The sequence below is a fragment of the Mobula hypostoma genome, chromosome 28 (assembly GCF_963921235.1).
Source record: "Mobula hypostoma chromosome 28, sMobHyp1.1, whole genome shotgun sequence".
Lineage (NCBI taxonomy): Eukaryota > Metazoa > Chordata > Chondrichthyes > Myliobatiformes > Myliobatidae > Mobula > Mobula hypostoma.
In genome coordinates this window covers 24,391,829-24,463,917 of record NC_086124.1, presented here as the reverse complement: position 1 = coordinate 24,463,917, position 72,089 = coordinate 24,391,829, and the positions used below count along the sequence as shown (strand labels likewise).

Below are 72,089 nucleotides of genomic sequence, written 5' to 3'. Positions count from 1 at the left end.
CCTTTTTTCACATGTTCATAATAAGTATTCGAGAATCGACTATTTTATAGCTGACCCTCGACTTCTACTTAATGTTCAGAAATGTGAATATGATGCAATTGTTATTTCTGATCATGCTCCTTTAAATTTAATATTTGATTTAAAAGACTGTTTCTACAAGACCACCTTGGTGTTTTCCAGAACATTTGTTACAAAGTTCAGATTTTGTTGAGTTTATTGAATCTCAGATAAAAGAGTTTTTTTCTCTTTAATAATACAGGAAACATCTCAAAGTTACTAATTTGGGATACGTTAAAAGCTTATTAACGTGGTCAGATTATTTCTTATTTAGCTAAGTTGAAGAAAGAGACAAGAATAGAATTAGATAAAATTGCTAAACAAATTAAAGAATTAGATAATATCAACGCAATCTTTCCAAATGTTGATTTGTTTAAAAGAAGAGTGGAATTACAATCACAATATAATTTAGTATTAACTTATCCTATTGAAGGACATTTGCTTAAATTAAAAAAGTCAGTTTTATATTCTTGGGGATAAAAATAATAAGCTATTAGCTTCCCAATTAAGGGCTACTAAAGCTAAAAGACAAATTTTAAAGATTCGTAAAGATAATGGAGATATAGTAAGTAATTATGAAGATATTAATAATATCTTTCAGCATTTTTATTCCGATCTTTGTAAATCTCAGTTTCCACCAGATCCCTCTAAATTGAAAGCTTTTTTATATAAGATTAAATTTCCTTAAATTACTGCTGAAGATCAACAGACGCTTGATGCTCCAGTTGTTTACCATGAAATTCAGAAAGCTATATCGTCAATGCAATCAGGTAAAGCTCCTGGACTCGATGGTTATTCTGTAGGATTTTACAAAACATCTGAAAAATTACTTTCTGCACACCTTTTGGAAATATTTCATGAATCTTTTAAGAAAGACAATTTACCTTCTTTTTATGAAGCTTCTGTTTCTTTAATCCTTAAGAAAGGTAAAGATCTTACTGGATGCTCATCTTATAGACCTATTTTGCTATTAAATGTGGATGATAAAATTCTTTCCAAGATAATGGCTAACCGTTTGGAAAACATTTTATCTAAAATTATCTCTATGGATCAAACAGGCTTTATTAGAGGCCGTTACTCTTTTTCTAATGATCAGAGATTGATGAATATTATATATTCACCATTATCCAAAACACCCCAATGTGTTATTTCTCTGGATGCAGAAAAGGCGTTTGATAGAGTTAAATGGACTTATTTGCTTAATGTATTAGAGAGATTTAGCTTTGGTAATAATTTTAATAAGTGGATTCAAATGATCTATAAGAACACTATTGCTACCGTCATTACTAAGAATCTTAGGTCTCCCTTTTTTTCACTTTCACGAGGTACTCGACAAGGGTGTCCATTAAATCCTTTATTACTTAATCTCGCATTGGAGCCTTTGGCTATGACAATTCGAAAAGCTAAAAATATTCATGGTATTTCTATAAATGGGACCATACATAAGATTTCTCTTTATGCAGATGATCTTTTGGTTTATATCTCGAATCCTGAAGAATCTATTTCTTATCTTTTGGAATTATTAAATGATTTTGGAAACTTTTCAGGATGTAAAGTTAATTTAAATAAAACTGAATTGTTCCCTTTAAATGTTCCTGTTTTATATATATAAGGATATTCCATTTAGAATTGTGAATTCTTTTAAATATTTGTGTATTATCATTACAAAAAATATAAGGATCTTTATAAAGCTAATGAAGTTCCTTTATTAGACTCTATGAAACAATTATTTTCTAGATGGAATCCTCTTACACTTCCTTTAATAGGTCGTATTCATGCCGTGAAACTGATGATTTTACCTAGATTTTTATATATTTTTCAAAATATGCCTATTTTTCAAACCAAAAAAATATTTGATCAAATTGATTCTACTATTTCGTCCTTTATTTGGAATAATAAAAACCAAGAGTTAATAAGTTTCATTTACAAAAATCTAAAAAAATATGGTGGACTCGCGCTACCTAATTTAAGATTGTATTATTGGACTGTTAATATTCGACAATAATGTTTTTGGTTATATTGGCTCGATAAGAACCAAAAACCAGCTTGGATTGATTTGGAATTTAAAGCTATTAATCAATTTTATTTAACTTCACTATTAGGAGCTCCATTACCTTTACAACTTGCTAAAATTTCCAATTTCAATTTCTACCCTGTTATTAAACAGTCCTTACGGATTTGGTTTCAGTTTCGCAACTCTTTTAATTTTAAACAATTTAAATTGTCTCGTCCCGTATTTCGAAATTTGCTATTTAAACCTTCAATTACTGATCCCATCTTCCTTTAATGCAGAAATAAGGGGATTTGTTCTTTTGCAGATTTATTTAGTGATGGTCGATTGATGTCTTTTGAAGAGTTAATTAGCAAATATTCTCTCCCTCATACACATTTCTTCCAATATTTACAGGTTAGATATGTTTTACAAAAATATGTTTCTATGTTTCCATATATGCAAGAATCTGATTTGTTGGACACTATTTTGAATATGAATCCCTTAGTGAGAGGCTCCATTGGTAGAATTTATAATTTATTTTTACTACAAAAAGATAACCTCTCACTAAAGATTAAACAAGGTTACGAGGGAGAACTAACCATGACTTTTGTTAATGAAGATTGGTTGCGAGTTCTGAAAATGGTTAATTCTTCTTCAATATGTGTCAATCATTGTTTAATTCAGTTTAAAATTTTTCACCGTTATTACTTAACAAAGGAGAGGCTATCCAAAATATTTCCTAATATCGATAATTATTGTGATAGGTGAAAAAATCAAGTAACTACTTTGTCACATGTGTTCTGGTCATGTCCCTCGTTGAATTCTTTTTGGAAATCTTTATTTTGTACAATTTCTAAAGCTTTGAAAGTAACTTACAACCTAATACATTGACTGTTCTATTTGGAATAGTTCCGCATAATATTCGGGGTATTTCATTTTCAAACCAACATGTAATTGCATTCGTTACATTGTTGGCAAGAAGACCTATTTTACTGAAGTGGAAAGACACCTCTGCTCCTGCACTAATTCAATAGTTTTCCCAAGTAATGTTATGTCTTAGTTTGGAAAAAATTAGAAGTAGAACTTTGGATCCCCGATTTGATTTTGAGAGAAGGTGGGGCTCTTTTGCTAAATATTATCATTTAATTTGAATTAATTTAACCAATTTCCCCCTGGAATCAATAAAGTATGACTATGACTATGACTAATTTACATGATTTCCTTACAATTTTATGTTCTATAAATGTGATTTGGCGGTTGCTGGAGCTCAGAGTCAGACTGGGAACGGTACATCATCATAGAGCCTGGACTATCCTTCGAAAAGCCTGGACTCATATCTTTAACACGACACAAACACAAGACTGGACAGTACATAAACATAGAGCCGCGGGTAACGGCAGAATGGCCGAACTTACCCAACAGAGGCAAAGACAAGACAAGACAGATTCCCCTACAGGGCAACGGCAGAACGGCCTGACTTACCCCACAGAGGCGAGGACAAGAAGAGACAACACCAATGAACGACAGACAGTTCCATCTCTGCTCCGGGGTAGATCGAGTCTCAGTTCGGCCAGCAACCTCAGCTGGCTACGGAAACAGCCAGATCCCTACCTAGCTCAGAGTAGCCGGCAGCCGCTCAGCTGGCTCGGGAAACAGCCAAATCCACACCGCAAAGGCAGCTCGGACTACTGACAGCAAGGCTTCATGACGGGTGGTTCCCCAACGCGGCCTAAAGGTGGCAAGTGGCCGCTCTAGCCTTCCACCGGCAGGTTGCTCCCAGGGGATCTTGACAAAACAAACCAGCAGCCCACACTCAACCCCAAGGCTACTTATATTCCAAGCCTCAAGATGGGAATCAGGTGCTTACGATGAACTCAATCAAAACAAGGGACAGCTGGAAGACCCGAAGTCCTGAGTTCACGGACCGGACCATGACAGTTTTTCTTTTTCTCCATCACTCTCATGTGCATAACATTACGTTGCCAGTCTTTAGAGTACCGTGTGTAATTCTGGTCACAGTAGCACAGTGGAATGCGAATCAGCTGCGGAGGAGAATTTCTGGAAAATTTTGGGTTGCAGGTTATGACGAAATATTGGATAAGTTGATCTTCGTTTTTCCGACGAGGTGACCCGAACAAAATATATCAACTTATGAGATATACAGATGGGTTTAACTGCGGTTTTTTTTTGACATGGTCGGTGCATAAAAACATAATGTCATGAATTTAATGGTTTCCGATCATTTTCTCCGCTCCCCTTCCCTTTTCTTCAATTATCTACCCTTCCTTCATCTCCTCACCAGCAGATCACCTCCCCCTTGTAACCACCTCCTTCCATTTCTCGCATGGTCTATTACCCTCTCTCATCAAATTCCTTTTTCTCCAGCTCTTACTGTTTCCAACTATCAACTACAACGTCTTTACTTAATCCCTCTTCCTCATCCACCTACCTAACCGCTCACCTGGCCACAAGTATCACGTTCCAGTCTGTACTCCTTATCGCCTCCCCGAACTTCTTATTCTGGTATGTGCCTCCTTCCTCTCCAGTCTTATTCACAGCTCTATTTAAAATGGTCTCGACCCGAAACGTCGACTCTTTATTCACCTCCTTAGATGCTGTCTGACCTGCTGAACCCCTCCAGCATTCTGTGTGGGTTGTCACAGTTTCAGGTGAATGGACGGGCTGTAAAACGGGATTTAATCTGTAGGGCTGTAATACAGATTTGGTACAAATCCCTTTCATAAAGCAATTTGTCCCCGCATAATTTCCGAAATGTCCCCCATCCAATACAGAATATCGACTCCTTCATCGCCCATGCAGTGACGTCAGATCAGATGCGGCGATGTTCTCGGGTGTATATCACCCTCCTCCCATCCATGGAAAGGATCTCATCTCAGCCTTTCACTCTGAGGAGACTGCTCAAAGTTAGTAGAATTCCGGATCACACGCCCTGATCCCACTGGTCCAACCCACTGGACAACGGTCAATTGGCAAAATGGTTTATTATTCAAGATTCGAAATTGTGTAATATCATTTCCATTCACAAGTGTAAAGGAGAACGAAATAGTTGCGACTCCGCATTCAATGGAAAGCAAAAACACACAAAAAAAAAAGCACCGTAAAAATCATTGCCACAGTGCTTTGAGTTTCCAGGTAATACAATGACAGAGGGCGGAATAAAGCGCTGCAGTTACAGAGCAAGTGCACCGCAGGCGAACAACTAATTGCAAAGTCACCGTGAGGCAGATTGCGATATCAAGAGTCTGTCCAATCGTCAGGGTGAAGGGTTGAATATTTTTAAAACGGTGTGATTGAAGCTGCTCCCGAGACTGATGGTACGTGCTTCCAGGCTTTTGTGTCTCCTGCGAGATGGTGCATAACGAACGTCCGGGATCAGTGGACATACACCCTGGACATCACCACCCTGTTTAATAATTCGAATTACGTGTTGCCCACGGGTCCGGATTGAAAGGGATTAACCGTGGATGTATCTTGAGTGATTAACGTCAGCCAGCAAGGAGCCCGGTTGGGTGACTGGGGGATTAGCAGCTCTATTTAAAATTGCTCCTGTCGATGAAGGTTCACAGTGTTAGCCAGAGCAACCCCTCCGTCACACACGGACTGCAGCGGCTCCACAGCGGAAGACAATAACTGGGGAGTTGCGAACATCAAAGTGGGATTTTCCGTCAACGGTTGGATCTGCAGTGTGCGAAGCGCCGGGCACGGACTGGAATCTGGGAACGGTGACGGGCAATGGTTCAGGAACGAGAAATAGGACCGTGGAATGTTCCAGCGACGGGGAAAGGTGTCTTCAGCCTGGCTCCCTATATTTTTTCAAATGACCCTTGGATGACAGCAGACGATCGGATCTGGTATTTACTCCGGACAATTCAGCCCATCTACTATCCCGTTCTCGCTTTGGTTGCCATTCCCAGTACGTTCCTGTTTACAGACTCGAGGAATGAGTGAATGGGAAGCCGTGTTCACGGGGTAAAGATGTCTGGTTGATGGGGATTTAATTACAAGTTCCGGTTCACTCAGGCGATCGTCCTCGCTGACTGAATTTCGGATGATTAACCTCCAATATATTGACAGGATCCCGTCACCGACGTTTATCTCCGTGTTTTCGATAAACAATAATAATATTTAAAGAGAACTGTTCATATAGACGATGAAGTCACAAAGTGTTTTCTAAATACAAACGAACGGATAAAATGATTTTGTAAAAGCAAAGTTAAATAAATTGGTTCTGAGCTGGTTTCAACGGAGTCTGCATCCTTTCTGTTTAAGATAATTGAATTCACCAGTTTGGAGTGTAGTTTAAAATGGATAACTTCACAAATATCTGAGATGGCATAAATTTAACAGACTGGCAGAAGAAGTCTGAGATCTCGAGCTGAAATTACAGCACCGCCTCGAAGCACCGAGTATTGAATTAATCTGCATGCACAGTGTGGAGACGCGTTTTCCTGTACTTGTTATACCACTCTGGTAATAGCAAAGCAATTTCAATTCAATGATCAATTCCGAGCCCTATTCCAAATCCATCTTCACCGAAATCCGAGAACACTTCTTCACAGCTGTTCGTTGGTTGACCGATAATCCACGTCCCCAGCATACATCGCCGATGCTTGAAAACTAGAGTCTTCAAGTCTGGGTTCAAAACCATGATTCCATATTTCCTTTCTGTGACTCTGCTGGTTTTGCTCCCTGCCCACTGACATGCTTGTGTTTCTTTCAATCCCAATAGTGAACGTGCTGGCGATTGTGATCCCGTCCCGGGGAAAGTACGGGCTTTCTAAAGAAGTCACTCGTTATCTGATGGCCATGGCAGCAGCCGATCTCCTCGTTGTTTTCTTAGACCTGGTGTTGAGGCATATTCTGTTAGTTTATAGGGAAGCCTCTAATTCCCTGAGGAACATCCCCGTGTGTAATGTCCACGCCGCTCTACGTTACGCGGCCAACGACTGTTCCGTCTGGTTCACCGTCATGTTCACCTTTGACCGATTTGTGGCTATTCGCTGCCAGAATCTGAAAGCTAAATACTGCACCGAGAGAACGGCGGCTGTGGTTCTGGGGACTGTGGCCGCGCTGAGCTGTTTAAAGAACGTTTTCTGGTATTTTTTGCTCTCAGGAATATATTGGATGTTTAACGTCCCTTGGTTTTTCCAATTAAGTTCTGCTGCCATGATCTCAGTGGCCTGGACCGTAGTCGATTTCGGCAGCTACATCCTGACGCCTGTGATCCCGTTTGTGGTCATTCTGCTGCTCAATGTTTTGACCATCAGACACGTGTTAGTGACGAGCAGAGCCCGGAGGAGACTCCGGGGTCGCAACAGTGGGGATAGTTCCAAGGACTCGGAAATGGAGAACCGAAGGAAGTCGATAATTTTACTTTTGGTCGTGTCGGCGAATTTCATCGTGTTGTGGATGCTTTTTGCTGTGCAAACTTTGTGGATGCGTTTGCTTTATTTCAGTGCTGCGTTCCCTCCTATGACCATGAGGGAGCTGGGCTACATGCTGCAGCTCCTGAGCTGCTGCACAAACACGGCTCTTTACGCCTTGACCCAGAGGAAGCTCCGGGAGCAGATGCGGGAGGTGGTGAAATTTCCATTCACTCACATTGTGAGAGAAACTATTCAGAATGAAGAGCTAAGAAACCGGCGCTGCCCACCTAGTTGAACGCGGTTGAAAGCTGTTTCAGTCCCCGCAGCCGTCTCTACGAATTTTGTACGAACTATCGGTGATGGCGTGGGTTTCTTCCAAATGCATTTATATTCCAAAGACGTGAAGGTTCTGGTGGAAACCCCTGCTACCCTGCTGTATCGATAAATAAGTAAAATAAAATACTGTTAAAATGAAACTCCCTCTGTCAATTCCCCGCTCCGTTATAAAAGACAAGCATGTATATCGCGGAGAATATTATAGCAGTTTCCTGCGCATGCTACCATTTTGTCTGTCTCTCAAGAACTATGGCAAACGAGGCTGTCTGGTCCAGGTTATCCAATCAAAGAATCCGCTCTGAAACCAGTTTTAGAAATACGTGATTGAAAATGATGAACGCAGATCAGTGCTGCACAGGAATAGGCCGTTCGGCTAATCAATAACGCTAACTTAAACTGCTCATGTCTGTCTGCGCGTTCAATGTCATCTTGATCAATACTCCATCCAAGTAATTCTTAGACGGGCAAATCAACGATGGCCAGAACTATTATTTCTACAGTCTAGAGAGTCTGCAGATGCTACGCGTCCGCAGCAACGGATGCAAAATCGTGGAGGGGCTCATTAGCTCAGCCATGATCTAAATCAATGAACAAACAGTCGAGTTTTCCGGAACCCTTCATCAAAACTGGAGAGGAAGGGGAAAGAAACCAGAGTAAGAAGGTGGGCAGAGGGGAAAGTGTACAAGCTGGAACGTGGCAGTTAAAATGAGGTAAATAGGAGAGGGGGTGCGAAGCAATGTTAGGAGGTGATAAGTGGAAGACTAATAGCAGAAGAAGGAATCAGATCTGCAAAGTGAATGGATCACGGGAGAAAGGGAAGGGGCAGTTGTCGGAGGAAATGCGTAGTGGGGGAGAGAGAGGAAGTGGGGAAGAGTGGAGAATTGAAGAAGAGGAGAGGGTAGAGGGGACGTTGAGTCATTCACGCAGCTGTTGCATGACTTCCTGAACTCATCACCTAAAACACGACCAATTAATGGAAAGTTGATTGGCAAAAAGGATACGAGGCTGGAGAAGGGAGAGGACCATGGGACGGAAGGCTGAGGGAGAAAGAAAGAGGGAGGATAGAGGATGGGCAAGGAGTTATAGTGAGAGGGACAGAGGGAGAAAGAGAAAATAAATAAACAGACAATTAGATAAATAAATAAATAAATAAACGATGGGTGACGAAGGGAAGGTGGGGCATTAACGAAAGTTAGTGACTCTTACAGCTACCTGGACTATTCCTCCTCCTACCCTGTCTCTTGCAAAAATGCCATCTCCTTCTCGCAATTCCTGCATCTCCGCCGCATCTGCTCTCAGGATGAGGCTTTTCATTCCAGGACGAGGGAGATGTCCTCCTTTTTTAAAGAAAGGGGCTTCCTTTCCTTCACCATCAACTCTGCTCTCAATCGCATCTCCCCCATTTCACTCATATCGGCTCTCATCCCATCTTCCCGCCACCTCACTGGGTATAGTCTTCCCGTTGTCCTCAGCTACCACCCCACCAGCTTCCGGGTCCAACATATAATTCTCCGTAACTTCCGCCACCTCCAACGGGATCCCACCACTAAGCATATCTTTCCCTCCCCCCCTCTCTCTGCTTTCCGCAGGGATCGCTCCCTACGCGACTCCCATGTCCATTCGTCCCCCCCATTCCTCCCCACTGATCTCCCTCCTGGCACTTATCCGTGTAAGCGGAACAAGTGCTACACATGCCCTTACACTTCCTCCCTCACCACCATTCAGGGCCCCAGACAGTCCTTCCAGGTGAGGCGACACTTCACCTGTGAGTCGGCTGGGGTGATATACTGCGTCCGGTCCTCCCGATGTGCCTTTCTATATATTGGCTAGACCTGACAGAGGCTGGGGGACCGTTTCGCTGAACACCTACGCTCTGTCCGCCAGAGAAAGCAGGATCTTCCAGTGGCCACACGTTTTAATTCCACGTCCCATTCCCATTCTGATATGTCTATCCACGGCTTCCTCTACTGTCAAGATGAAGCCACACTCAGGTTGGAGGAACAGCACCTTAGATTCCATCTGGGTAGTCTCCAGCCTGATGGCATGAACATTGACTTGTCTAACTTCCATTAATGCCCCACCTGCCCTTCGTACCCCATCCACGTCCCATGATCATCTCCCTTCTTCAGCCTCGTATCCTTTTTGCCAATCAACTTTCCAGCTCTTAGCTCCATCCCTCCCTCTCCACTCTTCTCCTATCTTTTCGGATCTCCCCCTCCCCTTCCCACATTCAAATCTCTTACTATCTCTTCTTTCAGTTAGTCCTGACGAAGGGTCTCGGCCCGAAACGTCGACTGTACCTCTTCCTAAAGATGCTGCCTGGCCTGCTGAGTTGGACCAGCATTTAGTGTGTGTTGCTTGAATTTCCAGCATCCGCAGATTTCCTCCTGTTTGCTCAACTAATGGAATGATGCGTACGCCTTCATTACCAACATCTCTACGTGCATTGTTACATTCAGAAAGACATCGAGCTCGAGCCAAAGGTCCTACTGTACATCAAAACTTCGAAGCATCCAGTACATACAATAAATATTTTATGATTGCATTTAATCTCACCCCACACACGGTGTGCAGCAGGCCACTGATTCCGGATTAACTGCCATCTGGCATGTTGCTTCCCAAATCCCCAATTTGCTTACGTCGTGCAGAATCCTTCGAGAAACTTCCTCAGCATGCACACACCGCCAATTTCTGAATTATAATCCCAGCATTTTAAAAGAACCCTTTCTGCCGACATATAATGGATATTACACAATTCACATGTCTACATCTCTAAACATCGCAAAACCGCTGCAGTTACAAAGACCTGCGCCGCCGATCCCGGTAACGCGTCCCTGACATCCATCACTCTCGGTGTGAAAGCAATTGCACTGGAAGATTCCTTTCAAATATCCTCATTCTCACTTTGACTCCATATTCTCTGGTGTTTAGGATTGGCACTCAGGAGAAGTGTTGTGGCTCTGTTTCTATACAATCATGTCAAAGGTAATGGTAAATACACCTGTCACCCCAACCTCCGCTGGCGTTTGTGTTCGTCCATATATTTTCAGATATTCCTTAACTATCACCAGCTCTGACTCTGTTTCACAACGCATTCAAGTCAGCTGCCACGTAGTGCATGATATATTTAACTTCTACGTAGCATTTATAATTCCTCCTTCTCAGGTTGACGTTTATTCTCATCCGGTGATACATATATATGATCAAACGAAACATCCTTCCTCGGGACCACGGAGCACATCACAAAACATACATGACACACAACAGTTGAAAAAACTATTGCTACGAGTAAGGTTATAAATATAATTCAATATCGCTGAATTGCTCAGCAGAGGTAAACAGTAAACAGTAAGCTGTAAACAGCTCTTGTCCTGGTGACGAGAACTTTCAGGTGTGAGGCCGTTGGCCATGCTGGAAGTCCAGGTTATAACGCTCCTGTACCTCTATCCTGTGCCCGTCCTGAAGCCCTTTCAACGCTCATTTCGTACTTGCCTCCTTCTCGACGACAGACAGTCCCGCCTTGGTACCAACTACTGCTCGTCCAGGCTCACAGTACGCACTCACAATGCTGCTCCTACCCGTTCCTTTCCATTCCTCTTGAGTCACCGGAGACGCACTGAAGGTGATGATGTTCATCACGACAAGCAGCATTTCCTCTATGTGCCACTCGGTAGAGTCACAAAAAATACTTCATCTTTTTGGCCGTTGAGATCAGACATATCAGTAGGTGATTCAATGCAATGATGATCGTTACACTGACGTTGTTTACTCCAATAAATTATTCTCACTGTGATCCACTTGATCCGCTCGGCTGTTGCGGATGTAAAACGTCTCGTCGTCACTATTTCACAAACATTATCTCTACGTATCTGGGCCGCCAGTGCCTTTGACTTCAATTTAATGCTTGCCGTTTACAGTATGAACTGAAGCCTGGTTATCGATTGAATTATTATCTGCTAAATTAACATTAACCCCGAATACTCCCTGCACAAGCACCCACTACTCATTGGGTATTCCGGCTTCTACCCCCTTGCTTCGCTATGTTGATAAAGAGTCTCTGCCCGAAACATCAACTGATGATTCCTCCTCCATAAATTCTGCCTGAAACGCTGAGTTCCTCTAACATTCTGTCTGCCCTGAAAGTAAGACCAGCTGCTGTCACCTCTCAATAACAGCATTTTGAAAGCAACCCGTTCTACAGTACGATCATTAACACGGCTACAAAACACAGGTTTATGCAAGATTGAAGATTGCTTAACGGCATTTCTAGTACATAGAAGTAAAGTAGAAGGAAGTTCTTATTACTCCGGGTCCGGTGTAGCACAAATAAACACTACTAAATAAAGAACACAATCGGAAAAACAAAGCATTCTCACTCTGGGTTCCATCTCCATACAGGACGCTAGGTACTGGGCTTTCGGTGGTTAAGGTGATAAACGTTTGGTGGCTGAGGGTCTGCAGGGATGGGTTAGTGGGTGGAGATGTTATTCGGACTTACTGCTTGGGGAAGATAACTGCTTGTGGTCCTGCCGTGGACATACGTAGCCTTCTCCATCAGTGGAGTGGGTTTAACAGTCTGATGGTTGTGATCCTTCTTGATGTTAGTGACTCCCTTCCGGCCCCCGTTTCAAAATATATATGTCCTGTATGAGTGGTGTTGAAGATGTCCTTGCGATGTCACTCAGCTCATGTGCACAAGCCCTCGGAACTTGGCCTGAGATGTTGTCAGAAAAGTGACCAAATGTTAAGTCTTCCTTTCCTTCTTAAATCCCATAACCTTTACTGCGGCGCAGTCCGCCAGCACAACTCGCCAGGATCCTCAGACCTGGGCCGATTGGAGAGAAATCCACCCTGTACCGTCCCCTTTTTTTTCAGACTACTTTAATCGTCTTCTGAGTCAAGATCTTTCCTCTCCCAGCGATGTGTTCTTTGGAGGTTCTGTTGCCGTTCCTACAGCTCTGGGTTTTTACGGAATTGGTTTGCTGTCCCGTGCCCAACTCTACTTCTTCTGCAATTGTGGTCAGGACTACCCATTGCAGAGATAATATGTTGCTCACTACCACATTATCAACTGAGAATCCTGTCTTTTTGTTAGCATGTCTTTTAAAACCTGGAAGCAAATCGGAAGGCAAAGGATACACACATTCCTAACAAGAAGAAGTATCTTAAAGACACAACCGTGAATAACACGAGAACTCAAAGGCAAAGTAAAAGTTAAAGAGATGACAACAACGCAAGTGTGTGTGGAACTCAGCGAGAGAGAGAGAGAGAGAGTCAGAGACAAGGAAAGAAGGTAGGTATAGAGAGGGTGGAGAGTAGTTGTGAGGAAAAGTAAAACAGGCGCTAATAGGGGAGAGCGGGTACAAACAGGAGCACGCAATATGTAAAGAGAGGGAGAGGGAGCCGTAGGTAGTAAGGGAATTGCGAGAGAGAGCGAGGTTGCACAAGAGCGGCAAAATAGACAAAATAATCCAGACCTCTTTTAAATGTAGTATTACGGATCTAGAGTTAAACTGACAGCCCCAGCCTCCATATAAATTCAGACGATGATCCCTTTTTTGCCTACCTGCGCTAAAGTTAATTCCGCCCGCTCTAAAAACGCGGTGTATTGCGTGGGTGGGTGGGTGGGTGGGTGGGGGGGGGGGGAGATGGGTCACTTGTAAATATATCCTAAGTTATCGGGCCAACGCACTTCCACTCCATACGCTGGTCTACACACCGGTCTGGCACGGCAAGAAGCCAGCATAATAAAATCTGCTTGAACGCCAGCCATCTCTCTGCCACCCATCTCCCATCGGAAGAAAATAGAAACGCCAGGCTCAGAGACAGCTTCTATCCCGATGTTACAAGATTTTCTATTACTTCTCAGATGGAAAAGGATGGAAGAGGGTCCGCGAGCTAAGACCTGAAACTAGAGCCGGGCTAATATTCAGACAATGAGGCGACATCCAGTAGAGGTCGATGGAGAAAGGGAAATGGTAAGTGAGAGACCATTAAGAGGAGATATAAACAGCCCAAAGATCGGACGTACGGAGATTACGCCTTCACCTCTTGTACCCTTCTTTGTATCTTCTTGCTATCCTCTTCACCCCTTCTTGGTATCGAAATATGCCTCTCAGCAGATTCCAGATCTCATTCACGGCTTCTGTTCGGGGAAGCCCGGGGTTTTCTTCAAACAAGCCTGATTGGAGTCTTCGGCTACGATGAGAAATGAACTCAAAGCTCGAACATCTGAACAGCAAATCTGCACACATTAACATGACCAATATCAGCATTTAATGACATTGCCCACGCAAGACTAATCAATAAGCTTAAGGAAATTGCTCTGAATACCTCCTTGTGCAAATAGATCTTCGATATCCTCACATGCAGACCCCAGTCAGTTCGGATTGACAACAACGTCTGCTCCACAATCTCCATCAGAACAGGTGACCAAAAGACTGTGTGCTGCTTAATTTGCTTCATATTCAATAACTGTAAGGCTAAGCATAGCTCCCATGTCATATTTAGGTTTGCCGACGATATCATTATCGCTGACTGGATCAAAGTTGATAACTAAATCAGCATATGGGAGGGAGATCCGAACACGTTTACCACTGTTCCGTTGTCTTGTGTTTCCACACGCCTCCCTATGCTCTCCCCATCCCCACTGGGGTTTGACTGTCCATACGTCTCGCTGCACCGCTCCTTGGCGTACTGGTGTGTATCCCCAAAATTCTGTCCCTATGCACCGGCGTCTGGTGCGTGCGCACAACTTCCGACCTTCTACACATGTGCTGGTTTCCCGTATGTACACACAACGCAACGCAGCCCTGATGTCTGGTCTGTACCACACACCTGAAACAAGGTGTGTTTGCAGGCTGACGTACCAAACGCTCCCGGTGAATTCACTGACGCTGCTTCCCTTTCTGTCGCAGACCGGTCCATTAGGTCAACTTGTCTCCACTTCAGAGATTCTGTCTGCACACCTCTCTGGAACAGTAAAGCGCACACATAACAACATATCCTTCAACTCAAGACATTCCCTCTGCTCCTCTATACCATCGAAAGAAAATTAAATCAGGCTAAAGATAGCCTCTATCCCGTTGTTGCAAGACTATTCAGCAGTGCCCTAATCCTGTGAGATTGACTTTTAATTTTCAGTTCGTGATGGGAAAGGTGAGGACCGATCCGGATATAAAGCCATGAGCTAGAACAGGGATAATATCCAGACATTTCGACGACATCTAGCAGTAGTCTAATGGAAGGAAGAGACGTCCAGTGAGAGAGTATCAAGAGGGAGATATTAACAGACGAAGGACAGGGCGTACCTGTGAGTATAAAGGTTAAAACTGGAACGTGAAAGCAACCCAGGGTGAGGCATTGAACCCGCAAGGGAGCGCATCACAATGAAGCTATTCTGCCCAACAGGACTTCTCGGTCATAAGGGGGGTGGGGCGCTGAGAGCGGCGGACCCAAATGCAAGACACAGACACTGAAGTACCAGGAACAGGACTTGACTAGAGAGCTGGGAAAAGAACACAGACTTGGGCTAGGACATTGGCTAGCAAGCGGGACCAGGACAAGGAACTGGGAACTAGGAGCCTGCGCTAGGACTCCGAGCCGGAGACTGGACAAGGACCCAGAACCTGAGTCTTGACTCAGGCTCGAACCCCGGAACTAGGCGAGGACATATCGTGGCTACAGGACTGGACATAGCTTGGGTTCTTCATGGCCTGGGTACTTCGAGGCGAGGACATGTCGAACCTTGGGTTCTTCGAGGCGAGGAGATGACGAGGCTTGGGTTTTGACTCCGATCCAGAGACTGGACAAGGACACAGAACCTGGGTCTTGACTCGGGCTTGGATTCCGGAACTAGGCGAAGACATGACGTGGTCTTGGGAGACAGGACGAGGCGAGGTTACAGGACAGAACGAGTGGCTCCTGGGCAAGACGAGGGAACTCCAATACAGGACGAAGCACATGGACAGGATGAGGCGCATGGACAGGACGAGAACACGAAGCCTTGACATAGTATTCAGGAACAACCGAGCCTTGGACTAGGGATAATATTAACTTTAGAACCTTGGAACCTTGGGCTTGGGACGACAGGAACGCAGAACACAGAGCCTTGGTCTAGAGCACGGGAACGTGGAGCCTTGGACTTGAGAGACAGAAACATGGAACACAGAACCGGGACCCCTCCTTGGGAACAAGATGTAGGGCCGGGACACATACACAGAACACAGAGAGACAGTTCTAACACAAGGTAGCGGCAAACGGCCGGACCTACCCAGCGTCGGCGTGGACACCGAGACAGTTCCAAACAACGAAAGACAGTTCCTTATCTAGACACTGCAAGGCTCCGGTCTTTCTCCGGCAGTAGAACTTGACACCGATATAGGCGAGGACGCAGGAAAGGCTGCAGTCAAGTCTTCAGGTCAAGTCTTCAGGTCAAGTCTTCAGGCAGAGGTTGCAGGCAGGGCTTCAGGAGGAAGGTGAAGGGTAGAGAAGGGAAGAGTCCAGCAACTGAAACTGAACCAAGGAGCTATTTATTTAGCCAGCCCAAAATGTGAATCATGTGCACCCAACAGAACAATGGAAAACCGGAAAACCTGGAATAAGGAAGGATGGACCGGACCGTGAATCAGAATGCGGACTTCACATAGCGGACCATGACAGTCTCCACTGCTCAGTCATGGCTGTTTCGTTTTTCTACACCACTCTCATGTGCATGACAATACGTTGCCTGGTTTTAGAGTATTCTATGTAATTCTGGTCACCACAGTACAGGAGGATACCGCGATCAACTGCGGAAGAGAATCTTTGAAAATTTATTTGGGTTGCCGATTATGATTAGATTTCGGATAAGCTGGTCTTATTTTTTCCTGCGAGGTGACCCGAACGAAATATATCAACTTATGAAATATGCAGAAGGGTATAATTGCCGAACTATTTTTGCTGTGGTAGGAACATAAGAACAAAATGTCACGGTTTTAAAGTTTTCCGATAACTTTCTCCACTCCCCTTCCCTTTTCGTCAATTATCTATTTTGTTCAATTACTTTGCTGGCTTTGCTCCTTGCCCACTGACAAGCTTGTGTTTCTTTCAATCCCAATAGTGAACGTGCTGACGATTGTGGTCCTGTCCCGGGGAAAATGCGGTCTTTCTAAAGGAATCACTCGTTATCTGATGGCCATGGCGGCAGCGGATCTCCTGGTCGTTATCTTAGACCTGGTACTACGGCAATTTCCTATTGTTTACTGGGAAGCGATTTATTTCCTGGTGAACATCCCCGTCTGTAATAGCCACGCCGCCCTACTTTACGCAGCCAACGACTGTTCCGTCTGGTTCACCGTCATGTTCACCTTTGACCGATTTGTGGCTATTCGCTGCCAGAATCGGAAAGCTAAATACTGCACCGAGAGAACGGCGGCAGTGGTTCTGGGGACTGTGGCCGCGCTGAACTGTTTAAAGAACGTTTTCTAGTATTTTTTTACTCTCAGGAATATATTGGACGTCTAACATCCGTTGGTTTTGCGAAGCAAGTCATGCTGCCCTAATCTCAGTGGCCTGGACCGTAGTCGAGTTCGGCAGCCACATCCTGACGCCTGTGATCCCGTTTGTGGTCATTCTGCTGCTCAATGCTTTGACCATCAGGCACGTGTTAGTGACGAGCAGAGCCCGGAGGAGACTCCGGAGTCGCAACAGTGGGGATAGTTCCAAGGACACGGAAATGGTTAACCGAAGGAAGTCGATCGTTTTACTATTGGTCGTGTCGGCGAATTTCATCGTGTTGTGGATGCTTTTTGCTGTGCAAACTTTGTGGAATCGTTTGCTTTATTTCAGTGCTGCGATCCCACCTATGACCATGAGGGAGCTGGGCTACATGCTGCAGCTCCTGAGCTGCTGCACAAACACGGCTCTTTACGCCTTGACCCAGAGGAAGCTCCGGGAGCAGACGCGGGAGGTGGTGCTATTTCCATTCACTCACATTGTGAGAGAAACTATTCGTAATGAAGAGACCGCCGCTGCAGACGGAGTTGAACGCGATTGAAAGTGGTTTCAGTCCCCGCAGTCGTCTCCATGAATTTTGTACGTTCGATCGGTGACGGCGTGGGTTTCTTCCAAATGCATTCACATTCCAAAGACTTGGAGGTTCTGTTGGAAATCCCTGCTACCCTGCTGTATCGATAAATAAGAAAAATAAAATAATGTTAAAATGAAACTTCTTCCGTCAATTTCCTGCTCCATTAAACAGGAAATTAGAAATGTGTGCAATAAAGGAACAGCAGTTATAATGGGTGACTTCAATCTACATGTAGATTGGGTGAACCAAATTGGTAAAGGTGCTGAGGAAGAGGATTTCTTGGAATGTATGCGGGATGGTTTTTTTTTGAACCAACATATCGAGGAACCAACTAGAGAGCAGGCTATTCTGGACTGGGTTTTGAGCAATGAGGAAGGGTTAATTAGCAATCTTGTCGTGAGAGGCCCCTTGGGTAAGAGTGACCATAATATGGTGGAATTCTTCATTAAGATGGAGAGTGACATAGTTAATTCAGAAACAAAGGTTCTGAACTTAAAGAAGGGTAACTTTGAAGGTATGAGACGTGAATTAGCTAAGATAGACTGGCAAATGACACTTAAAGGATTGACGGTGGATATGCAATGGCAAGCATTTAAAGGTTGCGTGGATGAACTACAACAATTGTTCATCCCAGTTTGGCAAAAGAATAAATCAAGGAAGGTAGTGCACCCGTGGCTGACAAGAGAAATTAGGGATAGTATCAATTCCAAAGAAGAAGCATACAAATTAGCCAGAGAAAGTGGCTCACCTGAGGACTGGGAGAAATTCAGAGTTCAGCAGAGGAGGACAAAGGGCTTAATTAGGAAGGGGAAAAAAGATTACGAGAGAAAACTGGCAGGGAACATAAAAACTGACTGTAAAAACTTTTATAGATATGTAAAAAGGAAAAGACTGGTAAAGACAAATGTAGGTCCCCTGCAGACAGAAACAGGTGAATTGATTATGGGGAGCAAGGACATGGCAGACCAATTGAATAATTACTTTGGTTCTGTCTTCACTAAGGAGGACATAAATAATCTTCCAGAAATAGTAGGGGACAGAGGGTTCAGTGAGATGGAGGAACTGACCGAAATACTTGTTAGTAGGGAAGTGGTGTTAGGTAAATTGAAGGGATTGAAGGCAGATAAATCCCCAGGGCCAGATGGTCTGCATCCTAGAGTGCTTAAGGAAGTAGCCCAAGAAATAGTGGATGCATTAGTGATAATTTTTCAAAACTCGTTAGATTCTGGACTAGTACCTGAGGATTGGAGGGTGGCTAATGTAACCCCACTCTTTAAAAAAGGAGGGAGAGAGAAACCGGGGAATTATAGACCGGTTAGCCTAACGTCGGTGGTGGAGAAACTGCTGGAGTCAGTTATCAAAGATGTGATAACAGCACATTTGGAAAGCGGTGAAATCATCGGACAAAGTCAGCATGGATTTGTGAAAGGAAAATCATGTCTGACGAATCTCATAGAATTTTTTGAGGATGTAACCAGTAGAGTGGATAGGGGAGAACCAGTGGATGTGGTATATTTGGATTTTCAAAAGGCTTTTGACAAGGTCCTCCACAGGAGATTAGTGTGCAAACTTAAAGCACACGGTATTGGGGGTAAGGTATTGATGTGGATGGAGAATTGGTTAGCAGACAGGAAGCAAAGAGTGGGAATAAACGGGACCTTTTCAGAATGGCAGGCGGTGACTAGTGGGGTACCGCAAGGCTCAGTGCTGAGACCCCAGTTGTTTACAATATATATTAATGACTTGGATGAGGGAATTAAATGCAGCATCTCCAAGTTTGCGGATGACACGAAGCTGGGTGGCAGTGTTAGCTGTGAGGAGGATGCTAAGAGGATGCAGGGTGACTTGGATAGGTTAGGTGAGTGGGCAAATTCGTGGCAGATGCAATTTAATGTGGATAAATGTGAAGTTATCCACTTTGGTGGCAAAAATAGGAAAACAGATTATTATCTGAATGGTGGCCGATTAGGAAAAGGGGAGGTGCAACGAGACCTGGGTGTCATTATACACCAGTCATTGAAAGTGGGCATGCAAGTACAGCAGGCGGTGAAAAAGGCGAATGGTATGCTGGCATTTATAGCGAGAGGATTCGAGTACAGGAGCAGGGAGGTACTACTGCAGTTGTACAAGGCCTTGGTGAGACCACACCTGGAGTACTGTGTGCAGTTTTGGTCCCCTAATCTGATGAAAGACATCCTTGCCATAGAGGGAGTACAAAGAAGGTTCACCAGATTGATTCCTGGGATGGCAGGACTTTCATATGAAGAAAGACTGGATGAACTGGGCTTGTACTCGTTGGAATTTAGAAGATTGAGGGGGGATCTGATTGAAACGTATAAAACCCTAAAGGGATTGTACAGGCTAGATGCAGGAAGATTGTTCCCGATGTTGGGGAAGTCCAGAACAAGGGGTCACAGTTTGCGGATAAAGGGGAAGCCTTTTAGGACTGAGATTAGGAAAAACTTCTTCACACAGAGAGTGGTGAATCTGTGGAATTCTCTGCCACAGCAAACAGTTGAGGCCAGTTCATTGGCTATACTTAAGAGGGAGTTAGATATGGCCCTTGTGGCTACGGGGATCAGGGGGTATGGAGGGAAGGCTGGGGCGGGGTTCTGAGTTGGAGGATCAGCCATGATCATAATAAATGGCGGTGCAGGCTCGAAGGGCCGAATGGCCTACTCCTGCACCTATTTTCTATGTTTCTGTATTATAAACAAGAAACTTCTATGTCGGGGAGCACATCATTAGCAGTTGTCTGCGCGTTCTACCACTGCGTCTGTCTCTCAAGAACTATTGCAAACGAGGGAGTCTGGTCCAGGTTACCGAATCAACGAATCCGCACTGCAATCAGTTTTATAAATACCTGATTGAAAATGATGAACGCAGATCTGTGCTGCACAGGAATAGGCTGTTCGACCCATGATACGGATGCCAACAATAACGCTAATTTAAACTGCTCATGTGCGTCTGCGTGTTCAATGCCTGCTTGATCAATACTCTATCTAGGTGATGCTTGGACGGGCAAATGAACGACAGCCAAAGCAATTATTTATTCAGTCGAGCGATTCTGCAGATGCCACAGATCCGCAGCAACGCATACAAAATCCTGTAGGGACTCATCAGCTCAGGCAGGATCGATATAAACGAACAAACAGTGTAGGTAACATACATCAAAGTTGCTGGTGAACGCAGCAGGCCAAGCAGCATCTATAGGAAGAGGCGCAGTCGACGTTTCAGGCCGAGACCCTTCACAGTGTAGGTTTCCGGAACCCTTCATCAACGCTACACATTTTGCTACACACTCTTCCGTCACCTGTCCTAACTCGTTTCCTGATAGGAGATCTAATATTAGACCATAAGACCATAAGACAAAGGAGCAGAAGTAGGCCATTCGGCCCATCTAGTCTGCTCCGCCATTTTATCATGAGCTGATCCATTTTATCCTATTTAGTCCCACTGCCCCGCCTTCTCATCATAACCTTTGATGCCCTGGCTACTCAGATACCTATCAATCTCTGCCTTAAATACACCCAATGACTTGGCCTCCACTGCTGCCCGTGGCAACAAGTTCCATAGATTCACCACCCTCTGACTAAAAAAAATTTTTCGCATTTCTGTTCTGAAAGGGCGCCCTTCAATCCTGAAGTCATGCCCTCTCGTACTAGACTCCCCCATCATGGGAAATAACTTTGCCACATGCACTCTGTCCATGCCTTTTAACATTCGAAATGTTTCTATGAGGTCTCCCCTCATTCTTCTAAACTCCAAGAAATACGGTCCAAGAGCGGACAAACGTTCCTCATATGTTAATCCTCTCATTCCCGGAATCATTCTAGTTGATACCTCTCTAGTTGATACCTCTATATATTGATTTAGAAAACTTTCCTGAACACATTTTACAAACTCTAACCCGTCGAGACCTTTAACAGTATGGGAATCCCAATCAATATGTGGAAAATTAAAATCCCCTACTATCACAACATTATGCTACCTGCAGTTGCCTGCTATCTCTCTGCAGATTTGCTCCTCCAATTCTCGCTGACTATTGGGTGGTCTATAATACAACCCCATTAATGTGGTCATACCTTTCCTGTTTCTCAGCTCCACCCATATGGCCTCGGTAGACAAGCCCTGTAATCTGTCCTGCCTGAGCACTGCTGTAACATTTTCCCTGACTAGCAATGGCACCCCTCCACCCTTCATTCCTCTGCATCTATCACGTCTGAACCATCAGAACCCTGAAACATTAAGCTACCAGTCCTGTCCCTCCTGCAGCCAAGTTTCACTAATGGCTATGAGGTCGTAATTCCATGTGTCAATCCACGCCTTCAGCTCGTCAGCCTTCCCCACAATACTCCTTCCATAGAAATAGACACACCTCAGAAGATTATTACCACCACACACAGCCTTTCTATTTGTGACTGCGCATGAACTTTTAACATCATTTATTCTCACCCCCGCTCCACTATCTGCTCTGGCACTCTGGTTCCCATCCCCCTGCAAATCTAGTTTAAACCCTCCACAAAAGCACTAACAAACCTCACTGCAAGGATATTGGTCCCCTTGTGGTTCAGGTGTAACCCATCTCTCTTGTACAGGTCCCACCTAGATGCCAAAGAAGGATTGCCGTTGCCAAAACAGCTTCTATCAGTAGTCTAATGGAAGGAAGAGACGACAAGTCAGGGAGTATTAAGAGGGAGATATCAACAGGCGGAGGACAGGGCGTACCTATGATTATAAAGTGCAAAACTGTAAAGAGAAAGCGACTCAGGGTGAGGTGTTGAACCCACAAATTATAGCATCATAATGAAGCTATTCTGCCCAACAGGAATTCTCCACTATTCAGTCATGGCTGTTTCTTTTTTCAACACCATCTCATGTGAGTAACATTTCGTTGCCCGGCTTTATAGAACTGTGTGTAATTCTGGTCACCGTAGTACAGAAGGACGCGAATCAACTGCAGGGGAGAATCTCTGGAAATTTGTTTGTGTTACAAATTATGATGAGATATTGGATAAGCTGGTATTATTTTTACCTGAGAGTTGACCCGAACGAAATATATCAACTTACGAGATATGCAGACGGGAATAATTGCGGAAATATTTTTGCTATGGTAGGTGCATAACAACAAAATGTCATGGTTTTAATGTATTCAGATACTTTTCTCCTCTCCCCTTCCGTTTTCTTCAATTATCCATTCTGGTACTACTCTTCCTTCACTCCCTCACGAACAGAGCGCTTCCCCCACCTTCCATTTCTCCATGGTCTATTCCCCTCTCTTATCAGCTTCCTTCTTGTCCATCTCTTACTGTTTGCAAATAGCAACTACGACGTATTTAAGTCATCCCTCTTCCTTACCCAACCACCTAACCCTCACTTGACCAGAAATATCACGTAGCAGTCTGTACTCCGTATCGACTCCTCCACCGGCTTATTCTGGAATGCACCTCCCTCCTCTCCAGTCCTATTCGTAGCTCCATTTAAAATGGTCTCGACCCGAAACGTCGACTCTTTATTCACCCCTATAGATGCTGTCTCAACCGCCGAACCCTTCCAGCATTCTATATGGGTTAACACAGTTTTCGGTGAGTGGATGGGCTGCAAAACGCAAAGTAATATGTCGGGCTTTAATAGAAATAGTCCAAATCTCTTTTATAAAGCAATTTATCCCCGCATAATCTCCGAAGTGTCCCTCATCCGATACAGAATATCCACTCATTCATCGCCCTCGCAGTGACGTCAGGTTAGATGTGGCGAAGTCTCGGTCCTCCAATCCATGGAAATGATCTCATCTGAGTCCTTCACTCCGAGGAGACTGCTCAAAGTTAGTGGACTTGCGGACCACACGCCACGACACCATCAGCCTTGCAGGCCGTTCCCTGATCTCATTAGTCCATCCCACTGCAGAGTGGACAATTGGTAAACAGGTTTATTATTCAAGATTCAAAATTGTTTAATATCATTTCCATTCAGAAGTGTAAATAAGAACGAAATAGTTGTTACTCTGCATTCAATGCAAGGCAAAAACACAAAAAATAAACACAGAAAAAAAATCATTGCCACGGTGCATTGAGCTTCCAGGTAATACAATGACAGAGTGCCAAGAGCTGCCGTGATAGAGCAATTGCGGCGCAGGCGAACTACAAATTGCATAAGTCAGAGGGAGGAAGGTTATGACATCAAATCTAATCGTCAGAGTGAAGGGTTGAATATTTTTATAACCGCGTGATTGAAGCTGTTTCTGAGCCTGATGGTACGTCCTTTCAGGATTTTGTATCTCCTGAGAGTTGATGCAGAACGTTTCTCCGGGATCGGTGGACATACATCCTGGTCATCACCACCCTGTTAAATACTTCGGTTTGCGTGTTTCTCCAGTGGTCCGGATTCACAGGGATTAACCGTAGATGAATGTTGAGTCATTAACGTCAGCCCGCACGGGGCCTGGTTGTGTCCCCGGGGGATTCGCAGCTCTGCTTAAAATGTCTCCTTTCGATGAAGGTTCACAGTGTTAGCGAGAGCAGCCCTTCCGTCAGACACGGACCGCAGCGGCTCCACACCGGAAGAAAATAACTGGGGAGTTACGAACATCAAAGTAGGATTTTCAATGAGCGGTTGGGTCGGCAGCGTGCGAAGAGTCAGATACCGATTGGAATCTGGGAACAGGGACGGAAAACGTTTCAGCATCGAGAAATAGGACCATGGAATGTTTCAGCGACCGGGAAGGGTGTCTTCAACCTGGCTCCTGATATTTTTTCGAATGACCCGGGGATGACAGCAGACGATCGGATCTGATGTTTACTACTGACAATTCAGCCCATCTACTATCCCGTTCTCGCTTCGGTTGCATTTCCCGGGACGTTCCTGATCACCGACTCGAGGAACATGTTCCGGTTCACACAGTCGATCGTCCTCCCTGACTGAAATTCGGATGATTAACCTCTGATATTTTGACTGGATCCGGTCAACGAAGTTTATCCCCGTGTTTTCGATAAATAATAATAATATTTAAAGAGAACTGTTCATATAGACGATGAAGTTTCAAAGTGTTTTCACAATACAATCGAACAGACAAAACGATTTTGGTTAAAAACAACGTTAAATAAGTAGGTTCTGTGTTGGCGTTCAAAAGTTTCAACTGAGTCTGCATCCGTTTTGTTTTAGATAATTGAATTCATCAATTTGGAGTGTAGTTTAAAATAGATGGCTTCTAGGTTAGATTTTGAGGGAGATGGTATAAATTTAAGGGACCGGCAGAAGAAGTCTGAGAGCTCGAGCTGAAATTGCAGCACCGCCTCGAAGCACCGAGTATTGAATTAATCTGTATGCACAGTGTGGAGACGCGTTTCCCTGTATCTTGTTATACCACTTTACTAATACTAAAGCAATTCCAATTCATTGATCAATTCCGAGCCCTATTCCAAATCCATCCTCACCGAAATCCGAGAACACTTCTTCACAGCTGTTCGTTGGTTGATGTGATGACGTTATTTTCAACCTTTTGTCGACTTCACTGAGCTTTAATTGTCGTCCCCAGCAGATATCGCAGATGCTGGAAAACCACAGTCTTCAAGTTTGGGTTCAAAAACATGATTCCATATTTCCTGTCTGTGCTGTGCTGACTTTGCTCCTTGCCCACTGACATGCTTGTGTTTCTTTCAATCCCAATAGTGAACGTGCTGACGATTGTGGTCCTGTCCCGGGGAAAGTGCGGTCTTTCTAAAGGGGTCACTCGTTACCTGATGGCCATGGCGGCAGCGGATCTCCTGGTTGTTATCTTAGACCTGGTACTGAGGCAGATTCCGGTTGTTTACTGGGAAGCGTTTTATTTCCTGACGAATATCCCCGTGTGCAATGTCCACGCCGCCCTACTTTACGCAGCCAGCGACTGTTCCGTGTGGTTCACAGTCATGTTCACCTTTGAGCGATTTGTGGCTATTTGCTGCCAGAATCTGAAAGCTAAATACTGCACCGAGAGAACGGCGGCTGTGGTTCTGGGGGCTGTGGCCGCGCTGAGCTGTTTAAAGAACATTTTCTGGGTTTTTTTGCTCTCAGGAATATATTGGATGTCTAACATGCCTTGGTTTTGCCAAGTAAGTTCTGCTGCCCCGAACTCAGTGGCCTGGATCGTAGACGCGATCGGCAGCTACCTCCTGACGCCTGTGATCCCGTTTGTTGTCATTCATGTACCGACCACTCTTCTGTGTGTAAAACCCTGCTTATACTGCTTATAGGATGCTGTCCAATTTGCATGCCATCTTGGACAATGTCTCCCATCCACTACATAATGTACTGGTTGGGCACAGGAGTACATTCAGCCAGAGACTCATTCCACCGAGATGCAACACAGAGCGTCATAGGAAGTCATTCCTGCCTGTGGCCATCAAACTTTACAACTCCTCCCTTGGAGGGTCAGACACCCTGAGCCAATAGGCTGGTCCTGCACTTATTTCCTGGCATAACTTACATAATACTATTTAACTATTTATGGTTTTATTACTATTTATTATTTATGGTGCAGCGTAACCGAAACCAATTTCCCCCGGGATCAATAAAGTATGACTATGACTGTGACTATACCATTTTCCAATCACCTTAAAATCACACCCTCTCGTAATTAGCCATTTCCGTCCTGGGAGAAAGTCTCTGGCTGTCCACTTGCGCCTCTTGCTCACCTCGGTCAGGTCACCTCTCATCCTCCTTCGCTCCAGCGAGAGAAGTCCCAGCTCGTTCAGCCTCTCCCCGTGAGACATGCTCTCTAATCCCGTCAGCATCCTGGTAAATCTCCTCCGCACCCTCTCTCTAAAGCTTCCACATCCTTCCTATAATGAGGTGACCAGAGCTGAACACAACACTCGACCTGTGATCTAACCAGGGTTTTATAGAGTTTACAGAAGCAACCATAGAATAGTTGGCATAACGTAATCCTATCTGCCTGTACGTGGCCCCTATCCCTCCAATCCCAGCTTGTTCATGTACCAAATACTATTTAAACACCACTATAGTGTCTGCTTCTACCACCTTCCCTCAAGGCACCCACAGCCCTGAGTGCAAAGAAAAAATATGTTACATGTCCATAAGATCGTAGGCAAAGAATGAGGCCATTCAGCCCATCGAGTCGGCCTTTTCTCCTCGGAGCGACGGAGGATGGGAGTTGACCTGGTAGAGGTGTATAAGATGTTGAGAGGCATTGACCGTGTGGATAGCCAGAGGCTTTTTCCCAGGGCAGAAATGGTTAACACGAGGGGGCAGAGTTTTAAGGTGCTTGGAGGTAGGTACAGAGAGGATGTGTGGGGTAAGTTTTTCACACAGGGAGTGGTGGGTGTGTGGAATGCATTGCTGGTGGCGGTGGTGGAAGTGGATACAATGTGGTCTTTTAAGAGCCTCTTAGAAAGGTACATGGAGCTTAGAAAAATAGAGGGCTATGTGCTAGGAAATTCTAGGCGGTTTCTAGAGTAGGTTACATGGTCAGCACAACATTGTGGGCCGAAGGGCCTGTAATGTGCTGTAGATTTCTATGTTCTATGAATCTGCTGTGACATTCCATCATGGCTGATTCATTACCCCTCTCAACCCCATTCCCCTGCCTGATTTTATACACCTCTACAATGTCAGCCCTCGGTCTCCTACACTCCGAGCTGTAAGTCCCAGCCTGTCCGACCTCTCCCGGTAACACAGTCCCTCAAGTCCTGCCAACATTTTTGTAGTTGTTTTATGCACTTGATCCAATTAAATCACCTCTCTCCAATAGCAGAGTAACCAAGACTGAGCATGATAACTCCAGGGTTAAGATGGTGCCGGTGAATGTCAGCGACTTCTGGCCGGTGGCTGATGAGACAAGGGAAACAACTAAATCCTTCCGTAAATCGCTCTTTTCCTGGTAAAAGCGATCATCACAAACAATAGGCCTGCAGCTTCCCTTTGGACTTGGAGGCAATTCAGTGTGGCAAAAGCGAGAAAAGGAGAGGAAGATCCGAGGGTCTATCGATGTAAGCTCTGGGCCGAATGGGAAAGGTCGGGCACAGGCCAAATGGAGGCAGCGGGTTCCGGGCCCCAGACCGTATCGATGTGACCGAACACGATATTTGGACGATGACTTAGGCGCTGAGCCAGACTGAAAAGATTTGCATGTCAGGGCCGGTTTGGTTCAATAGACAAACTCCTGGTGGGCTTCATAGAACACAGAGCAGAGAAAGCCGACAGCACAACACAGGCCCTTCAGCCCACAAAGCTCTGCTGAACATGTCCTTACCTTAGAAATTACCTAGGGTTACCCATAGCCCTCTATTTTTCTGAGCGCCATGTACCTGTCCAGGAGTCTCTTAAAAAGCAGATGAGTTTAGAGTGTGGACCAGCACTTGGAGCTATGATGTTGTTGTGCCCATTACAGAGACTTGGATGGTGCAGGGGCAGGAATGGCTACGTCAAGTGCCAGGCTTTAGATGTTTCAGAAATGACAGGGAGGGAGGCAAAAGAGGTGGGGACGTGGCACTGTTGATCAGGGATATTGTCACAGCTGCAGAAAAGGAGGAAGTCATTGAGGGGTTGTCTACGGAGTCTCTGTGGGTGAAAGTTAGGAATAGGAAGTGATCATTAACTCTACTGGGTGTTTTTTACGGGGACATCGAAGAGCAGATAGGGAGGCATATTCTGCAAAGGTGTAATAATAACAGGGTTGTTATGGTGGGAGATTTTAATTTCCCAAAGATTAATTGGCATGTCCCTAGACTGAGGGGTTTAGATGGGGTGGAGTATGTTAGGTGTGTTCAGGAAGGTTTCTTGACATAATATGTAGATAAGCCTACAAGAAGAGAAGCTGTACTTGATTGGTATTGGGAAATGAACCTTGTCAGGTGTCAGATCTCTCAGTGGGAGAGCATTTTGGAGATAGTGATCACAATTCTTTCTCCTTTACCAGAGCATTGGAGAGGGATAGGAACAGACAAGTTAGAGAAACATTTAATTTAAGTAAGGGGAAATATGAGGCTATCAGGCAGGAATTTTGAAGCATAAATTAGAAACAATGTTCTCAGAGAAACGTACAGAAGAAATATGGCAAATGCTCAGGGGATATTTGCGTGGGGTTCTGCATAGGTACTTTCCAATGAGACAGGGAAAGGATGGTAGGGTACAGGAACCGTGGTCTACAAAGACTGTTGTAAATCTAGTCAAGGAGTAAAGAAAAGCTTGTGAAAGGTTAAGAAAAACTAGGTAATGATAGAGATCTAGAAGATTATAAGGCTAGCAGGAAGGATTTAAGAATGAAATTAGGAGAGCCAGAAGGGGCCAGGAGAAGGCCTTGGCAGACAGGATTAAGGAAAACTCCAAGGCATTCTACAGGTATATGAAGAGCAAGAGGATAAGATGTGAGAGAATAGGCCCAATCAAGTGTGGCAGTAGAAAAGTGTGTATGGAACCAAGGAGACAGCAGAGGTACTTAATGAATACTTTGCTTCAGTATTCACTATAGAAAAGGATCTTGGCAATTGTAGGAATGAGTTACAGCGGACTGAAAAGCTTGAGCATGCAGTTATTATAAAAGAGGGTGTGCTGGACAGTGGATGCAATAAAAGAATTACTTTTTAATCAGGGTGACAATCAAGATTTTAAAGGCAGAGATTTGTGGCAGTTTCTCTGAGTTGCGGAGTGACCAATCAGCAAGAGGGATTCATTAGAAAGGGCCAATAAGAATAATTGAAGTGCAAGTGGAGCGGCCATTGTTTGGAGTGTGCAGTCTTTAGAGTGGCTAAGAGATCAGGCTTGGGTGAGGTAAAATTGTCCTTTTAGTTATTCTCCCTCTGTTCTTGTTTGTTCATTCCTCATCTGTTAGTGTATAGTACAGTGAGCATGGCTCCAGGGGAAGTGGTCTGTACTGTGTGTGGGATGTGGGAAGTCTAGGAGACCTCCAGTCTCCTAGATACACACATCTGCAGCAGTTGCACTAAGCAGCAGCTCCTCAGAGAATGTGTTAAGGAATTAGAGCTGCAGCTCGATGTCCTTCGACTCATACGGGAGAACGAGGAGGTTGTAGACAGGGGCTACAGGGAGGTAGTCATCCCGAGATTGCAGGAGACAGGTAACTGGGTGACTGTCAGGAGAAAGAAGGGAAATTCACAGCCAGTGCAGAGTACACTTGTGGCCATTCTCCACAAAAATAATATATAACTTTAGATACTATTGAGGAGGATGACCTTACGGGGAAGCCACAGTGACTGGGTCTCTGGCTCTGAGTCTGCTGTTGTGGCTCAGTAGAGTAGAAAGGTGAAGAGGACGGCAGTGGTGATAGAAGATTCCTTAGTCAGAGGAACAGCGACAAGGTTCTGTGGCCGTGATAGATACCCAGGTGGTATGTTGCCTTCCTGTTGCCAGGAATAACTCGGATCGGGTCCATGCCACTCTCAAGGGCAAGGCTGAACAGCTGGAAGTCCTGGTACATATTGGCACCAATGTCCCCGGTCCAGCAGGTGAAGAGGTCCTGAAGAGAGTTTTTAGGGAGTTACATAGAAAGCTGAAAAAACAGGACCTCCGGGGTAATAATCTCTGGATTGCTGTCCGCGCCACGCGCCAGTGAAGGTAAGAATAGGATGATTTGGCAGGTGAATGCGTGGCTGAAGAATTGGTACAGGGAGCAGGGTTTCAGATCATTGAGATCTCTTTTGGGGAAGGTATGACCTGTACAAAAGGAACAGGTTACACCTGAACCCGAGGGGGTCCAATATCCTTGCGGGCAGGTTGGCTGGAGTTGTTCGGGTGGATTTACTCTAAGTTGGCAAGGAGATGGGAACGAAAGTGATAGTGCTGAAGATGAGGTAGTTGGTTTACAAACAGAGGCAACGTGGAGTGAGACTCCTTGCAAGGAGAGGCTGGTGATAGGGGAAAATTGCAGTCAACAGTTACAATAGACAATAGACAATAGACAATAGGTGCAGGAGTAGGCCATTCAGCCCCTCGAGCCAGCACCACTATTCACTGTGATCATGGCTGATCATCCACAATCAGTACCCCGTTCCTGCCTTCTCCCCATATCCCTTCACTCCGCTATCTTTAAAAGTTCTAACTCTTTTTTGAAATAATCCAGAGAATTGGCCTCTATGCCTTCTGAGGCAGAGCATTCCACAGAACCACAACCCTCTGCGTGAAAAAGTCTTTCCTCAACTCCGTTCTAAATTGTCTACCCCTACTTCTTAAACTGTGGCCTCTGGTTCTCGACTCCCCCAACATGGGGAATATGTTTCCTGCCTCTAGCATGTCCAATCCCTTAATAATCTTATATTTTTTCAATCAGATCCCCTCTCATCTTCCTAAATTCCAATGTATACAACCCCAGTCGCTCAAATATTTCAACAGATGACAGTCCCTCCACCCGGGAGTTAACCTCGTGAACCTACACTGCACTCCCTCAATAGCTAGAATGTTCTTCCTCAAATTTGGAGACCAAAACTGTACACAATATTCCAGGTGTGGTCTCACCAGGCTATTAAACACTCCTGTGTTGGTGCCTGTGTTGTGACTAAGAATTGAGCACACCCTGACTTTCCCTTTGGTTAGGAGTGTTCGGTTCCATGCCAATGACAGGTTAATTGGGTGAGCAGGAAATTGACAGATGGAGAATAATGGTGGGAAAGTATGTGGTTATCCATGTCACAATGAAGAAATTGAAAGTACATTTTTGCAAGATGTCCCAGTACAAGGGACTAGTAAATGCAACTTGAAAGGTTAGTTTGCAGATACAGTAAGCAATTACAAAACCTCCCCCACCCTCGCCCTGCACACTTCTCCCGGAGAACCACGTCCTGACTAGCAGCATCACCTGGTACGGGAACTGCACTACCGCAGGTCATAAGTTCGTAAATCATGTAGTGAGGACTGCTGATGAAATTATCGAGGTCTCCAGTGTGCATTTAATGTTTCAATAATATTGGAATAATCTTGTAGATATATATATTGTTTGATTAAGCATTCTTGTTCATTTAAATAATTAATTTCTGGTTATACGTTTCTATATGCAAACAAATTTCAAGATTGTATAATTCATACGTTCTTTGACAATAAATGCATTTAGAAACTTGAAATGTAGAAGTACGTGAATTACATACGTCATCACGTGATCACATGATACGTGCGGGCCTCACTTAAACTAATCTTGAAGTTAGACCCACATCTTTTTGAATTAGTTTAATTAGCTTAGATACAAAATATAACATCTCTGTCTCCCTCTCTTCCTCCCCTCCTCCTCTATTCCTCCTCCCCCTCTCCCTCCCCTTTCTCTCTCTGTCTACCCGCTCTCCCTTTCCACTACCTTGCTCTCTACCCTCTCTCTCACTCTCTCTCTCTCCCCCCCTCTCTCTTTCTCTCTCCTCTGTCTCTCCTTATCTCTTTCCCTCTCTCTCTCCCCCCAATTCCCCCAACCCCATTCCGGACATATGTCAGAGGTCCTGCATAACAGTGCTTTCAGCTTTGTCAAAGACCTTTCCCATCCTTCCCACAATCCCGTTGATCTCCTGCCGTCAGGGAGAACGTACCACTGCAGGAGGACCAGGACTGACAGGTTGAGTTATAGCTTCTTGCCCCGTGCTGTTAGACTTCTAACACCCTGCTGACACCCAGCATACAAGTACACCCTGTGTGAATCTCCTGGTCACTTTTCACCTTTAATTACTGGTATTTCACGTACTGATATGACTACTTGTTTCATTATAATACAGCCAGTAACATTACGCTGTCTTACGTAAAGATGCAGCTCACACCTCATGGCAACCTGTCAGTGTTCTGGACAGGCCAGTCGGAGCTGTGCTAATATCATTTTGTGACTGTACGTTCAGGCCTATGTCAGTCCCAGCTGTCTAGATACACAAGCCAGGGCAGTACGATCTGGAGAGCAAGTTGTTGCCCATGTGACAAGCTCCCCCTCTCCTCGCATCTGATGAACCCAAAGGAACGGCAGAGACCGATACAGTTTGGTACCAGCAGTGTTGCAGGAGTTGCCAGTCAGTGTTGACCTCAATGCCTGAGGGACTCCAGCTCCGGATTTTTCCCTCGGGATTTACTCCCGAAGACTTCCCCGTGAGTGGGTACGGCCGCAAGGCAGCGAAGGTTTGAGGTCAGAGTTTTCCTTTTTCTTAGGTGAGCTGCCAACCACAGCTGGCGAGTTCCATGTGCCCAGAGCAATTGGCATTAAGGCATCAGTAATCCGCCTTTGATCCTTCTCCTGTCAGTAGAAACATTTCCGCGGGGCTTCGTAGCCAAACCACACATGAAGGTCAGGAGCTGGACTTGGTTGTCAGAGGCTGTTTGAGGTGCACACCATCGGGAACATCTAATGGGTGCTGGGAGCTTGTCCACATTGCCACACTCGGCTATAACAACATTAAGTGACTATATGTGCTTTCAATCTTGGTCCCAGAAGAACGATCTTTCCTTTAGCTATATACAGGTGTATGGTTGAATGACAGTAAACTTGAACTAGATCAAATAGAACGACGGCCTCTATTGTGAGGGACTTGGCATATGGAAGCACAGATGAATGTTTATAAGGATGTTGGTAAGACCATGCCTGGTGTACTGTGTACAGTTCTGATCTTGGTCCTTAATGCAGAATACGTTTTCAGGGTGAGGTCTGGAGATGAAGGGATTGATATATAACGGAAGGTATGAACAGTTGGTGTCTACACTTGAGAGAGAGAGAGAAAGACATCAAGGTTGTGCGTACTGTCATCTGTGTAGGTGCAATGAAAGCCATAGAACATATAACACAGCACAGGCCATTTGGCCCACAACCTTTTAATTTCCTCCAAGATCAAACTAACCCTCCCCAACTACATAGCCCTCTATTTTTTCTATCATCCATCCGCCTATCTGAGTCTCTTGAATGCCCCTAATGTATCTGCCTCTACCACCCCTGGCAGGGCGTTTTGTGCACGTGCCACTCTGTGTAAAAAACTTGCCTCTGAAAAGCCCTTCTCCTTTCCTCCAATCAGCTTAAAATTATGCCAATCTTATTCAGTTCTGCTCTGGGAAAAGTCTCTGCCTGTCCACTCGATCTATGCCTTGCATCCTCGTTCACTCTGAAGAAAAAATCCCCAGCTCGCTTGACTTATCCTCATTACACATGTCTCCTAGTCAAGGTAGTATCCTGCTGAATCTCCCCTGCACCCTCTCCTTCCACATCCTTCCTATAATGAGGTGACCAAAGCTGAATACACGTCGAAGAGGACCACAATCTTGTCGTACGGTTTAGAGCTGGAGAAGTATGTTGGCTGCAGTCCGGGCTTTACGCTTTGGCTCTTGGTAGGGTCAGCCGTGCCATACAGGTCAAAGGGTAGAGGCCAGATTAAGAGTGGTTCACCAGTCCTCCAGGTTCAGGGGGTTTAGCCCAGGACAATAAACCTGACTAGCAAACAAAATTGTTATGCAAACAGCAACGACGAATCCTTCCACATCTGAGTGTGACAGTATCCCTAAGGATTTGCATGACTGACAACAGTGAAAACTGTGTCAAATCAAATCATCAACAAGTGGGCTGGGCGCTGCCCATAAGCGTCACCACACTTCCGGTACCAACGTAACGTGAGCATGACTCACTAACCCTAACCTGTACGTCATTGGAATGTGGGAGGAATCTGGAGCACCCGGAGGAAACATCACCCAGAGGTGATATTGAGGCTCTATAAGGCACTCATGAGACCACACTTGGAGTATTGTGGGCAGTTTTGGGGTCCTTATTATAGAAAGGATATACTGACATTGTAGAGGGTTCAGAGAAGATTCACGAGAATGATTCCAGGAATGAAAGGGTTACTGTTTGAGGAACGTCTGGCAGCTCTTGGGCTGTATTCCCTGGAGTTCAGCAGAATGAGGGGGTGGGGGGGATCCCATAGAAACATTTTAAATGTTAAAAGGCCTGAACAGATTAGATATGGCAAAGTTATTTCCCATGGTAGGGGATTCTAGGACAAGAGGGGATGACTTCAGGATTGAAGGACGTCCATTTAGAACTGAGATGCGGAGAAATTACTTTAGTCAGAGGGTGGTAACTCTGTGGAATTTGTTGCCACGAGCAGCTGTGGAGGCCAAGTCACTGGGTACATTTAGGGCAGAGATAGATAGGTTCCTGATTAGCCAGGACAACAAAAGGGTATGGGGAGAAGGCAGGGAAGTGGGGATGACTGGTAGAATTGCATCAGCCCATGATAGAATAGTGGAGCAGACTCGATGGGCTGAATGGCCTACTTCTGTTCCTATATCTTATGGTCTGATGGTCACGGGGAGAACATTGGAAGTGAGACATCAAACATACAGACATCAGTGGAAATCGAACCCCGATCAATAATCACTGGCACTATAGAGCAATTGTGCTATCTGCTACGATATTGTGTAGTCCCTGATTATGTTAATTAGACAGTTTAGATTAACCTTTGTTTGTAATATACACTTCTGCTGCTGATGAAAAAATTGATTTTGATGGTGTTTGTACTGATTGAGGCCCTCTGTTGATCTGGGTTGACCACGATGTCCTTGCTGTCTACATGATACGCAAGATGGTACACAACTCAGAGCAGGACGATACGGTGAGCAAGCCGTTGCCGACACAACAGGCTCCCCCCTCTCCATGCTGCTGATGAAGCCAAAGGAATGACAGAGACCGATACAGTTTGGCACCAGCGGCATCGCAGTAGTTGTTGGTCAGTGTTGAACTCAACGTTCGACTGCCTTATCCGGCTCTGGATTTTTCTCTCGGGTCTTACTCCCAAAGCCTTCCCCATGGAAGGCAGCGGAGGTTTCAGATCAGACTTTTCCTTCTTTTCAATGGGATGCCAACCACAGCTGATGAGCCCCATCTGCCTGAAGCGGTTGGTTTTAAGGGACCAATAGCCCACCTTTGCCCTTTCCCGTTAGTAGAAATGGTTCTGCTGGGCTTAGTGGCTAAGCCACATGTGAAGTTCCAGGAGCTGGACTTGGATGTCAGAGGCTATTTGAGCTGTACACCATTGGGAGCTCATTCCCACTACCTTCCCAGGCTTTAACAACCTTAAGGAACTGGTGTTTATAAGCTGTGCATCTGTTCCCATGATAATAAACTTGAACAAGAGAGAGTGAACAGCAGAGGGCGCTATAGGGCAATGCTTACTCCAGACATCTGTAAGGAATGGCAGATGAAGTTCAATTCAGATAAATGCAATGTGTTATATTTTCATGGATCAAACCAGGACAGGGCATACACAGTGAACAGGCAAGTCATGGTGAGTGTTGTAGACACTGTTCCCTCTCACCTGTATGGGTGTGCGACCATGCAGTAACTGAAATGCTCCCGCGCACATAGCCGTTGCTACTGCGCAGCTGAAATTCTCTTTTATATCATGTTAATATAATTTTGGAATCTATGTTAATATAATTGAGAAATACCCTGTATTTAATTATGTTAATGAAAAGAGTTTATTAATTTTCTAAATAATAAACATACCACAAACTTTACTTTGAAACATTTTAGACCTTCAATGCATTTACATTGTCAATGTAACAAGTTACAACCCTGTAACAATAAACACAGATTGGAAGTCGGTAGCACATTGTTAATAAACTGCCCGCCTGCTGAATGTTGATGCTGTAATATTCATATTAAAAAAAAACATTTAAAGTGCCAGGCAGTTTTCAGAGCAGTGGTTAATCCACACAGTGGTATAAAGAATTAGAGGGAAGGTCGGTTGTAGAACAGAGAGACCAAGGAGTATAGTTGGCTGCCGCTGTCCCTGACTCAGACTGCCAATTATTGCCTGCCACATTTCTGTACGGCCTCGTGCTGAGCACTCTGTGCTCAACCATAGGAGTTCCATTTCTGTGATTTCGCCTTTGGAGTTTGTTTGTGTCGTCTTGGTTATTTCGAGTCTGTGTCTAAGTCTGATTCTAAGTGTATTCTAGACAGCGCTCTGCACCTGTGTTCACCACCGTTCATTGCTCTCTTGTTATAGCAACATACAGTGAAGCTCGCCATTTGCATTAACAAACAACACAACCTAAAGACGTGCCTGGGGGGCAGCCTGCAAATGTTGCCACACATCCTGGCACTAACATCGCGTGGTCTCGTTGTTCAGCAGAACAACACAAGCAATGACGATGACAGCGACACAAAGCCCTATCCTCTCTTCCACCCACCCACACAGACAGGCCTCCAATCCCAGGACAGGACGCCTCTGGTGCATTCGCTAACATCAGGCCTTTGACTTCCAGACCTGCCAACCCAGGGCGTCAAACATCAGAACGAGACTTTGGAACTCGATGACTTCGGTCTTTGACCTATGGGTTGCCATTCTGCGGTATTCACCTTCACGGGACCCCAAACTCCAGGCCTTGAACCCTGGACTCGTACGAGCCTCCAACTGATAGAAGGGGGTGGGAGGGTGTAGAAGTTTGAAGTCCCATGTCACCTGGTTCAGAAACAGCACCTTCACTTCAAACACGTGTTTTCAAACCTGCTGACAAAATCCCAATCTTGAGAGTTGAACAAACTCTCACCATTTTGCGCTAAAATAGTCTTTGTTTTGTTATTCTGTTCTTTCTTGTAAAAATAGTGTGCGACTTACGTTTTTCTGGTAAGCACTGCTTATATGATGTTATTTCTTCATTATCTTTCATTTCCTGAGTGTGCATGTGTACTTGTGCAGATGACAGTAAACTGGAATTTGATGTCCCTTTGAGTGCAGATCCAACCATTCCTCATATATCAAAGTTCAAAGTTCAAAGTTAATTTATTATCAAAGTACATATATGTCACCATATACTTCCCTGAGATTCATTTTCTTGTGGGCATTCACAGCAGAACAGAGAAATACATTAGAATCAATGAAAAACTACACACAAAGACTGACAGACAAACAATCTGCAAAAGAAGACAGACTGTGCAAATACATACAAAAAAAACAAATAATTATAGAAACATCGAAAACCTACAGCACAATACAGGCCCTTCGACCCACAATGCTGTGCCTAACATGTACTTACTTTAGATATTACCTAGGGTTACCCATAGCCCTTGATTTTTCTAAGCTCCGTGTACCCCCAGGAACCTCTTAAAAGACCCTATTGTATCTGCCTCCTCCACCGTCACCAGCAGCCCATTCCACACACTCACCACTCTTTGTAAAAAAATTTACCCCTGACATCTCCTCTGTATCTAATTCCAAGCACCTTAAAATTGTGCCCTCTCATGTTACCCATAATAAAGGTCGAGGACCTCTTATTTGAAATTCCAGTATCTGAAACCTCTGAAATCCATATTTTTTTTTAGCGCTGACATGATGTCACGGATGGAAAATTCCACGAGGCGCAGGGAAGGTTCCCAGACAATGCACAGGTCTCTGCACACCACGGACAGCTCTGAGAAGTAACCTCACATATGTGATGATCAGAAGTTAATGAAAAATAGAAAACACTGCTTAAAGTGAAAAATGAGGATTTCGAACATGTATTGAAAGAGCAGATTCGTCAGAGGAGTGACCATATACAGATCATATACTATACTAGTATATGATATACTCGTACTAGTACTAGTACACTAGTTCACTAGTAGTAGTACATATAATAGTGAAATTTAAGAGACTACTAGACAGGTATATGGAGGAATTTAAGGTGGGGGCTTATATGGGAGGCAAGGATTGAGGGTCGGCACTACATTGTGGACTGAAGGGCCTGTACTGTGCTGTACTATTCTATGTTCTATGTTCTATACGGATATATACACACATAGTTCTCCAACTGGGACAAGCCTCTTCTCAGTACAATCATCGGGATGAGGTTCAGGAGGCTGAAGAACCAGCTTCTGCCATCAGATTTCGGAACAGTTCATGAATCCATGAACACTGTTCTCTTTTTTTGCACTAATTTATGATCTATGCACCGTACTGCCGCTGTAAAACTACAAATGATCAGAATCAGGTTTATTTTCACCGGCGTGTATTAGCAGCGGCAATAAATGATTTTAGAGAAAGAAATTTAAATAACCAAGTAAATCAATTACAGTAAGTATATGTGTATATTGAATCGATTAAAAATATATATTTAAAAGAAGTGAGGTAGTGTTCATGTTTTCAGGACTGACGAAGTGTCTCGGCCCGAAACGTCGACTGTACCTCTTCCTAGAGATGCTGCCTGGCCTGCTGCGTTCACCAGCAACTTTGATGTGTGTTGCTCAATATGTTGGGACCAGGTTAGGTCCTCAGAGATCTTGACACCCAGGACTTGAAATCGCTCACTCTCTCATTATGTCCTATATGAAACTTATGATTTAAACTGATTCCGATACTGACCACCCTCTGGGTGAAAAAGTTGCACCTCAGGCTCATAGTGAATCTCTCTCCTCTCATTTTAAACCTACGCTCTCTAGTTGTTGATTCCCCATCGCTGGGTAAAAGACTGCACATTCACCCTAAGTATGCTGTTCAGGATTTGGCAAGGTGGAAATGAGGGGGATCAAAGTGAGCAAGGTTAGGAAGGAGGTGGAGGAGGAGGCAAAAGCCATCTCCATAATTCCCTCCATTTAAGTGACACCCAACGCCATCCCCTCCCATTTGTCCCTCCCACACACATTTCCCTCTAATCCCCCAGGCACCTTGATAACCAACCCCCATCATAAACCAATTCCTCCTTCCATTTATTCCCTCTCACCTATTGCATGATGGGCATGTGGCCAAGTGATTAAGGCGTTCGTCTAGTTACCTCAAGGTTGCTAGTTCGAGCCTCAGCTGTGGCAGCGTGTTTGTGCCCTTGAGCAAGGCACTTAATCACACATTGCTCTAGTCTGTGTGAGGAGTGGCGCCCCACACAGACTTCCAATCTGTGCCTTGTAAGACATGAAAAATGCCGGACGCAGGCCTCTCATGGTCTGAGTCGATGCTGCCCCCCCACCTATTGAACCCATTTCTTCACCCCCGAGGATTAGTCTGCACTGCCTCCTCACACACACCCCTTCAGCACAAATCTCTGAAACCACCCCCTTAAACTCAGCACCCCCCCTCATCACTCACTCCACATTTACCTGCTCACACTTTGCACAGACCTGCTTAGCTTCAACCAGTCCTCCAACCCATCAGTCCCCCCATCTGTAATCACCTTCCAACCCTGCACCACCCAGTAACACACACACTCAATGCACCCACACCTGAATCCCATGCTCTGCAACTGTCCCATCTTTCCACCCTCTGCACCATTCTTCACCCCACCCTCTGCATCTACCTACTCAACACCTAATGCACCCGCTCTTGTCAGTCCACGCCCTCTCCCCCTCCCTGCGCACCCACACATCACTCCCATTCTCTGTAGCCACCCTTCTGAATCCATCTGCTCGACACCCTATCCCTGTTCGGTCTAAGCCGTCCAGATGTGTGGCTGCGCAGTTAGTGAAATGTTCCCGCACTCACAGCCTTTGTAGCTGCGCAGTTGGAATTTTCTTTAGTGCTCACTGTGAACGTGGATTCAGTTTTATGAATTAAATCATATGTAAGTCTGGGACAGACTACAAGTGGAACATTTAGATGATCTGATCAGGGCTAAAAAGTATCTTTCAACTGGATGGTGTTTACAGGCAATGGATTCGTAATAAAGACAGACAAGAAAAAGTTTACGAAACTAGCAAGATTTTCTTTGTTGTGCTGTATTTAATTATGCCCTTCAATTAATAAGTAAATAATTAAGTAATAAGTATGTGATTCTAAAAACGCAAACACGAGAAAATCTGCAGATGCTGGAAATTCAATTAACACACACAAAATGCTGGTGGAACGCAGCAGTCCAGGCAGCATCTATAAGAAGAAGTACAGACGACATTTCGGGTCGAGACCCTTCGTCAGGACTAACGGAAAAAATACATAGTAAGAGATTTGAAAGTGGGAGGGGGAGGGGGAGACCCGGAATGATAGGAAAGGACAGGAGGGGGAGGGATGAAGCCAAGTGCCTCTGATCTGGGCCAACATTTACATGTCGGATGGCACCTAATCAATTAGCTTGTTTATTATGGCTTTTTTCTTAAAGATGTGCTGGGTGCGCTCCGGCTACCGCTGCACACCTGCATGCTTCACGGCCCGGAGGCTGGGGACCACTGCCCTAGAACTGCCCATCACTCGCCGGGCCTCATTAGGCATTTGTCAAATCCGCACTTGTAGTATTGTGAGCAGTTTTATCTGAGAATAGATGTGCTTGTGTTGGCGAGGGTTCAGAGGAGGTTCACAGGAAATGATCCTGGGAACGAAAGGGTTAACATGCGGAGAGCATTTCACAGGTGGAGGGCAAGTAGTGTCAAGGAAGCAGGGTGTCAGTAGAAGGGTCTCGGCCTGAAACGTCGACTGCGCCTCTTCCTATAGATGCTGCTTGGCCTGCTGCGTTCACCAGCAACTTTGATGTATGTTGCTTGAATTTCCAGCATCTGCAGAATTCCTGTTGTTTTTGTCAGTAGAAGGACTTAGATTGGGAGAATTGGCAAAGAAGCAGCAGATGGAACAGTGTCGGGAAGTGTATTTTGGCAGAAGGAATAAAGGCGTAGATTATTTTTCTGAATGGAAGGAAATTCAGAACTCAGAAGTGCGAAGGCACTTGGGAGTACTTATGCAGAGTTCCCTGAAGGTTAATTTGCAGCTTGAGTCGGTGCTGAGGAAGGCAAATGCAACGTGAGCATTTGTTTTGAGAGGACTAGAACATAAAAGCAAGGACGTGATACTGAGGCTTTATAAGGTACTGGTGAGACCTCACTTGAAGTATTATGAGCAGTTTTGGGCCTCTTATCTAAGAAAGGATGTACTGGAATTAGAGAGGGCCCAGAGGAGGTTTATGAGAATGATCCCAGGAAGGAAAGTATTAACCGAGAGAAAACACAAATCCGAGGTGCAAAGGGAATTGGAGGTCCTCGAACAGGATTCCCTAAAGGCTAATTTGCAGGTTGAGTCGGGAGTAAGGAAGGCAAGTGCAGTGTTACCATTCTTTTATGCTGAGGCTTCATAAGAGATTGGTCTTACACAGTTTGAGTATTGGACAGGGTCCAAATGAGGATAAAGAGAATGATCCTGACAATGCAAGGGTTAACATATGATGAGCATTTGATGGCTCTGGGCCTGTACTTGGTGGAGTTTAGAAGAATGATGGGGTTGGGGGGTGGGGGTGTAAATCTCATTGAATCCTATCAAATACTGAAAAGCCTAGACAGAGTGGACGTGGAGAGGATGTTTCCTCTCATGGGGGAGTCTAGGACCAGAGGACACAGTCTCAGAATAGAAGGACATCCCTTTAGAACAGAGATGAGAAGGAATTCCGTTAGGTAAGTCCCTGAATTCATTGCCACAGACTGCTCTGGAGGCTACGTCACTGGGTATATTTAAAGATGAAGTTGATAGGTTCTTGATTATTAAGGGTGTCAAAGGTTACAGGGAGAAGGCAGAAATATGGGGTTGAGAGAATAATAAATTAGCCATGAAATGCCAAAGCAGATTCAATAGGCCAAATGGACTAATTCTGCTCCTATAATTTATGATTTTATGGTGATCAGCATGGTCCAGTTGGGCTGAAGGGCCCATATCTGTATTACTCCATGACTGATGTAGAAAGGGGAGATACTGGTACTCACCAGGTTACAGCAGGATTCTCTTTCTGCAAAACAATCGTAACCTGAATGGGTTGAAAATGTGAACCAAATCACCCAATCATGTGGCAGCAACTCAATGCATCAAAGCATGCAGACAAGGCCAAAAGGTCCAGTTGTTGTTCAGACCAAACTTCAGATTGGGGAAGAAATGTGATCTGAGTGACTTTCACCATATGGAATCTAGTCAAGATGATGCCTGTGTGCAACGTCCCCCTGGTCGACATCTACCAGATAGTCCATGAAACTGTTTATTTCACTTCTTTTACGTCTGCTTTTCATCTTAAATGTGTTTCTGAAACTGTTAAGAGGCTGTGATTTACAGTTTGGAGATCAATTGAGTGATCTAGTGCTTTGCTGTCTCCGGGAAGATTCCAGGAAGCTCAAACAGCCTCAAGGCAAAGCAGATTAAAGATAAGGTAGGGGCCAATGATCGACTCCCTTTTGCCAATTAAAGTGTCGAGGAAGATTGAATCTGAGGCAACTGCTTGCCTTTTGATTGCAGGGATGGATTTCTCTGCTGTCAGAGGAGTTTGTGTGGTGCCTTTCACTCACTGTTGTTGGAGGGTAGGCCTCTGTGTTTGAGTGGTCTCTCTCTCTCTCTCGCTGTTGGTCAGAGGATATTACCAAGGTTCTGAATTTATGGATTGGACTATGGACTTTTTCAGTCTTATGATTTTTATATTCTGTGTTTTCCCCTGTTCTTTAACCTTATTGTTGCATAGCATGTTTTGTTAGTTTTTTGTGCAGGGGAGGGGGTATAGGTCTGAATGTTTTTGTTAGTTTTTTATGTGAGGGAGTGGGGTTTTGGGGGGTTGATGTTCTTGTTAAGTTTTGATTTTTTTTGTGCAGTGGAGGTGGGGGGGGTTTGATGTTTATCTTTGAATGACTTCCATGGATTTCTTTTTTTCCTGGCTATCTGGAGAAGATGAATCTCAGAGTTGAATACTGAGTACATAGTTTGATAATAAATGAACCTTTTATTGAATGATTGCTAATGCATGACGGGGTGGTTTGAGTATCTCAGAAATTGTTGAGTTCCCGGGATTTTCAGGCACAAGTCTCTGGAGTTTAAAGTGAACAGTGTGAAAAAAAAATCTACTGAGTGGCAGTTGTGGGCAAAAGTGCCTTGTTAGTGAGATTTCAGAGGAGAATGGCCAGACTGGTTCCAGCTAACAGGAACACGACAGTAACTGAAAGAACCGCCTGTTACAATGGTAGTGTGCAGAAGAGCATCACTGAATGCAAACATTCGAACCTTGAAGTGGATGGGCTACAGCAGCATAAGACCATGACCTTACACTCAATGGTCACTTTATTATGTAGAGGAGGTGCCTAATAAAGTGGCCACTGAGTGTATAATATAGTGTTTGACAGAGTGTGAACCAGATCGTCACCAGTACACTGGACCCCAAATTATTCAGACTCTGAGCCTTACCCAAAACTGTATGTAGCTTGTCAGGGACGCTCAGATGCTCGATTTCACAAGTGTAAGTGTCACCCTTCCTGGGGTCAATTTCGACCTGTAGCCGGACTTGGAACGTCCCATCCCGGTTGGGTAAAATTTTCGTCATTAGCACTTCCCGATCGATCACCGCACCATTCCGCAGCCACGTTGCGTGGATTTTCTTGGGATAAAATCCATGCACTTGGCATGTTAGGACCAAGGTATTCTCTCTGTTCTTCAGGTGTCTTGAGGTTATTGTGATCATCAGCTTCGCTGCCGTGGACAGAAACATATTGAAGTTGAACTTGGTTACAGGATCAGAAAAAGTAAAGAGCAACAGAATTTCAAAGTTCAAAGTATGTTTATTATTAAAGCATGTGTACATTATACATTATGTGATAAGACTCCTGAACGGATCCTGACCCGGATCTGGGCCATACCCTCCAAATATCCGGACCTGCCTCTCGGTTTTTTTGCACTACTTTACTTTCCATTTTTCTATTTTCTATTTATGATTTACAATTTAAATTTTTAATATTTACTATCGATTTGTAATCCAGGGAGCGGGAAGTGCAGAATCAAATATCATCGTGATGATTGTATGTTCTAGTATCAATTGTTTGGTGACAATAAAGTATAACGTATACAACCTTGAGATTCCACCATGATAGAATGGTGGAACAGACACAATAGGTTGAATGGCCTAATTCTGTTCCTATGTTTATTCACCTCCCTAGATGCTGCCTGGCCTGCTGAATTCTTGTGTGTGTGTGTGTGTGTGTGTGTGTGGCAATCTGGAACTGCTTTGGATTGCCACCATCTGCAGAATCTTTTGTGTTTAGAAATTGTCCCCGGTCATCTGCCTCTTACCAGGGGTATGGTTCTTTCAGTCACTCCCAAGTCAAATGAAAGTTCCAAGAACTGTCGGTAACCCAAAGTTTCCGTAAGGTGGAAATACCTAGGAATAAAAATTTGCATAGTGAGGTTAATTAGTTACAGGTTAGTGCATATCGGAATCAGGTCTGATATCAATGACATAGACTCAGTGTCCACTTTATTAGGTACGCCTGCTCGTTAATATAAACCTCTAATCAGCCAATCATGTGCCAGCAACTCAATGCATAAAAGCATGTAGACATGGTCAAGAGGTTCAGTTGTTGTTCAGACCAAACATCAGAATGGGGAAGAAATGCAATCTAATTAACTTTGACCATGGACCAGATGGGGTGGTCTGAGTATCTCAGAAACTGCTGATCTCCTGGGATTTTCATACACAACAGTCTCTGGAGTTCACAGAGAACGTTGTGACAAAGAAAAAACATCCAGTGAGCGGCAGTTTTGTGGGTGAAAGCACCTTGTTAATGAGAGAGGTCAGAGGAGGATGGCCAGACTGGTTCAATCTGACAGGACGAGGACAATAACTCAAATCACCATGTGTTACAGCAGTGGTGTGCAGAAGAGCATCTCTGAATGTACAACATGTGAAACCTCAAAGTGAATGAGCTGCAGCAGTGATTTCCAAGGTGGGGGATGCGGTATCGCTCCCCAAGGAGGCAGTTTGAGGTTCTAAGGAGGTGTTAGGGGAAATAGATGTCATCGGGGGGAGAGTGGCACCCTTACTTGAGGCTCGAGACCTGGCCAACCGTTAGTAGAGTAGGCACTTCCGACAAAAAGGATGAGGCACTGGAACACACAGGAAGAACCACAGCTCAGCGGGCGGTGAGCACTTGTCGTCACATCAAGTCTGAAATTTAACAATCTCATCCAACTTTACCAACCAAACAGACATTATTGGGGATGCATAAATTAGCAACCAGGGTGTCCAACAATTACCCTTGACTTGCAGCACAGAACGAGTTCATGCAATTTAACAGTTGATAAGTCAAGTACACCCTCTCAACCTTCGCAACAGACCTAGGGAAAACAGGTCGCGCAATGATACAGCGCTGGTTGGAACCAAAGGGTGAAATAGAGTCAATCAGTGAACCTGTCAACTCTGAGGAATCCTCTTGAGGTGTTCAAAGTGACCTCGGCTTTATATGTGCGGTCAAGAACCATCTTTGGGGATTACGAGACCTTACTTGATTGGTCAATTGTGCTAACTGGAAATAGTAAGAAGATAGCTTCCCAAACACAAGCTCTGTCATGACTAACATTTGATTCCAATCTGAATCCTTGTCAATGTAATTTTTATAGTTGTGATCGTCTTCACCTTTGCCTCGCTGTTCCTTTGCGTGCTGCTGCCATCTTTCCATCCGTGTCAACTCACTGCCGTCAACATCCGATAGGCATTCCCAGTGGTGTTAATTTATTATTTTAATTTAGTCCCGTAAACAGTGGGTAAGTACGTACGGTGCGATCTCTACAAGTTTGAAGGCAGTGAAGCCTTGAATTCTAATCCTACTAAGAAACAGAAACTACACAAAGTGTGTCAATACAAAGTTACATAGCTGGAGTATGGTTTTATTCCATCCTGTTAGATCAGCAGCGCCCCATGTTTCCTATTTGTAATACTGTACTGTCTAATGAATACATGAAACCATCAAGATTGCAGGAACACTTCTGTAAAAGACACCCTGAAAAGGCTACTTATGGTATTACTTGGTTCAAGAAGATGAAAGAAGCATTGGAAAACCATTGCACACTCGAGTCATTTGCCTTGTGGCCTTATTGCTTCTTATATCATTTCCAAAATGATAACAAGGTGTGGAAAATCTCATAGAATTGATGAAAGATTAATAATGCCGACTGGATCAGAAATGCTTCACCACTGTTCTCAAAATGGAAACCAGTATTTTAAAATCAATTCCTCTGAGCAATAGCTCATCGTATTGATGCAATGAGTAAAGATGTGGAATATCAACTGTGCACAGAGCCACAAAAAACAGAATTTGGGATACAACTGGATGAGAAAACAGTGTAAGGCAACGCAGCATTGCTAAAGTCATATGTACGGTTTTTCAAAAAGGGAAAAGTTTATGAAGAGACTCTCATTTGTAAAATATATACTGAGGATGAAAGTATTTCAATTAGGAACATGATTTCTGGTACAAGAGGTGGAGCACCATAAATGACAGGTTGCCATGCCGGTTTAGTGGCATTAATGAAAAAGGAAATTCCAAGTTTGTTTACATCCATTGTGTAATTCATCGTCAACACCTCACAGCCAAAAACTTCAGCTCGTGAGTTTTTTCAAGCATGACTCTTGTAATATCTGCTATCAACAAAATTAAAGCTCATCCATTAACTAGCAGAATATTTCACCATTTATGCCAAGATAACAATGCAGAGATTGAACGCTTGCTTCTTCACACTGAAGTGTGTTGACTGTCAAAAAGCTGATGCTTAAAACGTTTCTTTGATCTTTTTGACACTGGTGGAAGTCAACAAGATTGAACTTCTATATGGAGATGTGGCAAATGAAGCCAATCTGTATGACAAACTGAATATTCTAAATATGAGACTGCAGGGTGAAAACTTCAATTTAAACCAGACGAAAAGTGCAGTGTCCACTTTTATCAGAAAATTGAAAATACGTAAGCAAAACATTGGGAGAAGAATGTTCTCAGTTTCCCTGCATGGAAAGTATGACACTCTCTTTCACAGATGGTGATTTGCAAGAGTGCTCCTTACACCTGTAGTCACCGAAGAATGATTTTCGGAATTGATTCAAGGATTTGAATGATCCAGAAATTTCGGACTGGGTAATTAGCCCATTCCTTTTCAAGGTGGAAGAACAGAAAGAGAGCTTGCAAGAAGAAATTATCAAAATTCAGAATAAGGGAGAAGAAAAAATGCTTACTTAAAAATGTCGACTTTTGGGACTTCCAGATTGAGCATGGAGTGACTGGGTGCGTGTGAGTGTGGCTCCCAATTTTTATTGAAAATCTACCTGTTTATCTTTGCCGTATGCTTGAGATAACTGAATATTTAACATTGTGAACAACCCGGGACGTTGCTGGACACTGAAATGGCAAATAAAATGTACCTTCGAAGTAAAACTGGGGAAACAGATAGTGAAGCCTCGAGCAAGAAAGCTGATGTTACAGTAATGGTGCTGTTGCACGTTGCTGGACCTGGACCTGCACTGCCCGATGACTTGGAGAGGCTTCGTTTAGTACTTCTTACTGACATGATGCAAGTGATGCATTCTACCCTAAAAAGAGAACTTGAAGATGCTTTGTCACCAGTGAATGCTACCATGGAACAAATTATGTCTTATTACGAGTCACACGATGAACGCATTCGTGGGGTTGAAGACGGCCTGAATGATTACAGTGACTGACCGGTGAGCGCCGAAGCCGCCATTGCAGCGTTGCAGAGCGAAAACGCGTTTCTGAAGAGAAAGCTTGATGACCTCAAAAATCGGTCGTGGAGATCCAATTTGAGAGTGGTCGGCATTCCTGAAAATTTGGAAGGTTCGGACTCTGTTAAACTTATGACCGAGTTTTTTGACGAAGTGCTGGGGACAAATTTCTTCCCAAGGCCTCTCGTGCTTTCTCGTGCTCACCAAGTTGGGCCTAAACCATCCGGTGTCTCTGAAGCTAAGCAAACAAAACCAAGAACGTTCCTGGTTCTCTTTCACTTCTTTAAGATAAGCAATGTATCAATAGATGGAAGCAGAAGCTGTATTTCCACGGACATCGTGTGTTTTTTCATGAAGATTTTAGTGCGGAGCTGGGGAAAAAACGAGCAGCTTTCAAGGTGAAATCCCTGCTTTACAGGAAAGGGGTCAGGTTTGGCCTCTTGTATCCTGCCTGGCTCCGGATCATGCATGAAGGTAAAAAGCATTATTTTGATTCACCAGAGGCGGCCAAAGAGTTTTCCCATTCGCACTGGGGAGAAGAAGAACGAGAAGAGCAATGACTTTTTTTTTAGGTTATTCATGCAGCATTGAAGGGGCCTCTAGCCGAGGCAAACTGTTAATTTTCACAATCCACTTCTTTGTCCATTTTTTCCAGTTTAATTTGAGGAACACAATCAGGTCGAATTGCTGTGCTGCGGAATCTGATTAACAAAAACTTTCAACCAGCAAAATGTAAATATTTGGGATTTGTATCTCTGGCGTTTAGTTTCCTAGTTTTTTTTTAATGTTTTGCTTGACCTGTGTTATCTTTAGCCTAAATATATTAAAGTGATGGTATAAATTTTAAGGAGGGGAGCCACCCTGGATTAGATTGAAAGTTTGGTTGTATGGGGAACGCTTTGGAAGTGTTTTGTTGGGTACTGCCTGTGATCATCCTCAGTTGGGGAGGTAGATCTAGTTTTCGGGGGTTAATTGGGTTTTTTTGTTGTTTGTGTAAAGGGGTGGGGGGAGTGTTTTGCATGGCACCATGGCAGCTTATTGTTTTGTGTGTTACGGATTGGCCAGACTTCCTTTTCATTGTGCGTTATTGTGTGCAGCTTGTGCCCTTGCACTGTTTTGGATTGTGGGCCCTGTTTGTTTTTTGATATGGTTGACATGAGTGCTGCTGGTGGAGGCCACCCTGTGAGGTTTATTTCTTGGAATGTAAAGGGGCTCAATGGTCCTGTTAAAAGAGCTGAAGTTTTCTCTCATCTGAAACAATTAAAAGCAGATATACTATTTCAACAAGAGACACATTTAATAGTGGCAGACCATAATAGACTTCGTAAAGCATGGATTAGTCAGGTTTTTCATTCCAGATTTAATAGTAGGTCCAAGGGGGTGGCAATATTAATCACCAATAGAATGCAGTTTACACCATCTGATGTAATCAGTGACCCTAATGGTCGTTTTATTATAGTCTCTGGATCTCTTTTTCAGATACCTGTCCTTTTGGTAAATGTTTATGCCCCTAATTGGGACGACGTCCACTTTGCAAATAAGGTTTTGTCATTAATACCTAACCTGAATACACACCATCTAATCTTTTCAGGAGATTTGAACTGTGCTATTGACCCACTGCTTGATAGGTCTAGCTCTAGGGGAACATTTTCTGGTATGGCAAAGGCCTTCTCGATGTTTATGCAACAAAATCCAGGGCAAAAATCAAAAAGGACCACTTTTCAACATAATTGTATAAAGGCTAAGAGTGTTGTAAAAGCAAGCTTGAAGGCTTTGTGTATCAGTGCAAGGAGCATTCATAACAAGGTGGATGAATTGAATGTGCAGATAGTTATTAATAAATATAATATAGTTGGGATCACAGAGACATGGCTCCAGGGTGACCAAGGATGGGAGCTCAACATTCAGGGATATTCAATATTCAGGAGGGATAGACATGAAAGGAAAGAAGGTGGAGTGACATTGCTGGTTAGAGAGGAGATTAACGCAATAGAAAGGAAAGACATTAACTGGGAGGATGTGGAATCGATATGCGTAGAGCTGCATAACACTAAGGGACAGAAGACGCTGGTGGGAGTTGTGTACAGGCCACCTATCAGTAGTAGTAAGTTTGGGGATGGCATTAAACAGGAAATTAGAAATGTGTGCAATAAAGGAACAGCAGTTATCCTGGCTGACTTCAATCTACATATAGATTGGATGAACCAAATTGGTAAGGGTGCTGAGGAAGAGGATTTCTTGGAATGTATGCGGGATAGTTTTCTGAATCCACATGTCAAGGATCCAACTAGAGAGTAGACCATTCTAGACTGGGTAGTGAGCAATGAGGAAGGGTTAGTTAGCAATCTTGTCGTGTGAGGCCCCTGGGGTAAGAGTGACCATAATACGGTGGAATTCTTCATTAAGATGGAGAGTGATATAGTTAATTCAGAAACAAAGGTTCTGAACTTAAAAAGGGTAAATTTGAAGGTATGTGACGTGAATTAGCTAAGATAGACTGGCAAGTGATACTGAAAGGGTTGACGGTGGATATGCAATGGCAAGCATTTAAAGATCGCATGGATGAACTCCAACAATTGTTCATCCCAGATTGACAAAAGAATAAACCAGGGAAGGTAGTGCACCCGTGGCTGACAAGGGAAATTAGGGATAGTATCAATTCTAAAGAAGAAACCTACAAGTTAGTCAGAAAAAGCGTCACACCTGAGGACTGGGAGAAATTCAGAGTCCGGCAGAGGAGGACACAGGGCTTAATTAGGAAAGGGAAAAAAGATTATGAGAGAAAGCTGGCAGAGAACATAAAAACTGAATGTAAAAGCTTTTATAGATATGTGAAAAGAAAAAGATTGGTTAAGACAAATGTAGGTCCCTTACAGGCAGAAACAGATGAATTGATCATGAGGAACAAGGGCATGGCAGACCAATTGAATAACTACTTTGGTTCTGTCTTCACCAAGGAGGACATAAGTAATCTTTTGGAAATAGTAGGGGACCGAAGGTCTAGTGAGATGGAGGAACTGAGGGAAATACATGTCGGTAGGGAAGTGGTGTTTGGTAAATTGAAGAGATTAAAAGCAGATAAATCCCCAGGGTCAGATGGTCTGCATCCCAGGGTGCTTAAGGAAGTAGCCCAAGAAATATTGGATGCATTAGTGATAATTTTTCAAAACTCTTTAGATTCTGGATTAGTTCCTGAGAATTAGAGGGTGGCTAATGTAACCACGCTTTTTAAAAAAGGAGGGAGAGAGAAACCGGGGAATTATAGACCGGTAAGCCTGACATCGGTGGTGGGGAAAATGCTAGAGTCAGTTATCAAAGATGTGATAACAGAACATTGATGGAAAGCAGTTAAATCATCGGACAAAGTCAGCATGGATTTGTGAAAGGAAAATCATGTCTGACGAATCTCATAGAATTTTTTGAGGATGTAACTAGTAGAGTGGATAGGGGAGAACCAGTGGATGTGGTATATTTGGATTTTCAAAAGGCTTTTGACAAGGTCCCACACAGGAGATTAGTGTGCAAGCTTAAAGCACACAGTATTGGGGGTAAGGTATTGATGTGGATGGAGAATTGGTTGACAGACAGGAAGCAAAGAGTGGGAATAAATGGGACCTTTTCAGAATGGTAGGCAGTGACTAGTGGGGTACCAGAAGGCGTAGTGCTGAGACCCCAGTTGTTTACAATATATATTAATGACTTAGACGAGGGAATTAAATGCAGCGTCTCCAAGTTTGCGGATGACACGAAGCTGGGCGGCAGTGTCAGCTGTGAGGAGGATGCTAAGAGGATGCGGGGTGACTTGGATGGGTTAGGTGAGTGGGCAAATTCATGGCAAGTGCAATTTAATGGAGATAAATGTGAGGTTATCCACTTTGGTGGCAAGAACAGGAAAACAGATTATTATCTGAATGGTGGCCGATTAGGAAAAGGGGAGGTGCAACGAGACCTGGGTGTCATTGTAAACCAGTCATTGAAAGTGGGCATGCAGGTACAGCAGGCGGTGAAAAAGGCAAATGGTATGCTGGCGTTCATAGCAAGAGGATTCGAGTACAGGAGCAGGGAGGTACTACTGCAGTTGTACAAGGCCTTGGTGAGACCACACCTGGAGCATTGTGTGCAGTTTTGGTCCCCTAATCTGAGGAAAGACATTCTTGCCATAGAGGGAGTACAAAGAAGGTTCACCAGATTGATTCTTGGGATGGCAGGACTTTCATATGATGGAAGACTGGATCGACTCGGCTTATAGTCTCTGGAATTTGGAAGATTCAGGAGGGATCTTATTTGAAATGTATAAAATTCTAAAGGGATTGGACAGGCTAGATGCAGGAAGATTGTTCCCAATGTTGGGGAAGTCCAGAACGAGGGATCACAGTTTGAGGATAAAGGGGAAGCCTTTTAGGACCTAGATGTGGAAAAACTTCTTCACACAGAGAGTGGTGAATTTGTGGAATTCTCTGCCACAGGAAACAGTTGAGGCCAGTTCATTGGCTACATTTAAGAGGGAGTTAGATATGGCCCTTGTGGCTAAAGGGATCAGGAGGTATGGAGAGAAGGCAGGTACAGGGTTCTGAGTTGGATGATCAGCCATGATCATACTGAATGGCGGTGCAGGCTCGAAGGGCTGAATGGCCTACTCCTGCACCTATTTTCTATGAAAATGGTTATATGGAACCTTGAAGATTTTTGAATCCATCAGTTAGGCAATTCTCTTTCTTTTCTCATGTTCACCACTCCTATTCCAGGCTAGACTATTTCTTTATAGATAGCTCCTTGATACTAATGATTAGACAAATTGAGTACACTGCTATAGTTATATCTGATCACTCGCCCGTGAAACAGAACCCATGTTTTCCTTTAAACATTAGAGAATGGCCTCTGTGGAGACTTAACCCCCTTTTGCTTTCCAATGAGAAATTTTGTAGTTGTATATCGGCTAACATTGACACATTCTTCGAGACCAACAAAACTGAGTCTGTATCGTACTCTTTACTTTGGGGAACTTTAAAAGCTTACTTGAGGGGTCAAATAATATCTCATACTTCACATGCCAATAAAGAGCATAGGAAGGAAATGCAAGTGTTATCGCAATCTATTTTGGACCTGGATAGGCAATATTCTGAGGCACCCACTGCGGAATTATATAAAAGCTGGGCTGATTTGCAAGCAAAGTTTAATCTTCTCTCTACAAACCTATCAGAACAATTAATTCTTAGGACACGTGGCCTCTATTATGAATATGGTGACAAGGCGAGCCGGCTTATGGCTCATCAGTTGAAGCGTCAAGCTGCATCACGACTTATTCCCCAGATAAGAGACGCGCATCAAAGGTTGACAAGCAATCCAAAAGAGATTAATAACATCTTTGCAACTTTGTATTCCTCTCTGTATACCTCAGAGTTTCCATCAGATATAACAAATATGGAACGTTTTTTAGATAATTTGGAAATACTAACTCTTGAACCAGAGGAGGTGGAGAATTTAGATCGGGCTCTTGGGGCAGGAAGAGATTAATAATGCCATTATGGCTATGCAGAGTGGTAAGTCCCCAGGTCCTGATGATGATCTGATAGAATTTTATAAGAAATTTAAGGATAAGCTCATACCGGTCCTTCTAGAAGTGTTTCAGGAATCTTTGGAGAATGGTCCCTTACCCCCTACTCTTTCATAGGCATCTATTTCACTTCTTCTTAAAAAGGACAAGGACCTGACTCAATGTGGATCATATCGCCCCATCTCACTTTTGAATGTGGATGTGAAAATTTTGGCTAAAGTGCTTGCGTGCCGTTTAGAACGTCCCCTTCCCAAGATAATTTCAGATGATCAAACAGGTTTTATTAAATATTGTCATTCTTTTTTTAATATCCGTCGACTGGCTGATGTGGTTTATTCACCCAGTGATTCTCCGAGTCCGGAGGTTGTTATCTCCTTGGATGCGGAGAAGACGTTTGATAGAGTGGAGTGGGTATACTTGTTTAGAGTTTTGGAGAAATTTGGATTTGGCAGTATATTTGTAGCCTGGGTTAAGCTATTATATCACTTGCCTTTAGTGTGTATACAGACAAATTATTTTCGATCTGACTATTTCCCATTAAGACGTGGCACTCACCAAGGCTGCCCATTGTCCCCTCTTCTTTTTTGCAATTGCAATTGAGCCTCTTTCTATTGCACTTGTCAACTACATGATTTCAAGGTGTTAGGAGAGGGAACATGGAACACCGTGTATCCCTATATGCTGATGACCTCTTACTTTATGTTAGCGACCCTGCAGGTAGCAGTCCTGCTATTGTATCATTATTAGGTCAATTTGGAGCCTTCTCTGGCTATAAACTGAGCCTTCAAAAAAGCAAATGATTTCCCATTAATAACTTGGCCCTACAGATCCGACAGGAATCTTTGCCTTTTCCTGTATCTCAGGATGGTTTTGTATACCTAGGAATACATGTTACTCACTCTTTTACACCTCTGAAGCTAACTACAGGCCTCAGGTTAGCCAATTAAAGGCTGATTTTGAGAGATGGTGCAGTTTACCTCTTACTATAGCCGGGAGAATTCGATCAGTGAAAATGTCTAAACTTCCCAGATTTCTTTATTTGTTCCAGTGCTTGCCAGTTTTCTTATCGAAGTTATTTTTCAAATCAGTCGACCAAGCTATAACTTCCTTTATTTGGGAAAATAAGGTCTCAAGGGTTAATGAGCGCACTCTCCAAAGAGGTCGTGTCGTAGGTGGAATGGGCCTTCCTAGCTTTATTCATTATTACTGGGCATCAAACATTCAAAAAGTATTATTTTGGCTCCACCAGCCAGATATAATCTGGTGCCTGCTTGAGTCACGGTCTTGCCACTCCTTGTCTCTCCCAGCTTTAGTGTATTCTTCCTTACCATTGAAATCCTCTCAATTCACATTTAACTCGGTCGTGCTCTCCACCCTCAAAATTTTTAATCAATTTCGCTCCACTGTAAGTTCACATCAGCTTCAGTTTTGGGTCCCATTCATAGAAACCATCTACTTCTTCCCTCCACATTCGATTCAGCTTTCAGACAATGGGGTTTGAACGGTCTTATGTGCATTAAGGATTTGTATACTGATAACATATTTGATAGTTTTGATAACCTGCACGGTAAGTATGGCCTTCCGCATAATCATTTTTTTAAATACCTGCAGATTCGCCACTTTGTCAAGGAAAAATTTCCCTTTTTTCCTGATCTACCACCTGCTATATTGTGGGAAAAACTCACTCTTAGCTTTAATAATAAAGGGCTGATCTCTGTACTATACTCTCAGCTGATGTCTTTGGGAGTTCAAGATCTAAACAAAACTAAAACTAGGTGGGAGAATGACCTTGGTATGGATCTGGTTGAAGAATATTGGGCAAAAGCATTGAATAGGGTTCATTTCTCATCATCATGTGCTAGACTGGGGCTCATACAATTTAAAGTTTTACACAGGGTACATTTATGTAAAGCCAGCCTTGCTGACATATATCCCGGGACAGACGCTGGCTGTGACAAGTGTTCTCTCCGGCTGGTTTAGTGCATACATTTTGGTCTTGTTCTCGGCTTGATGGCTATCGAGCACTGGTTTTTAAAATTATCAGTGAGGTTTTGGGGGTGACACTGAGACCTTGCCTGCTTATAGCTGTATTTGGTGTGGCAGATGATGTTTTGGGTTTAAATGCAAGCCAGTCGGATATCATTGCATTTACATCGCTATTGGCCTGTAGGAGAATCTTGCTGGTCTGGAAATCTGCCAGTCCCCCATCTGCTGCTGCTTGGTTAGAGGACGTAATGTTTTTTCTAAAATTAGAAAAGATTAAATTCACTTTGAGAGGGTTTGTGAAAAAATTCTATTCAAAATGGGGACCTTTCTTGTCATATTTTGGAGGTCTTAAGGAATTACCTACGAGCTGAGGGCATTTGATTGTACTTGGGAAGTTGTCTCCCTTTTAACACGCATATGGTTTATGGGTGGTTGTTGAGTTGTAATATGAGTGTATTTTGGATCATCTGACATGTTGTGGATGTATGTGGGCCTTCGTCTTTAAGTAGTGTGGGGGTATGGCTGTGAAATGTCTGTACTTGTATTTGTGAATTGTTGTATTGTAAATACAATAAATAATATTATAAATACAGCTGCCATGGTATGTTCAGGGAGGGCAGGCGAGGGGAGGTTTATTTAGGGGTAAGATATAAAAGCAAAATGGAGGAAAATGTAATCCATTATGTATTCTGTATTGTGTCCTTCCTTCAATAAAAATAAAAAATAAAAAAATTAAAAGATGTCGACTTCTGTGGTATGTGGCTAGAGGGTCATATGAAGTTTCCTGGTCTTTGAAGAAGAGCCAAACTGTTCTTCGTTGCATTTCTATCCTCCTACCTTATTGAAAGTGCAATGAACCACAAACTCACAAAAAAACAGAAACCGCTTGGATATTGTCACGTGTGATTCAAAAGCCTTGACTTAAGGCTTTTGCTGTCACAACTTGAACCAGATATTTCAATTCTTGCTAAAAAAAAACCTTCAAGCTCAAGGATCACCTTCATATCGAAGCTGCTGTACAGTGTGTAGGTACTGTGTAAGCTAGGTTTAAAGACAAATAAAAATTTAAATCAGAATCAGTTTTCTCATGTTAGCATATGGTAGACATGCTTTTACACCATGGGGGTGTCAGAAAGTACATTGTGCCTAAGAGGAGTATTGGCTAGTATGAAAGTGCTTTAGGGAGGCATGGGGCTAAAAGAAGTTGGGAAACAGTGGGCTACAGCAACAGAAGACCACGAACATACACTCAGTGGCCACTTTATTAGCCACAGGAAAAACCTAATAAAGTGGTCACTGAGTATCAGGTCTTCTTCCTGACAAGTTTGCTGTCTTCTGCCAGCAATATGGTGTAATACATTAAAGGAATAAATTACAATTATAAACATATTTAAATGAAATAAATAGTTCAGATAGAGAGCAAAAATAGTGAGGTTATGTTCATGGGTTTTTCATGGACTGTTCATAAATCTGATGGCAGAAGGGAAGAAGCTTTTCCTGAATCCTTTAGTGTGTGCCTTCAGGCTCCTGTACCTCCTCCCTGAAGGGAGCACTGAGAAGAGGGCATGTCCTGGGTGGTGAGGGTCCTCAATGATGGATGTTGCCTTTTTGAGGCATCACTCCTTGAAGTTTCCTAAATGCTAAGGAGGATCGTACGCATGATGGAACTGACTGAGTTCACAACTTTCTGCAGCTTCTTTCAACCCTTTGCAGTATCTACACCCCCTCCCCACATGGGCAGCCAGTTGTACCTCTCCATGGTATATCTGTAGAAATTTGACATACGAAATCTCCTCAAACTCGTAATGAAATATAGCCGCTGTTGTGCCTTTTTATAACTGCCTCGACATGTAGGGCCCAGGATAGATCCTCAGAGATATTGTCGCCTAATAACTTGAAATTGCTCACTCCCTCCGCTTCTGATTCCTCTTTGAGGACTGGTGCGTGTGTTCCCTTGTTTTGCCCTCTCTGTCAGCCTATGCCACACAGCCTGCTTGAACATCGCTTTGAAAACAAAACTTTAATTCCACTTCCCACTCCCATGCCATGGCCTCCTCTTCTGTCAGGATGAGGCCACACTCAGGTTGGAGGAGTAACATCTCATATTCCACCTGGGTAGCCTCCAACCTGATTGCATGAACATCGATTTCTCGAACTTCCAGTAATAACACCCCCCCCCACTTCATCATTCCCCATTCCCTTTTCCCTCTCTCACCTTACCTGCACATCACCTCCCTCTGGTGCTTCCCCCCTTTCTTTCTTCCATGCCCTTCCGTCCTTTCCTATCAGATTCCTCCTCCTCCAGTCCTGCACCTCTTTTCCCAATCAACTTCCCAGCTCCTTACTTCACCCCTCTCCACCTCCTAACTCTGACTCCTCAACTTGTTTCTCCAGTCCTGATGAATGGTCTCAGTCCGAAACGTCGTCTGTACTCTTTTCCATAGATACTGCCTGGCCTGCTGAGCTCCTCCAGCACTTTGTGTGTGCTGCTCGGATTTCCAGCATCTGCAAATTTTTTTTGTGAAAATAAACTTACCCGTCAGAGCTTGAACAACCAGGTGAACGATCTCCATGGCATGTCATTAACATAGCGGGCAACATTTCTGATAACCTTTCAATTGCAGTTCAGATCGTCCACGAAAGACTTTACAATGGATTGATGGCCACAAACTTTCCTGTTGTATAATCAAAGCAAACAGCCACTTCTCCATTGTAAGCAAACTGCAGGGTAGCCATTGAGAACTCTGAACCTTTACCAGAGAAAGTCACTTGACCGATGTGCATTCCTGGCAAGCAGATAATAATCGATCCATTAACCATTTGTAAGAGTGAAATGGCTTATTTTAAAACCTTAAAATTAATCAAACTGAAAGAACAAATTTGTCTCTCCCTTCTGTGGATACCTCACCATTCTGACGGCAACAGGTGCCACTCCTCCAGAGCCACCTCTCCCTCCCACCGTAAAACTCCAATAGCTGGGATTTGGTGGTGGTGCTGCTGACCCTTCACCCTCACTCTCGGCACCCACCTCTTCCTCAGTTCGATGCCCACGTCCCCACCCACCTCTTCGCCCAAACCCCTCCTCACCATTGAAGTGTCCTTCCCTCAACACCTCTCCCCACAGACATCTCTCCTCACTGTCCACACCCAACTCTCCACTCACTCCCTCTGTCCCTACCCACCCTCAGTGACTACTTCCCTCCCCAAACATCTTTGGCAGTCCCTCCCCACCCACTCACCCATAGCCCCCTCTCCTCCCAATCTCAGTGCCCTCTATCCTCCCCACTCTCTGCACCCCCACAACTCCACTCCTCAGCCCTCCGTCCCACCCTTAGCACCCCTCTCCCTCCCCACACACCTTTGGCACCCTATTTCCTCTCCCACACAACCATCCCCAATGACTCCTCCCCTTCCACCAACCCCTCAACGATACTCAATCCACCTCCACTCCCTCCCTCTCTGCTCTCTCTCAGTGCATCCTTCCCTTCCCATGCCCATTCGATGCCCTCTCTCCTCTCCTTTGGATCCCCTTCCCCTCCCATGGTGCCCACTCCACTACCCTCCATTGGCGCCCACTCCTCCCCACCTTCCCTTTTCACCCCCTCCCCACCCTCCATTGGCACCCTTCCCCTCAGCTCTCCACCCTCCTTTGGTGCTCACTCCCCACCCTGCCTCAATATCACTCCCCTCTTCTCCCCACCCTCCATCGGTGCCCATTTCCCTCCCCTCCCCTCTTAACCCTCCCTCAGTTCATCTCCCCACCCTCCCTTGGTGCTACTCTCTCCACCTTCCTTCAGCGAGGTCTCCCTTTCCCTCCTGACCTTTACCTTCCCCTCCCTCCCTAGTTGCCCTCTTCCCTCTCTTGCCCACCCTCCCTCAGTGTCCCCACCCCCCTCTACCTCCCTACGCTCCATCGGTGCCCCCTCCCCCGGCGCCTCCCATCCCTGGGGCGCTGCGCTCCTCACCCAGGGCAGTGGAGCCGTTGAGGAGGAGGAGGAGGAGGAAGGCGGCGAGCAGAGAGGGAGAGCGGCGTCGCCTCACGCCGGCCGGCGGCTCCTGAGACAGCGGGAGGAGCAGCTGGCTCACGGTTCGCGGAGACGGCATCATTCCCCACATCCCTTTCGCCGAAGGCTGAGGACCTGGTCACACAGCCTCTACGCGCCAAACCGATCGCCAGCCGGCAGGTCCCGTAACGGGAGGCGATCGATGTAGAAGTTTCCCCGGCTGAATGGGCGGCCGCTGCCACAGACAGGCGGGGCGAGGCGGGAGGGAACGCCTTCTGTTTCCACTTGGCGCTTTATTCTCAATGAGACTCAACAACACTAGACGAAAGGTGATTGGGATACCAGCTGAGAGGAGTGTGGATGGGGTCGGGTAATAACAGGTGACGGGGTGGTAGGTGTGTGGGTGGGACACCAGGTGAGGGGGGAGGTAGGTGTGTGGGTGGGATACCAGCTGAGGGGAGGAGGGTGGGTGGGATGCCAGGTGAGAAGGGGGGTGGGTGGGTGTAATACCAGGCGAGGGGGAGGTGGAATGAGGGGAAAGCAGGTGAGGGGGAAGGTGAGTGGATGGGATACCAGTTGAGCAATAAGGTGGGTGATAGGGGGAGGGAGTATACCAGGTGAGAGGGACGGTGTTTGTGTGTGTGTGTATGGTAGGGGGCTACCAGGTAAGAGGGGATAGCAGGTGTTTGGATGGTGGACAGGTGGGTGGTGGATGGGGATATGCCAGATGAAGGGGAAGGTGTGAGGTTGCTTCATTTTCCATTCCTATCAGATTCCTTCTTCTTCAGCTTTAACCTCTTCCACCAATCACCTTCCAGCTTCTTATCCCAAAACCTCAACCTATCCCACCCACCTTCCCCCTCTCCTGGCCTCACCTATCACCTGCAAGCATGTTCACCTTCCCCTCCTCCCACCTTCTTATTCTGGCTTCCCCCACCCCCCAACCCCCACCTTCCTTTCCAGTCCTGATGAAGGTTCTCGGTGTGAGACATTGATTGTCCATTTCCCTCTCTAGACATTGCCTGACCTGATGGGTTCCTCCGGCAGTTTGTGTGTCTTACATTTATGTAGCATCTTTGAAGACATTCCATGTCAATTAAATGTGTCATCAAACGCTCAGGAGACCAATGGCACCTAATGGCGACTCCTTTGCTTGCATCTTTGGAAATAGCTCTATTTCTTTCTTTTTCCCTTTTCGGGGTTCTTTTGAAGATCCTGACCTGGAGTGACACGCTGACTTCGGTTCTTTGCGGGATTGGGACCCGCTCTTGGGGTCTCAGGACTGGCTGCTTTTTGATATGCCATGGACGCGGCCTGGAAGACTCGCGCACCTTTGGTGTGCCGGATTCCGGTGGCTCTGGAGGTAGGTGGACTCGAGGTCAGTGCCGGTGCCTGGTGTGTTGTGGGAGACGAAAGGACACAGAGCTCGGAAAAAGCAACGTAGCAGAATTTTAAGTCTGTTGTTTATTATACCTCCCCTCTCACTGTGAAATGGGGACATCTCTTTTTCCCTTATTAGGGAGGGAGAGAGAGAGAGAGAAAGAGCCCGTGGTATGTTGAATACCAGGTGAACGAGTAGTCTTTGGGGTACTGCAAGTCTCTGTCTTTATTGATGCTTTGCTGCACACTTGAGTTCTTCGTGGGGGGTGCTGATGCTTTTTTACTGGTGGGGGAGAGGGGGGTTGTTGCCTTGCTGCTGCTTATGCGTGGGAGGGGTGAGCTGGGGGTGGGCTTTGGGGTTCTAATATTTAACCATCATTTATTCTTTGGGTCACTCCTCTGTTTTCATGGACGTTTGTGAAGAAAGGGAGTTTCAGGGTATATATTGTATACATTCCTCTGACATTCAATGCACCTTTGAAATGTGACGTTGAGATGCCAATGGCAAAAGTTGCAAAGGTCAACAGATGTTTGAAGGAAGAGGTAACTAAGCTACTTAGAGGAGCAGAGAGGCACAGATATTACGGGTGATAATTCTTAAGAGCTGCCGACAATGGACTGGGTGGTGTAAGAAACCAGGGATGAGGTGACTACCTTCTCTGGAATCTCACTAGGCTGTGGCCTCAGCCTCCTTCTCTGTTTCTTGTACACTCACAACTGTGCGGCCACAGTCTGTGCTAACTCCATCTACAGGTTTGAGGAAGACACCATTGTAGTGGGCTGAACCTGAAAAAGCAATGGGGGGAGGAGAGGAAGATACAAGAGAGCTTAGTGGCATGGAGTCGTGACGACAGCCTCTCCCTGACTGTCAGCAGAACAAAAGGCTTTGTCAGTAACATTAGGAAAGAGGCACATGTTCTTGTTTCCATCTTTGGTACTGAGGCTCAGAGGGTTAACAGCTTCCTGTTCCTAGGTGTGAACATCACTAATGTTCTATCCTTGTCCAACCACCTAAACACCAAGGCCAAGAGCACTCACCAATGCCTCTGTTTCCTCAGGAGGCTAAAGAAATCTAGCATGTCCCTTTTGACCCTCTTCGAAGGTCGTCACCTTATCATGGTGGGGAGGCTCGTGAGTTCCTGAGAGTGATGCCGCCTGGAGCTTAGGCCCTGGTAGGGTCACCCACGGTGGTAAGGTTAACGGAGAAGTTCCAGACAAAGAGCGATGCAACTAAGTCCTCAGTTGTAGGGCTGGCGGAAGATAATGACACATCACAATGACAGTGAGGGCCGGGGACGGCTGTAGCAGTGACGGGTCTCCAGTCGCCTTGCACTCCAGCCACTGAATCTGTCAATGACCGTGCATCAGCATCTCCACATCGAACAATGCCACACATAGCTGTGCTCCATTAAGGGAATAACCCCTTTGGAGAGTGTTATACTCGACTCGAGTGACCGTTCCACCCTCATATGCAGCGGCACCAGAGAATGCCATCATGGCTTGATGGGGCAACGGCTCTGCACGTGACTGCACGAAACTGTGGAACCGCGGGCCACAACTCAGCACATCGCGGAAACCGGCTTCTCCTGCATACACTGCTCGCTGTTTCAGCAAAACAGCCAGCATAACCAAGGACCCCACCCAGCCCAGACATTCTCTCTTCTCCCCTCTCCATTGGGCAAAAGTCTGAAAGTGTGAAAGCATGCACAACCGGGCTCAAGGCCAGATTCCATCCTGGTTATAAGTGTCATGGTCCGGATCGGGGTCCCTTTAAATTTAGCTTGTTTATTTTACGATCCGGACCGTTGATTCCCTGTTGTCCCGTGCCCCTCGACTTTGATGATTAGAGGCAATTAACACTTGGCTGAACCAGTAGTTTATAGTCTCCGGCTTTCAGCCGTTCGGTGCGGGAGCATCTGCAAAGTCATGGCGTGCCGATGACATCTGGCCGGAGCAAGCCTAGTCTCTGCCAAAGCATAAGCCGGTAATTTGCCTCTCCTCACTGGAGCAACCCTGTCCAATTACCTCGCCAAAGCGAGCCTGCAAAGTTTCCTCACCGAGGTGGGTCCGTCAGTTAACCCGCCGGAGAGAATCAGGAACTGCTGTCTATTGTTCCCGGGCCGAGTAGAGAGCTCGCCACTACCCGGAGGCTCCAAGTCGAGTCCGGGCCCTGGCGGCATTCAAGCACCAGGTCGAGTCCTGGCCCTGGCGGCATTCAAGCACCAGGTTGAGTCCTGGCCCTGGCGGCTTCACAGTTCTGAGTCAAGTCCTGGCCCTGGCGGTCTGTGATTCCTGTCCTACCCCCTTGTCTGAATCCGTGCTCTGACCCTGTCACCTCTAGCCCTCGTCTGCAGCCCCTGCCTGCACTTCGGTCTAGTTCCATCACCGGAGCTAGATAGGTACTGTCTGGTGTTCATTCGTGTTGGTCTTGTCCTGTCCTTGCCTCCGTGGGGTGAGTTAGGCCGTCTTGCTGTTGCCCTGCGGGGGATCATGTCTTGTCTTATCTGGTCCTCGCCTCCGTGGGGTTAAGTCTGACCGTCCTGCCGTTGCCCCGCGGGGGGTCATGTCTTGTCGTGTCTGGTCCTCGCCTCCGCGGGATAAGTCAGGCCGTCTTGCCGTTGCCCCGCGGGGTTTCATGAGTCCCGGCCCTATGTCCTGTACCCAAGGCGGGGTCCCGGCTCTCTGTTCTGTGTGTGAGTCTCGGCCCTATGTCCTGTACCCAAGGAGGGGTTCCGGCTCTGTGTTCTGTGTATGTGTCTATGGTTCCATGTACCTGCTCTCCTGAGACCGAGGCTCTGTTTTCCATGTTCCTCCTCTCCCTAGCCCATGTCATGTCCATGCCTGGTTCTGGGGTCCAAGCCCAAGGCAAGACCCAGGTACTGGGTCCTTGCCCAGTCTCTGGCTCGGAGTCCATACCCTAGCCTCTTCATGTCTCCTCTAGTTCTGGGAGCCGATTCCGAGTCCAAGCCCAGACCCCCGGTCCCAGCCTAGTCGTAGTGCCGAGTCCTTGTCCAGTTTGCTACTCCTGCTCCTGCCTTGCTCTCCTGGTATCAAACAATAAACTAAATCTAAGTAACCTCACAAGATGTGTCTTGCATTTGGGTCCACCCTTGCTCCCAATGGCCTGCCATTGAGACAATAAGGCCATTGAATGGCCCTCTAGTCAGATGAGGTGGAATCTGGACCTCATAATCTCTCTGGTTGTTGCCTGCACTGTGCTTCTCTGTTACTGGAAGACCCTACTCTTCATTGTATAATTGCTTTCCCCTTGTCCATCTCAGTGTGCTGATGTGATAAATGATTTGCCGGTGTGACATGCAAAAACCAAAATTTCCCACTGCTTTCAAGATGTTTGAGGCCATCTTCAAAAGGCAATGCCTGAAAAGGGTGGCATCCGTCATGAAGGACCCCATCACCCAGGATGTACCCTCTTCTCATTGCTACCATCGGAGAGGAGGTACACGGATCTGAAGGCACACGCTCAACATTTTAGGAACAGCTTCTTCTCCCCCTCCACCACATTTCCAAATGGTCCCTAACCTCATGAGTACTATTTTGCTCCCTTTTCTCGCTACTTATTTATTTTTAATATATTGTAATTTATGTATTGTAATCTATAGCATTTTTTATGCATTGCAATGTTCTGCTGTTGCAAAACAATCGCTTTCACGACACATGTCAGTGATAATAAACCTGATTCTGTGCTTGGGGTCACATGACAATTTCAGTGTGGGAGAAACATGGACAAGCCACACAACATATTGCACACATTTCCAGTGAATGCTTGATATTCACTCAGGGGCCACTTTATTAGGTACTTTAATGCAAATATCTAATCAGCCCATCATTTGACAGCAGCTCAATGCATGTGTTTTTGTTCAGACTAAACATCAGAATGGGGGAAGAAATGTGATCTAAGTGACTTTGACTGTTGGTGCCAGATGGGGTGGTTTGAGTATCTCAGAAACTGCTGATCTCCTGGGATTTTCACATACAAGTCTCTAGAGTTTACAAAAAATGGTATGAGGAAGAAAAGTGGCAGTTCTGTGGGTGTAAACAATTTGTTAATGAGAGAGGTCAGAGGAGAACGGCCAGACTGGTTCATACTGACAGGAAGACAACAGTGAGTCAAATCACCACATATTAAAACAGCAGTGTGCAAAAGAGCATCTTGAATGCACAGCATGTGCACCTTGAAGTTTGTACGTTCTCCCTGTGACCATGTGGGTTTCCTCTGGGTGCTCTGGTTTCCTCCCACAGTCCCCAGACATACTGGTTGGTAGGTTAACTGGTCTTTGTAAATTGTCCTGTGATTAGGCTAGCATTAAAATGGGGTTTCTGGATGGCGCAGCTCAAAGGAGAAAAAGGGTGTACTCTTAAATATTTATCACTAAATAAACAATAAACCTACACTTAACAATAATCAACCAATTTACCAATTTCGAAGTGGAAGAAAGATGGCAAGCCACACTATATATTACATAAATTTCCAGTTCCATCCTCCATAAATTTGCATATTTTAAATTCTGTGCATTCTTTGGGGAGATGAGGAACTTAACTCAGCTTTGGGGAAGTTTCACATGGGAGGTCTCGTGTTGGCTCTGTGCCCAAGACACAAAATTATATTCTGCAGCACACTGAAATGCACTGAACCTGACCTGGGGGATTTCTCAAGATAGTGTTCCTTTGTTCAACCAGGAAGTAGTCTCATTTAAATATCCTTACAACCAACTAGTCTGGATTATCCACATAACAATAATTTTTTGAGCGGAGAGCGGCAGTTAACTCAATAAGATCTGTTTTCTTTTCTATCATATGTCCCTTGTTCAAGGTTCAAAGTAAATGTATTATTAAAGTACATATATGTCACCATATAGAACTCTGAGATTCATTTCCTTGTAAATCCAATGTGTCACCAATGTTCCGGATTCTTCTTTGAGAACCCATGAGTACAAAATTTAACTGTAGAAAAGTAGCATCACATACTTATCGTTCATTTGGGAGGTTAACCCCCAAAAGTTTACAAAACTGGAAAAATGGGAGACCTAGGAAGGGTCTTGACCCAAAGGATCAACTCCTGTAGCTGCTGAGTTCTTCTGGCATTTTGTGTGTGTTACACAAAAGTGGAAAATACTGGATTTTCCTCTGGCCAGGCTAAGGATTCAGTGTGACTCTGGTCTGAGGTCCTGGGTAAAACACTAAGCAGAGAAAAGATTATGAGATGACTCATGTGTGAATCTTATGAATAACAGGAAGGGTAAATGCAACAGATTTAAATAAAGTAGGAGGAACATCTACTGAACTTCATTTGGAAGAGCCTTTCTGCCCCAGTGTTTCATGTGGTTTGGACTGGGTATTTCAAAGTTCAGAGTTCAAAGTAAAGCTCACTATCAGAGTACACACGTCACCGTATACAACCCTGAGATTCTTTATCCGTGGGCATACTTAGCAAATCTATAGAACACCATCTGTAAACAGTATCTATAAACTATAAACAATCTCTGCAACTTGTTTCAGTCAGAACAAGGGGAAGTACACTGTGATTAAAGCATACAGTTGGTACCTAATAAAGTAGCCACTGAGTTTACGTTCATGGTCACCTTGCTGCTGTACCCTGTCCATGTCAAGGTTCGATGTATTGTGCATTCAGGGATGCTCTTCTGCAACCACTGTTGTAACGCATGGTTATTTAAGTTACTGTCAGCGTGGGCCAGTCTGGCTGTTCTCCTCTGAACTCTCTCATTAACAGAGCTTTTTCACCCACAGAATTGATCCTCACTGGATGATTTTAAAAAAATTTTTTCACTAGTCTCTGTCAACTCTAGAGATGATTGTGTGTTAAAATTACAGGAAGTCAGCAGTTTCTGAGATACTCAAAACACCCAAATGTGGCACCAACAATCACTTCATTTTCAAAGTCACCTGGATCACATTTCTTCCCCATTCTGATGTTTGGTCTAAACAACAACTGAATCTCTTGACCATCTCTACGTGCTTTTATGCATCGAGTTACTGCCTGGTGAATGGCTGATTAGATATTTGCAATAATGAGCAGGTGTACAGGTGTACCAAAGAAATTATTTATTATTAAAGAAAATGTGATATTGAAACATACTGTTTCAACTTCTGGAGCTGCAAAAGGCCTTGGACCAATGTTCCCTTTATCTTTTTTTAAAGCTGCATAGACCAACAGTTGTTCTGAGCAGGAATTTTTTACATGGCCTGAAAACTGTGTGGTACTTTGAATGTTATCTTTTTCTTTAGTATGAATACTATTGAATATCTAGGATGAAAATTGAAAGATCACATACTTTTGATTTTATTTATAAACTGAAGTGTACAATGAAATAGAGTACAAAAAAGAAAATCTTTCATGCTTCATAAACCTTTTCTTGTCTGTCTTTCTTCCAGCTGCGTGGCAACAAAGGCTATGTGTGTGGGAACATTTCAGTTACACCACGGCTGTGCACCCGTGCGGCTTAGATGGAACGGTGCCTTGGACAGATTAGAAGAATAGGCAAAGAAGTGGCAGGTGGAATACAATGTAGGGATGTGTATGCTCTTGCACTTTGGTAGAAGGAATAAAGGTGTTGGCTGTTTTATAAATGGGGAGAAAATTCAGGAAGCAGAGGTGCAAAAGGACTTGGTAGTCCTCTTGCAGGATTCCCCAAAGGTTAACTTGCAGGTTGAGTCATTACTAAGGAAGGCAAATACAATATTGGCATTCATTTCAGGAGGGCTTGACTGTAAAAGCAAGGATGAAATGCTGAGGATTTATAAGGCACTGGCCAGACCACATTTGGAGTATTGTGAGCAGTTTTCGGACCCTTATCTCAGAAAGGATGTGATGGTATTAGACAGGCTCCAGAGGAGGTTCACGAGAATGATCCCGGGAATGAAAGGGTTAACAAATGGCTCTGAGTCTGTACTTGCTGGAGTTTAGAAGAACGAGTGGAGATCTCATTGAAACCTAAAATACAGTGAATGTAGAGAGGATGCTACCAATAGTGAGAGATCTAGGTCCAAAGGGTCCAGCCTTTAGACAGAAATGAGGAGAAATTTCTTGATCCAGAGATGGAATTCATTGCCACAGACGGCCGTGAAGGCCAAATCATTGGGTATAATTAAAGAGAGGTTGATAGGTTCTTGTTTAGTAAGGGCATCAAAGGTATGGGGAGAAGGCAGGAGAATGGGGTTGGTTGGAAAAATAAATTAACCTTGATGAAATGGTGGCGCGGATTCGATAGACTGAATGGCCTAATTCTGTGTATTACGGAAACCTCAGGGTAATAGTTGAATACGTGAACAAATAGGTAACTAGCATCATAAAGGACCAGAGGGACACAGATACTGTATTATGGGTGATAATTTTAAGAGGTGCTGTCACTGAACACTAGGTGGTGTAAGAGACCAGAGATGAGGTAGGTGTCTTCACTGGAATTCCACAAGGTGCATTGTTAATCCGCTTCTCCCTGTACGGTCATGACCTCCTGGCCAGATTCTGGTCGAACCCCACCAACAAGTTTGCAGATGAGACCACTGTAGTGGGCTGGATCTCAGATACCAATGAGAGGAAGTAGAGGAAAGAAAGAGAGAGCCCAGTGGCATGGATTCGCGCTAACAACCTCTCCCCGACTGTCGGGAGAACAAAAGAGCTGGTCCTTGACTTCTGGAAGGGAGCGGTGCACGCACTCCTATTTACAGCAGTGGTGACGGGGTGGAGAGCTGAAAATTTTTAGTAGTGAACATTATCAATAAGTTCTGCTCCACGCCGCAGCTAAGAAGGCGCACCATCTCTTCTATGTGGTCTGGAAGATAAAGAAATTAGTCTGCCCCCTTTGTACCCTCACCAAGTTTTATCGATGCACCATGTTACGTGGATGTATTATGACTTGGTTCGGCAACTGTTCTGCCTGGGATCTGACACCGGACAATGCAGATAGCCACGAGTGCTCGTCCCAACTGGCCTATTTCTGAAGATCATCGCCACGGTGTTGGAAAGAGTTTTGAGCTGCAGGATGAAAATTATTTGTAGTTCCATGAACACCAGAGCAGCACATACAGTAGTTGTGATCGGTGCAGACTCTGGACCTCACCCCAAACTGCACAGTCTCTCCAGGACACCCCTGTGCTCCAGTTGAGAAGTGTAGGTGCCCCCCTGCTGGGGTCAACGCTGAACATGAAGTCTGAGTTGGAATGTGTCAGTTTGGCAAAAGGCTGCTCCTGAACATCTCCTGCTTGATGGCTTCGCCATTCCGCAGCCACGCTGTGTTGACGTCCCTTAGGTAAAGTCCATCCACTCTGTACATCAGGACTGAGGGCTTTACTCCCACGTTCAGCTGTGTTAACGTTATGGTGATGGAACGTTTCACTGCAGTGGAGAGAAACCATAAGACACAGGAGCAGAATTAGATCATACGGCCCATCGAGTCTGCTCTGCCTTTCCATCATGGCTGATTCATTATCCCTCTCAACTCCATTCTCCTGTCTTCTTCCCAGAACCTTTGATGCCATTACTAATCAAGAACCTAACAACCTCCACTTTAAATATACCCAATGACTTGACCTCCACAGCTGTTTGTGACAATGAATTTCACAAATTCACCACCCTCTGGCTGAAGAAATTCCTCCTCATCTCTGTTCTAAAGGGACACACTTCCATTCTGAAGCAGTGCCTCAGAATTACTGAGAATGTTCAGTACAGGAGATGGAATATCATGTTATAGCATATTGGTAAGGTCACCTCCATAGTGCTGAGGCTATGAAGACTGCCCCAGCTTCTGTGCTCCATGCCCGCTAACATGACAAACTGATAAGCCAGGCTTTGGGCTGCTCCAGGGTTCGGATCTAAGGATCATTTTTGGTTTGGAATGCTGTTGTCTGCATGACCTCTTTTTGCTTTCTCTTGCACATTGATTGTTGTTTTTTTCTTTAATAAGGTTCTTTCAGGTTCCTTGCTTTGTGGCCACCTGTGAGCAAGCAAATCTCAATGTTGTTTAATTTTTACATTCTTTGATAATAAATGCACTTGATTCTTGAATCAATGTACAGTTCTGGCTACTTTCCTGTAGGAAGAATTTTATTAAATGAATAAGGTGCAAACAGGATGTTACCAAGACAAGAGATTATAAGAAGCTGGATAGGCTGGGTCTTTACCTTCTCAATTGTAGGAGTTCGAAAGGTGACCTTATAAACTTTTGAGATTTATAAGACCACTCTTGGAATATTGTGTTCAGCTATGTTTGCTTCATTATAAGAAGGACATCGACACTTTAGAGAGGATGCAGATGAGATTTAACAGGATGTTGTCTGTTCTAGAGGGCATGTCTTATGAGGACAGTTTGAGCAAGCTAGGGATTTTCTCTTTGGAGCAAATAAGATGAAAGTTGACTTCATAGAGGTGTAAAATGATAAGAGGCACAGATCAAATAGATAGCCAGAAACTCTTTCCCAAGGCTGAAATGCCTAATACAAGAGGGCATAATTTTAAGGTGATTGATGGGAAGTATGGGGGTGGGGGGAGATGTCAGAGATATGTTTTTACACAGAGTGGTGGGTGTGTGGAATGCACTACCGGGGTGGTGGTAGAGGCAGATACATTAGGGGCTTTTAAGAAACTCTTAAATAGGTACATGAATGATAGGAAAATGGAGCTCTATGTGGGAGTGTAGAGGTAGATTGATTAGGAGTAGGTTTAAAGGTCTGCACAACATTGTGCACCAAAGGGTCTGTCTGTGCTGTAATATTCTGTGATGTCATAGGGGACATAGAGAAGGTGAATACAATCTTTTTCTCCAGGTTGGGTAGAAGTGAGAGAGTGAGAAAGAAAGACTTATAAAGGACCTGAGGGGAAACTTGTTCCACACGAAGTCTTGTAGTTATTGGGAATGAGCTGGCAGAGGAATATTTGAGGCAGGTATAGTTATGACATTTAAAAGGCCTTTGGGCCATTAAAGATTAAATGATCTAACGATTAGCCTCACTTGTCACATGTACATCGAAACACATATCCAATCACAAACACAAGAGCTTCTGCGGATGCTGGAAATCCAGAGCAACACTTTGTGTGAACGATGATCACAGACTGAGGATTGCACGGCAGGCCTAGCCATGCTTTTGAAGCCTTCATAGCATTCTCACATGGATTGGAAAGGTTTAGAACCCTTCCTGGGGTTCTGAGATGCCTCTGTTAATGGCAGGGGTCAATGGCATAAAACAATGTTGAGAACCCCTGGTTCAGAGGGACATGGACCAAATGCAGGTTTCTGTCCTGCTGTTTGAAGACCATTGAATCGTTCCCTAGTATGACAAGATGGGCTCTGGATCACACTGTGTGCCTCTCCATGGCCTTACATCTTATTGTCTACCTACTTACACTCTGAAACTGTATCTCTTTGTTCTGTATTCTATTATTGTTTTATCCTCGTACTACCTCAATGCACAGTTGTAATGAAATGATCTGCATGGATGACATGTACTGTACCTTTGTTAGGCTACTCGCTCAGATTAATTCAGTTCAAGACCAAATATTATTTATTATCATTCTTCAGTACACAAGCGTAAAGTAAAAGAAAATTATTGTTACTTCCAGTCCAATGCAGCACAAAACAATACAATAAAAAGACCAGTAAATATAAAAGCAATTCTATAAAACAGAATGTACAAGTGAGAGTTTGAGTGCAGCCACATATACTCAAGATTAGCTTATACACAGGGACTGATTCTACGTACACAAAGTGACAGTAGCTACAGGATTCTGTTATCCTCGGCTTCGTCAGTCCAGGGAAGACAATCTCCGGCCCCGCCAAACGTGTGAGACTAAGTCACGAGCCCACCCCGAAACCCCCTGTTTGTGTGTAATTTGTTACCCTGTTACAAATGAGTGCTGTGAAATTACAGACAATACAATGCATACAGTTAAAAGATTTAGCTTTACAATTCCTAACTTGACTAAAGG

The 72,089-nt window shown here is 44.6% G+C and overlaps 1 protein-coding gene, 2 long non-coding RNA genes and 1 pseudogene across 3 annotated transcripts; 2 read left to right on the top strand and 2 right to left on the bottom strand.

The window, feature by feature from the left end:
* LOC134338962 (ras-related protein rab7-like) overlaps positions 1-6,672 on the bottom strand; it is a 38,775-nt pseudogene extending 32,103 nt beyond the window's left edge.
* Positions 6,673-6,772: 100 nt separating this feature from the next.
* On the top strand, positions 6,773-7,732 carry LOC134338961 (probable G-protein coupled receptor 139). Its single transcript, XM_063035183.1, has one exon. It carries the CDS (start codon positions 6,773-6,775, stop codon positions 7,730-7,732), a length of 960 nt encoding a protein of 319 aa, XP_062891253.1.
* A 37,045-nt stretch (positions 7,733-44,777) lies between these two features.
* Positions 44,778-59,852, bottom strand: LOC134338950 (uncharacterized). The gene is made up of 3 exons (XR_010016314.1): positions 59,714-59,852; positions 58,285-58,534; positions 44,778-44,860 (listed from the first exon to the last, which is right to left on the bottom strand). It is a non-coding gene; the product is annotated as an uncharacterized LOC134338950 (long non-coding RNA).
* Positions 59,853-60,022: 170 nt separating this feature from the next.
* Positions 60,023-70,090, top strand: LOC134338951 (uncharacterized). Its single transcript, XR_010016315.1, has 3 exons — positions 60,023-60,081; positions 60,965-61,115; positions 67,544-70,090. It is a non-coding gene; the product is annotated as an uncharacterized LOC134338951 (long non-coding RNA).
* The last annotated feature ends 1,999 nt before the right edge of the window (positions 70,091-72,089 follow it).

What these genes read in the sequence shown, in the direction of transcription:
- LOC134338961 (XM_063035183.1), top strand. Translation starts at nt 6,773, where the DNA reads ATGCTTGTGTTTCTTTCAATCCCAATAGTGAACGTGCTGGCGATTGTG.